Source organism: Danio rerio, chromosome 19, assembly GCF_052040795.2.
Source record: "Danio rerio strain M-AB ecotype USA chromosome 19, GRCz13ab, whole genome shotgun sequence".
Taxonomy (NCBI): Eukaryota; Metazoa; Chordata; class Actinopteri; order Cypriniformes; family Danionidae; genus Danio; species Danio rerio.
Genome location: NC_141039.2, coordinates 15,125,395 through 15,197,483, shown reverse-complemented (window position 1 = coordinate 15,197,483; position 72,089 = coordinate 15,125,395). Strand labels below are relative to the sequence as shown.

Below are 72,089 nucleotides of genomic sequence, written 5' to 3'. Positions count from 1 at the left end.
GGTGTACAAGTAGCTAAAACTCGCTCATTCTGAGGTGGAAACTCATGGACAGGCGTCTACTTTAATCATAAGAAAAACCAAAACCAGTAGAGCTTATTCACAGCACTCAACACTTGTAAACACTCGCTCCTACGGGTTCGTGCAGCTCTTGGCCCCAACCTCATTGGTCACAGCTACCAAGCCGACCAATCGCAGAGCATTGGTGTTAGCCACAGTAGTATAAATCAACCTTTAGTCATTGAAATTAGTAAAAGTGCCAATACTCTGTCAAATATTTTCATAACAGCGTCCTTAATATTTAATAGCATTTAATAACATTTTTATGACAAATTCAACTAGTTTCACAGTAGCTAACATAAAAAAAATATTAATGATGGTGTAATAAAATATATGAAACAATGGCTTCATAACAATCATGTTTATGATAGGTTTATGACAAGGTCTGTTATCTTGGTAATGTCGTCACAACACAGACTTGATATATTTGTTAATGTCAAGTTGTGATAAAGACACCTTAAACAGTGTCATCGTTGCATTTAAAATGACTGAGCGAATGACGCTTAATGACAGTTGTCATAACCATCCATAAAGTCTCATTTACATTCTAGGCATGTGTTGTGTCATGATTGTAAAGTTTTCATGACAGTCTTCTGAACACCCTTTCAAGTAAAGTGCTAGAAAAAAGTTTATATAAGGAGCTTGGTTTAGGAAGAGCTTGTGTCTGATCACACATCGGCTGTTGAAGACACTTGCGACAATCTAGGATCTGAGTCAATCTCGTATCGGTAGTGGTACCCTTCCCAGACTTCCCGGCATGCATCCCGCATGTCGTAAATCCGCTTCTTAATGTCTTTGCGGTTCAGGTAAAGGACAAATAGAAACATGAGACCAACAAATCCCAGCACCAGACCCAGGAACACGTAAGAGGTCTGTAGCGCAAGGTTGTCGCTGTCTCCTGCTTTATGGCAACCCAACTCCAGGTCGCCCACCGTCAAGAGCGATGTGTTGTGCAAGGCGACAGGAAACGCACAAGTCAAGCCCTCGATGTCCACTACTTGCCCTCGAGAGCCATTGAGCCAGGCGGCAAATGGTTCAATGTCACATGTGCAGGTGAACGGATTGTCCGCCAAATGAAGCCTTGCCGAATGCAATTGCTCCAACTCTTTTAGAGCCTCCTCACGCAAGGTCCTGAGGGCATTGTGGGTGAGATCGAGCTCCTGGAGGTGATCCAGTCCTGTGAATGTGCCGTTATGTATAGACACTATAGAGTTGTTGCCAAGCTGAAGGCGCCGCAGGCCGACAAGATGGCAAAAAATGCCAGAGGGCAAGAAGACAAGGCCATTACTGGACAGGTCCAGCACCAGCAGGTCACTCAAGCTGCTCCAGCGAAGAGAAGTGGCTAAATCCATGACAGATGAGTGGTTGTAGAGAGCCCGGCTGAGGTTGAGCTCCCTCAGCATACGGCTCTGGACAGTGAATGCCTCAGGATGGATGACAGCCAGCTGGTTGTTGCTGAGGTCCAGCGATCTGAGGCTCCGCAAGCTGGAAAATGTGTGAGACTTCACCTCAGAGATCCTTGAAGGAGAGAAAAAATTATTTTACATGATACTACAAATGTTTTAGAATAGTGTGTTTTATAGCAGTGCAGAAAAACTATTTTGGTCCTCCAACGAACTATGTAGTCAACAGTTCCTAAAAGAGAATTTTAATAAAGAATATTTTGTGCAATGGAAAGTTTCCATGATGTTCTAGGTTCTTGGTGGAACCATACATGCCAATAAAGAACCTTTCCTTGTACACTTTAAGAAAAAAAGGTTCCAAAATGGGGTTTTCACAATGATATAGAAGAACCATGTTTTGTTAATCAGAGTCTTTCAGTGAACAGTTCTGTAAGAATTCTTTGCTACAATATTATAATATATATATTTTTAATTTTTGCGCAAGTAACATTTCTACTTTCCAGTAAAACAGTTTTTAAAGTCATGTTGCAGGTTCAGAACTACCACGAAAAATGAGGGGGCATCTTATGATGTAAGGTTATATAACATTTTGAAAAACTGTATATTTACAGAATGATTTTACTTTGCCTAACCTTTTTTACAGAAACTTTCTAAATTGAATAATATCTGAGTTAGGAATCTTCACTGACAAAGATGCATTGACTCAATATTACGGATAGCAGTTTCACATCTGGTCCTTAATTATGTAGTCACATCCTCGATTAATAGATTCCTACTCCACTTTTTTTTCATATAAGTCTTACATAGTCATAAATTGTGCCGCTAAGTGTATATAATTTAACTCATTTGAAACAAACACCAAGTTAAAAAAGGCTATCTGGGATATTTAATACCGAAGACACACTTAAATTAATAACTTGATTTTATTCATTAAAATAACAGAAAGCTCACAGTTTTAAAGAAATGCTATATTGATTCCACATGATTTACATCTTAAGATTTCAGATACGCTACCTGTTGTTAGACAGAGACAAATTCGTCACATTCTCCAGCCCCTGGAAAGACTCGGGTCCGATCTGACTGATGTGGTTGCCGGTGATGAAGAGGTTTCTGGTGTAACCCGGAATGCCGCTCGGTATGTCCCGCAGATCTTTGGAGACGCATTTGACCGTCAGGGCTGCTTCCGAACATTCACAACCAGTCGGACACACCAATGCGCCAGCGGAGACCGCGGCGGCACACAGCAGCCCCAACACAACCGCACAACGTCCACGGGCAAACATGGTGAAATATCAGCAATAAAGCATCAACTTCACTGAATAAATGCCCTCATTAGGCTGGCGTGCGCGTCCGGAGATCCAAAGTGTCTCTCCAAGACTCCGGTCCCGCGTGCTCCTCCCTCTTAACTTCACTCAGTGATGTGTTTTCTTCCTGCGCGCTCGACTTCTTTGCATTACAGAAACTCATGTGTGAATGAGAAGCAGACACTTTATTTCCATGAGAAAAGGAGGTTCTCTGTGTGGGGCGTTTGAACCGCTCCTCTCAAACAATGCGCCTGAATGAGCGCTGCTCTCCACAATCAGCAGGGAGGAGCTCTGGACTCACACCTCTCCCTCTCTACTCCACACACACACACACACACACACACACACACACACACACACACACCGATACCAGGATCACTTACATCTCGCTATCCTTGCAATGATTGATTGGCTTCATTAATAGCGATTAAAGCTCATCAAAAGATGCGAAAATCAAGATATCTCTGTTTTGTTAATCTTTTAGTAGCTCAAGGTCTCAATTTGCCTGTGCCAATACACACTTAGAAATGCTGGTTCAAAAAGTTTTCTGCAAAGGAATCGATGTTACACTGATTCATTGTTTAGGAATGGAAGGTAGGGAGCCTCAGCAATATTTAAGTATATTTAAAAGAATAATCATTTTCAGTAATTGACTAATTTTGATGCTAAATCTTATTGCATAAGCATGTTAAATATATTATTACAATTTACATATCAGCATCTATTTAAACATCTGTGTAAATAAAAACGTTCCTGTGATAGTAAAGCTGATTTCTCAGCAAATCATTGGCATTATTGTTTGTTCTGAAAATCATTCTGATTCGCTCCATAATAAATAGGCCTATTATGTTGAAAATGTTTTTGTTGCTAAAGTAACATTTGTTAACACATAGGGCCCTATCATACAGCTGACGCAATGTGGCGCAAGGCACGATGCAAATGTTGTTTGCTAGTTCCAGCTCGGCGCAAGAGTAGTTTTGACGTTTTGCGCCACACTGTTTAAATAGCAAATGCATTTGCGCTCATATGTGCGCCCATAGGCGTTCTAGTCTAAAAAAGGAGGCGTGTTGAGGTGCATTGCTGGCTCGTTGCTATTTTAGGCGACTCTAATAGACGTTTCAATAGATCAGATCGAAGCTGGTCTATTGTCCAGCCCAGAGCGTGTTAGTTGTACCCCTCACTTACACACTGCTTAATACACACAGGATGTACAGCAATATGCAAATATATTTACAACTGAAAAAGAATTAAATAATTAAAATAATTTTAAAAATATTATTTTCTAGCGTACATGAATATAAAAAAACATACTTTTATGCCTTCTTCATCTCGGGGGCTTTTTTAGTTTATTCATAACAATTTGCTTTTGTTTAATATTATTATTATTAGTAGTAATATTTATTATTTGCATATTTATATTTGTTTTATTAAAAACAAGCTTAGATTTGCCCACCTGTCAGGATTTAGACCATATGGGGCACAGCATGGGTATTTGGATATAACTTTTTGAACACACTTCGTTAATATTGTTCATTTATTTGTTTGCTGGAAATTAGAACTGAATTTAGAAATAGTTTTGAAACAAATCTTTGCGCTTAAAAATGAAATTAATTATGTATAGGCTACTGGATGTCTGTGCATACAACACGTTTCCCTATACACAAGAGTGAAAGCGAAAGTAAACAATGAGGAGGCTCATCTCTCATTCTCGTGTTGTAGATGCTCTAACTGTTTTCTCTCTAGTGAAGTGTTCAGTTTTTCCTGTCCGCCATGTAAAGCAAATGGCTTAAAGGGAATGGGAGATAAGACTCTGATTGGTTTATTCTCAAAACACACCTATAATTCATTAGGAGAATACTCAACTCCTTTCGCCCATGAGCCACGGCGCAAAGCAGATTTTTCCGTCCTTAAAATGGCAAAAGTGGATTCTGACACGCCTTTAATGCGTTTGCACCCTGCGATTTGCACTTTGCGCATGTATCGTCAAAATAGACCCCTTACTGTCACTTTGTAAACATATTTCAAATCACACTCATTCTAAAGAAATCCTGAAAAAAAATGTTGGTTTTCACAAACATTCAAACGTTCAAAATGTTTTTGAAAATACAACTTTAGAGCTATGGAGGAGTAAATGACGAGTAAAAAAAATCACAATTTTTGGGTGAACTATACCTTGAATTGTCACAATGCAAAGAAAAATATTTTCTAAATGCTAAATATGATTTAGATGTTAATAAGAATAATACAAATTGTAATTAATAAATCAGCATAAATCAAATCCACCTATTAGAATGATTTCTTAAGGGTTGTGTGACAATGAATACTGAAGTATGCAGAAGCTGCTGAAAATTTGAAGATTTGTATCACAGAAAAAAATATATGTATTTAAATGTATCACATTAGAAATTGCTATTTTAATTATACAGTAATTGTATCCAGTTTTATCACAGCATTACATTTTTACCTTTTGATTAAATAAATGCAGACTTGAAGACTAGACTTATTTAAAAGATAAAATAAAACTGTAACAACCACAGAAAACTAAATAAACTAGATGTTATCAATCCATTAAAGTCTTTTTCCCAGTTTGGAAAAAATCCAATGTTACATCTGAAAATACCAACTATCTGTTTTACTTTGTAGTTAAGACTTTGCATTTCAAAATACTGACATTTAAACTTGCGATCAAAAGTTTCACTGTTATGAGTGCAGGATGTAAACTCAGAATCATGAGAAATAAAGAATGGCAAGAAAGCCTAAAAACTCACAAAAGCAAGAAATAAAATAGCAGTTCTAAACAAAATTATGAAAAATAAAGAACCACAAGACATACTCTTATAATTCTCAAAAATGAAAGTAAAATTTTGTGAGAAATAAAGAAATTGCATAAAATAATGTTTGCTAAAATATGATGTATAAGTATTGAGGGGGAAATATTTATTATTTTTTTGTTAAATCTTTGTCTTTCAAAAATAAAAACTTTTTTCTTTTATTTAGCTTTTGTGTGGGCCTTTCGATTGTCAACACAAGTTCCAAAAGACAAAAAGCACAGCATTATACAGCTTCTTCAGATCAGTGTTATTGGCTTTGAGTTCTTAACAGGCTTTCTGGAGATTAATCTAGCTCTGTGTTTTTGCATGGAGAGGTGGGGAACATTGATCTGATATCCCACACTCCACAGGATTCCTCCTGCTTTGAACTCGGCGGGGGTTTGTTGAAGTGAAGAAGGACAATAAGCTAAGAATTCAACACGTTGTTCTTTTGCCTGCTGAGTCAGTCATTTGTTCTCTAGTGCGATTAAATGTTTCCAAGGGAACTGTTCAAGGGATCAATGGAGAAAAACATTCAAAAAATGCACGCTTGTTTTCTACAAGTCATACTAAATATCAATATTTTTTAAGATGAGACACTTTGAGCAAATTCACTTTTTTTTTTTTTTTTTTGCCTTTTTTAATAAACCTGTCAATTTTGAGTGTTTGGCCATAAATACTTAAGTAAAGTTTCATTTTTGATTTAAGAAAAAGTTGACTTTACTTAAAGGGTTAGTTCACACGAAATTGAAAATATACTCAATATTTACTCAACCAAAAGTGGCTCCAAATCTTTATGTTTCTTCTGTAGAAAGCTGAAAAGCGATAGCTATTTACTTCCATAGTCTGAAAAAACAAATATTAAGAAAATGGTTAAAGGTAAATGGAAGTAAATGGTTAAAGGTTTCCAGTTAAAAAAAGTAGACATTTTTACTTAAATAAGTGAGTAAACCAAGTGCTTTTAAAGTAATTAGTTGACTTTACTTAAGTGAGTAAACCAGGTGCTTTTAAAGCGATTAGTTGACTTTACTGAAATAAGTAAGTAAACCAAGTGCTTTTAAAGCGATTAGTTGACTTTACTTAAGTAAGTGAGTAAACCTGTTGCTTTTAAATCGATTAGTTGACTTTACTTAAATAAGTGAGTAAACCAGGTGTTTTTAAAGTGATTAGTTGACTTTACTGAAATATGTAAGTAAACCAAGTGCTTTTAAAGCAATTAGTTGAATTTACTTAAGTAAGTGAGTAAACCTGTTGCTTTTAAAGCGATTAGTTGACTTTACCTTAATTTATGGTGCAAACCAAGTGATTTTAAAGCGATTAGTTGACTTTACTTAAATAAGTGAGTAAACCAAGTGCTTTTAAAGTGATTACTTGACTTTACTTAAATAAGGGAGTACACCAGGTGCTTTAAAAGTGATTAATTGACTTTACTTAAATAAGTGAGTACACCAGGTGCTTTTAAAGCGATTAGTTGACTTTACTTAATTTAGTGAGTAAACCCAGTGTTTTTAAAGCGATTGGTTGACTTTACTTAATTTAGTGAGTAAACCCAGTGCTTTTAAAGCGATTAGTTGACTTTACTTAATTTAGTGAGTAAACCCAGTGCTTTTAAAGTGATTAGTTGACTTTACCTTAATTAGTGTGCAAACCAAGTGCTTTTAAAGCGATTAGTTGACTTTACTTAAATAAATGAGTACACCAGGTGCTTTTAAAGTGATTAGTTGACTTAACTGAAATAAGTAAGTAAACCAAGTGCTTTTAAAGCGATTAGTTGACTTTACTTAAATAAATGAGTACACCAGGTGCTTTTAAAGTGATTAGTTGACTTAACTGAAATAAGTAAGTAAACCAAGTGCTTTTAAAGCGATTAGTTGACTTTACTTAAGTAAGTGATTAAACCTGTTGCTTTTAAAGCGATTAGTTGACTTTACCTTAATTTATGGTGCAAACCAAGTGATTTTAAAGCGATTAGTTGACTTTACTTAAATAAGTGAGTAAACCAAGTGCTTTTAAAGTCATTACTTGACTTTACTTAAATAAGTGAGTACACCAGGTGCTTTTAAAGCGATTAGTTGACTTTACTTAATTTAGTGAGTAAACCCAGTGCTTTTAAAGCAATTAGTTGACTTTACTTAATTTAGTGAGTAAACCCAGTGCTTTTAAAGCGATTAGTTGACTTTACTTAATTTAGTGAGTAAACCCAGTGCTTTTAAAGCGATTAGTTGACTTTATATGAAAAAAGAATGTTAACCCTTTACTTTATGAGCAATTAATTTACCGATTTAAAACGTGAGTAAACCTGTTGTTTTTTTAAAGCGATTAGTTGACTTTACTGAAATAAGAAAGTAAACCAAGTGCTTTTAAAGCGATTAGTTGACTTTACTTAAGTAAGTGAGTAAACCTGTTGCTTTTAAAGCAATTAGTTGACTTTTCTTAAATAAGTGAGTAAACCAATTGCTTTTAGAGCGGTTAGTTGACTTTACTTAAATAAGTGTGCAAACCAAGTGCTTTTAAAGCGATTAGTTGACTTTACTTAAATAAATGTGTAAACCAGGTGCTTTTAGAGCGGTTAGTTAACTTTACCTAAATAAGTGTGTAAACCAGGTGCTTTTAAACCGATTAAGTGAACTTTTTGCTTTTTAACAATTTATTTGACTTGACTTAAATAAATAAATGAATAAACTCATCGCTTTAAAAGCAATATGAAGTTTTATTGTAGGTAAAGACAAGAATTATAATTTTACCTTTACTTATCTTTTAAATGTGTATTGTTTGTAGTCAAGTTATTGTTGTATTAACAAGTGCTTTATAAATTAAAAAAGCAAACATTGATCATTTTTTGACTTAATAAGAATAATTAAAAATACTTAATATTAAGGCAATGAGTTCACTTATAGAATGGACAATGAGCATAATTATAAAAATGAAGTCAACAGTTCAAGTTAAAACAGGTTTACTTACTTTTTTTAAGTCAACATGCCGATTTTAGGGCAGCAGGTTTACTCACTTTTTAACTAAAGGCAACTAATCGCTTTTTACAGTGTATTCTTGCACTATATCAGATTGTTATAACACGTGTTTCTTCAAACATACATATATCAAACTAATATATTTTAGAGGGCTGTTCAGATATGCCTGATTCCACTTACCACCTGTGTTCAGATTGTGTTGACACCTTTCCCTTTTTTTCATCCCTTTCTGGATTTCTTAGGCCCATTTACACCTGGTATTAAGCTGCAGTCTTGTTAACACAGTGCCAGCAGGCCAGTTTTGAATAGAGGTGTAAATGGGTCTAAGGTCCTGTTTACACCTGGCATTAAGATGCATTTTGGTTGGCTGGATTACACATTCCTGTTTACACCTGGTGTTTTATTCCATCACTTTCATCCACTTTTGGACACTTTTTTTTCTAGTGAGGGATGGTTTACTGCAAATATGTTTGTAGACCTGTTCTGATTTCCATTCTAAAACTTTGAAATTCAGTTTAAATGAACTACTGAGAACATTTTAAAGCAACAAAATCCATTAGTTAACTTCATAAATTAAGTAATTTAAGTAAAAATATAATTTCTTTGATTTAGTTTTCTTTATTTCTGATGAGTTCGTAATACATCATTTATACTGTACATTTAAACTTCATTCGTTCATTTTCCTCCGGTTTAGTCGCTTATTTATCAGGGGTTGCCGCAGCAAAATTACACTCTCTCATTCACTACGGCCAATTTAGTTAATGCAAATGCGCATGTCTTTGGACTGTCGGGGAAACCGGAGCAACCTGCGCGAACACGGGAGAACATGCAAACTCACCACAGAAATGTCAACTGGCCCAGCAGGAACTCAAACCAGCGACCTTCTTGCTGTGAGTCAACAGTGTTAACCTACATTTCAACTTAGTAGACAAACTAATTCCAACATTAAAAGTAGATTGAGTGTCTTTAGAGGAAAAACATCATTTATTTTATGCAGTGTATCTGTATTTTAAATAGCCTGAAATGACTGATCATGGAATACTTGTTTTGATGATGGAAATATTGCCCCTTTATGCTGCCTAAAGAAAATAATTGGCACAATAGCACATTAATATGAAATAAAACATTCACAAATCAAAGAAATAAACTTTTTTTTTATTGTTTTGTTGAAAATAATTTTTGCTACCAACCATTTTGAGAGATGTAAACAAAAACAATTGTCCCAACTTATTTCCTGTTAAAATTTTTACTTTCTTTAGTTTCCCAGAATCCAAAAAGAGCCACATATTGATGATTAATGTTATAAAAGCTGTTTTAACATTAAGTTATGTTTGACATGGCTCTTGTTACAGTTATGAAATAGTTTGTAAACAAGCAGAAAATATTCATGGGCGAATGAGACCACACTGAAATGATCTATAGTTGTAACAAAATCTAACCAAAATGGTAAGAATTACGACTAGTCAGTAAACATTTTCTCAGATGCGCTGTTCAGTAAGCACTTTTGCTCAGCACAGTGGAGATTTCTTTAGTTATCTCGGTTTAGTCGTTCAATATGCAGTGACCGAACAGATCAGCCACTTTTGATGCTCATAAACAGTCATAAAGTCCTCATGCTGAAGGATTTAGGAGGTTTGCTGAAGGTGCAGCTGTGGTGCAGTGCGGGGTTTGCGTCTTTAACAAACAAAGATAGTTTATGTTCATTGAACAGTACGAATGATTATTTAATCCATATGAAACACCCCTTAAAAGTCGCGTCTCACTTTTAATTTCGGGCTCAGGTGCGTTTTGCACTCACACACAAGTGTATCGCGCCAAAGCCCAAGTGAACCACGCTCTAGCACCCCTCTTCCAAGCGGGCCAGGGCCAGCCAAATACTTTTCTGTAATAGGGTATGTGCAGAAAAAGTCTTTGAATGTGTCAGTAACCTGGGTCTAACGCTTCTGGGGCCTCATGTACGAAGACTTGCGTTGAATTCTAAAACTTTGCATACAGACAATGCTGTAAATGTGCGTACGCATTAAAAAGTACTGATGCATGAAACACTGCGTACGTGGAGTCCCACGCATAATCTCTTTGTACATTCGACTTAACGTGAAACTGAGCGCACAAGCACAAAACTTCTTCCTGCCTCCTCCCCGTACGAGTGTGGTAATGACTCTACTTTGGCAAAACCAAATAAAAAAGCAATGGCAAAAGCAAGCAAAAAGAAAAACTTTGAACAGAATGTGAATTGGAGGAGATCCTTTCGGAGGTAGACTAGAGAAAAACAGGGTTATTTGCAAGTTTGTCCTCCGGAATTAATAACAAAAGAAAAAAAAATAGAGTGGGAGAGTTTAGCTGACACGGTTAACGCGGTTGGGACTAAACATCGCACTGTGAGTGAATTGAAAAAGGAATGGTTCGATGTAAAGGTGCAAAATTTTGTAGTGTCTATTTAGGCTAAGTGCAAATAGCACACCTCATTGAATTGAGCTAGTTGAGTGAGGACCACCCATCACTGTTTGAATCCAGCCTTTGATGAACTCATTCTTCTTTCCCCCACTACATATCAGATTTTAGTGATGGGTCGTTCGTGAACGATTTGTTCATTTTGAACGAATCTTCAATATGACTCAGGAACTACGAGTCCTCTCAGGGTGTGATTCGTTCATTCACGCGTGTGCACATTTGTGCAGGTGGTATGGTTCATTTCAAGTCTTTTGAGTCGTTCATTGCGGAAAGGCAAAAGCCAATCATATGCGTTTAGAGCCGGAAAAAGAATTGAACCGTTCATCTCTCGAGTCCTCGGGTTTGAGTCATTCTTTCACACGATGAATAAACGACTCAAGAACCAGACGACTCGAAAGATGAACTAATTATCATGGCTTCTATCGGCTCAGACTGTGTACATTGGTTAAGATTATATGTGACTGTCAGTGTAACGTGAATGAACCACTGACATTTAAAGACACGAAGAGGTGAGTTGAGCAAAGAGATAAAAATACCTGCATAGACAAAACAGCAGGTAAACATTGAATTATTATTTTCTCCTTCTTATAGTATCATATTTATGACTTATTTGTCGTGTGATCAACCTTTTGGGCTACTTGTAGAAGTGTTTGGAAGCAATTTGTAAAATTTTTTAACAATATTTTGGCAAATTGAACCAAATGAACGATATGACTCAAAAAAAGATTTGTTCATCTCGATGGACAAGACTTAAAGATCCAAATCAGTAAAATGATCTGACCTTTCCATCACTATCAGATTTTGCCTCCTCTTCTCACGAGGAAGACAAGTAGGAATCATTAATAAGTGTGTGTATTATGTTAAGCGCAACTTATCCAGCAAATGTTTTACACAATTGTTGCCCTTCCAACCACAACCTAACACTGGGAAACACCCATACTCTTGCATTCACACTCATTCAGTATGGCCAATTTTATTCATTCATTCATTCATTCATTTTCTGTCACTTTTCCAGGGCTGGGTTGCAGGGGCAGCAGTCTTAGGAGAGAACTCCAGACTGCCCTCTCCCCAGACACTTCCGCCAGCTCTTCCGGTGACATCCCGAGGCGTTCCCAGGCCAGCTGAGAGACATAGTTCCTCCAGCCTGTCCTGGGTCTTCCCCGAGGCCTCCTCCCGATGGGACATGCCTGGAACACCTCCCTAGGTATGCATCCAGGAGGCATCTGAAACAGATGCCCGAGCCACCTCAGCTGACTTCTCTTGATGTGAAGGAGCAGCAGCTCTACTCCGAGTTCCTCCCGGGTGTCAGAGCTCTTTACTCTATCCATAAGAGTGCGCCCTGCCACCCTTCGAAGGAAACTCATTTCGGCCGCTTGTATCCGAGACCTAAAGCTCATGACCATAGGTAAGAGTAGGAACACGGATTGACTGGTAAATCGAGTTTTGCCTTTTAGCTCTGCTCCTTCTTTACCACAACGGACCGCTACATCGAGCGCATTACTGCTGCTGCTGTACCAATCCGCCTGTCAATCTCACGTTCCATTCTTCCCTCACTTGTGAACAAATCCCCAAGATACTTAAACTCCTCCACCTGGGGTAAGGACTTTCACCCAACCTGGAGACAGCCATGGCCTCGGACTTAGAGCTCCTGATTCTCATCCCAGTTGCGTGGAGCGACATGGGACCATCCTCCCGCAGGTCCACCACCTGCAGGGGGAGCCGTAAGGGGCCGGTTCATTGTGGATGGGTGGTTGTCGAAGGTTAGCACCACAACAACCCAATCGTCAGGCACAGAAACTGGCAAATTTTAGCAAAACCTAACTTTGCTGTTAATTTGGACATTGATTTTGTCAGTGTTTAAGCATTTTTTGAACCCTCAGATTGCAGATTTTCAAATAGTATCCGCTTGTTAAGTGGTGACATGTTGGTGACATTTGTAATACTGTTTCCGGGTCCAAGCCGCCACTCATTTGAGTTGAGAAATCATCAGTTAATGATCACTTTTTATTCATATCACACATTAAAGTTCATTTTATGTAAAGTCATAGTGTACACAACAATCTCTGGGCTTGCTGCATCACAAATACCAACATTTTAACAATTTATAAAAAAATGAATCACTTTCTGCCCATTGGATATTTGGCATGGACATATATATTGCGATCGTGATTTTCTAAAGTATTAAATCGATTCGTAAACGTTTATTATTAACATTTCACGAGTCTCCCCATTCAGTAGAATAGATCGCTTGGACGCGGAAGCCCCTTTGTATGAAGTCACACTTAACAAGCGGATACCAGCCTAGCTGGTTTATCAGAGGTCACCACAGCGGAATGAACCGACAAAACTGAAAATGAAGAACGCAAATGTTTAATGAAAGAAAGACTCTTTGAGGACCCTGAAGATGTGTTACATTTTGGTGATCACAGACTGCTGCACAATATGATATTACCAACACAATCTTTTTTGTAACGTTTTGATTTAGTAGATAATTTGGTACAATCTCCTGTACAACAGAATGATACTCGTACCCCAGTGTGGAGTAGGTTTAGGGGTGAGGTTTGCCAGTTTTCTGAAAATACTTAAAGTAATTACGCTTCCTCATGAGATCTGGCTGGATATTGCAGTTAGCACAGAAACTGTAACAAGCATTATAGACCACAACAAAGCATTACATTACAGGGGTTTTGTTTAAACTCATTAGCAGCTTGCAAAGTGTTTGTTGCTTTAACATTTTACAGGATAAGACTTCCATTTCTAATACAAATTTGTGAAAAATCCTTATTTACCATGTCACATCACAATATTAGAAGCTGTTTTATGCCCACAGAGTCACATTATGGTCAAACAATCAGATCTGTGTATGAATATTCAGCCTGATCTCACAAGGAAACGTCAGTATTTTACATTTTGTCAGTTTCTAATGGGTTGTTCTGAATCACGTGGTTCTGGTGATGATATTTTCTGAATTTATACCATATTTTGAAGAAGATATAAATAGAATATAACCACGTATGTTGGGCATGTTCCTTATATCATGAAGAGGGCAAGTTTTCTACTGAACTCAAATATATTTGAGTCATTGAGGTGGTAGATACTCCATAATAAATACAGTTTGGAAGCATACTATGGATAATCACTTGAGTTGTAGTGATTATATTGTTGTGATGGACACAACTGTAGTAATAAACAAATTATTCAACAGGCTTCAGGTTTCTTCACTATAATAATACACCATCACAATGCAGCAGAGTTTACACTAATGTTACTGTATTTATTACTGTTTATCAGTTTACTATACTGTAGTATTCTGTAGCATTCATTACCAGAGTTGTACACATTATACACTTGACTATGTGGTTTGAAAAAATGCTTATTATAAATTACTATAGTTTTTTCCCCATGAGGATATCTTCCAGACATCACAAAATAACAGATGGAAGCATACAAAAGCGTGGACACATAGTTTACATTACTATTTATTTATTTTTGTAAGGGGGGAAAGTGCTTTACAATAAAAACCCTCTAGTTTCGTTGCAAGGGTTGCATTTCTTTTTTGTTCTGTCGATGAACTTACCATCAAGAAACATTCACCGATGCTGCGCATCTCGATGTTAACGTTACAGTTGTTTATTCTGTCGAAATGACTTGGATTATTGCAAAACAAGACGGACATTTTATTACAACGATTACATGGCAGGGTAACGTTACGTTATTTACATTCTCCTGCTTTTTTTAAAAGTGTGGTGGCGTTTGTATCTGATTTTTATATAACACAAACATATTTATTCACATGGTTAGGCCTGTATACAATCTTTACTGGTGCTGTCAAACGAATTAGCATGTTTAAAAAAGCTTGTATAAAAATGTTTACTCCATGCTGCATTTTTTTCCGTTTTTCAACCAGTTTTTTAACTTTCTACCCATTACATAAAAAACTTTTGGAGTTCTATAAAAGCCGTTCGGAATTTTTTAAATTTTTGCCAACTTAAACAATTGTTTGGCTGCACGGTGGCGCAGTGGGTAGCACGTTCGCCTCACAGCAAGAAGGCCATTGGTTTGAGCCTTGGCTAGGTCAGTTGGCATTTCTGTGTGGAGTTTGCATGTTCTCCCCGTGTTCGCATGGATAAATTCGCGGCTCATTCTGCTGTGGCGACCCCAGATTAATATAGGCACTAAGCCGAAAAGGAAATGAATGACAACATAAAACAGAAACATTTTGATGTTCTGACAGCGATTCCTAGGTAGAAGAATCACTTCCTGCCAACCATCTGAATTTCGCACGTAAATGATGTCACATAAAAAAAACTTTTCATACAAAAAATGTATGATTTTAAAATGAAGGCGTGGCACCAAACCCCAACACTAAACCCAACCGTCATTGGTGGATAAGCAAGTCATACTAAATTGTATAAATGACATTATACGCATTCATATAAATTAGCCACAAAATCAGAGTTACGAATTGCCATGAGATTGTGTTGGAATATTATTATTGGCAATGTAAATCCAGCCTCAATATTAGAGATGTAAACGGTTTTAACCTTTTAGCCAGCACTCAATTTTGGGGATTTACACCTACCTAACTTTAAATAGTAACAGTTCCTGACTCCAGAAAGCTACAAACACAAATTATGTATCATTGGAAAGAAGACACTTTGAGCTTTACTGTGGTAAACGGAGAAGTTGTATGTTAAAATATATAAAAAGTTATACATTATGAAGTCATGGGGAAAACATTTTTATTGTGTTTAATTTTAGTTTTCCATATAGAAACACAGGAAAACATTAATGTAATGTCCTAGAAAAAATATGACTTGAAAGCCAAGTATTTCATATGTTTACATTTTAAATTTGATGATGATTGCATGCAAAATGAGATTACTGTAAAAAGTTTTCTGAGGCTATGTCGATGTCCTTCTGTCCCTCATTGTCAGAGGCACTTTCTTAAAAATCATCTTCCCAAGTTTAAACATTTACAGTTGCTGAATAATTTGGTCTACATTCAAAGTTTATATATCTTTGGAAAGAAGACATTCTGGGCTTTGTTATCCATCATCAAGAGTTTATAATGCTCAAAATGAAAAAAAGTTAAGTAATGTAAAAAAAAAATTATCCGCACTAAACATTTTATTATTTCATAAACAAATATGTGAAATTTGTTCTGGAGCAACACAGAAAAGCAATAGATCAAGCGATGAAATAAAATTATTCAGTGAAATCTGTTGTGCTTTTTTATCCACATGTTGAGCTGGAAATTGTAAGACATGTCTTTATAGTCTCCTTGTGATTGATTGGTTCAATCACATGTTAATATCAGACTGAAACAACAGCATCTCGGAAAAAAGATGATTTATTAAACACACCTAAAACAATAGGAAAAAAACACAGTATAGTGTAAATAAACATATTTTATTGATATTAATATTGCATGAACATTAAACACCATCAATTATTTTGTTTGTTTCGTTGATAATTATCCAACACTGGAAACTGTGAATGAATAAGAAAATGGCTTCCAGTTGTGTTTGATGACGGAATCTTGGCTTTTGCTTTCGGTGGTTTTGTAGTAAAATACATTGGTCAAACTCAATAATAAAGATTAGTTACTTTACTTACAACAAGTGAGTAAACTTGTAGCCTTAATAGCAACTGTTGACTTGACATGTTGACAATGACATGTTGCCAATGAGACCTGATTGGAAGAATTTTTTCTTTCTTAAAAGTTAATTTTTATGTATTTTAAATGTGGGTCAAGACAGGCCAAACTTAGGGTGCTTTCACACTTGGTTCAATTGCCTGGACTGAACACAAGTTCGATGGTCCCCCCTTGCCACCTTCTCAGCTGGTTTGTGTTTACGCCGTCTTTTTTCCTTCTGAACCCCGGTGCGCTTGCTGCTTTGTGTATAGCTGTTGCTAAGTGTTGGCCACGAAAGCAAAGCGCCAAAATGGAGACATCTGCATTTCACAGTCATTCTGCTTTTAATGAATCTTTAATTGAATCGTAGTAATGTTCAGAACGTCACACGATGTCTGCAGAAGTTGTTTTTGCAGGAGACAAGCAGACATTATAAGAGTCAGCCCTGCTTGTCACCAAGGTAGGTGATTCACAAGCTATGTTTCCATCCAAAAATGCGAATGAACTTCATGCACAAAACTAGATTATCGCATAAAAGACATGTGAATAAAGCAGCGTTTCCATCCAATGAGTCAAAGCGAATAAAATCGTCACTTCCTGATTAACTGCCGTCAAATATTAACAATAAAAATGAAATTTGCAGCAATGGAGAAGCTGCATCAATTTTTTCTTCATCTAATAAATGACTTGAGTCTCAAAAGGAACTCCAAACACACAGTGAACACGCGGAGCCAGGGCGGTCCCCACACTTTGTGCTACGCCACTGCGTGGAGCACAGGTGCTCTTGATTCTGGAGTTCATTAATAAAATAATAACACAAATACTTAAACGGTAAGGCATTTCAGAATGACCAAAACAACATTTCCGATGTTTTAGAATGTGGTCAGCCTGCTGGTTTATTCATTCGCACAAATTTTCATCATCACATGATCTCTTATTACAAAATCACATGACCTTTTTTTAATGCGCATACTGAAATTTGTGCGGTAAAAGTGTTTCCAACGTAGTTTATGCGCATCTTTTCTTATCGAATAAAAAGTTGATCCTACTCAGTTATGCGCATACGTTTTTTATGCACATTTTCATAATTGTTTTGCATCATGACGTTTCCATCAACCGTTTTTTTATGCGCATATGCAAAACATGCATACAAATGGGTGGATGGAAACATAGCTGCAGACATACACACACGAATAAACATTATAAAACTACAGTGAGTTGTGCAGTTGGTGGTTCACTTCCGTTATTTGGTACGATTGCATTTATATCAGAAGTGAACCGTACCAGAGTTTTAACGAACTGTACCCCAGACCACCTCTTTCAGGCGGACTCTGGTACAATTTACAGGAGCGCACCTGAGTTCAGAAGATACGTTCACACTAGCTAAACATACTGTACTCTGACGTCAAATGAACCTGGGTGCGGACCAAAAGTGCCAGTGTGAAAGCACCCTTACATGGCCCACATTTTTAACATCTGGGCCAAATACTACGTTTTACGTCTGGCCTAAATCTTGAGTGACGCCCTAAAGATGGTGCCACCTCTCCCAAACCCAAGCCTTGTTTGGCCCACATGCTGCATGGCAGTGGCGGATGAATGCCTGCTGTGCCAGCTTTACACTAAATCTGGGCCAGAATTCTTTGCTATCTGAGCCATACACTCTCACATTCACACACTGGCCAATTTAGTTTATCCAATTAACTTATAGCGCATGTCTTTGGACAGTGGGGGGAAACCAGAGCACTGGGGGGAAACTCACACCAACACGGGAGAACATGCTAACTCCACACAGAAATGCCAACTGGTGCAGACCTTCTCGCTGTGAGGCAACAGTGCTAACCACTGACAGTGCTAACCACTGTTTACTTAATAATTAATAATAGTCAATATTAAATTTAAATTAATACAATGTATTTTATTAGTAAAATTATTTTACTCACCATTTTTAAGTAAGGGCAACCAAGCATTTAAAAGCAACACATTTGCTCACTTTTAAAGCAAAGCCAACTAATTGCTTTTTACAGTGTTAAAAAGAAGAAGAAATAAGAAGCGTCAAAAAAAAAAAAGACCAAGAGCAATTTAAACTGAGAAACTGCACACTATAGTAAAACACATAGCCATCTATTGATTTCAGTACAACAATGTAAAAACATTATTGCGTTATGAATATAAAACTAACTTATTTGAAGTAAAAAAGTTTGTGTTACGTGTTTTCTTTCACCCTGTTTCTGTTTTTTCCATGTGCTCTACTGAACGATTAATTGTATTTAGCATTAAAAAATAGGTATTATACTCTTATTTACAACACTCAAGAGCCGCTGTAAACAATGCAACTACTCAAGAAGGCAAATCACACATTTATATGGTCAGAAGGCAAAATACATGCGTCCACTTCTCTAGAAGGCAACGTATTTAATCACACAAAGAAAAATCAAAATATGCATTTGATTTTAGCAATCGCAAAGAGCCCAAAACATAATGACTGTCAGATACAAACCACATTCTCAGCATATCAGACACATGCGCACGCATGGAGCAGAACATGCTAATAAGCAAACACACAGGCTCAAACACACTAATGCAGCTGCTTAAGGTTTGAGGTGATGGTTTTGTGAATAAAAAAAGTGGGGAAAAAAGCATGAAGGAAAATAAATAAAAAATGTCAAAAGCAGTAATGCTTATTAAGATGTTCCAATGTCAAAAAAATTAATATATATATATAATAATTAATTAAAATAATTAATAAATCTGTAATCTGTTACATCTTATTGCTTTGTTAAAAATATTTTTAGAATTTGTAATTAACACATTACTGTACTGCATTTCAACTGTACTACATATACTACAAGTACTCACTCCTAATAAATCTTTTAAATACGAATTTTAATAGGAAGCTATATTATATGTGCATATACATTAGATTAGTCAGTACTGAAGCCAAATATGGAGCATATCTAACAAAATGACTTATGATAACGGTCCAAAAACTATCACACCCAAATTTATTAAGTATAGAAAAATAATAAATTTAAAAAAAAAGAAAAAAAAACAAGAAGCAAAAAATAAAATAAAAAATACAAATTGAAAAAATGATTTTTTTTTCTCAATATTTTGCTTGAATTTAATTATAATATCTTTCAATTTGTAAATATGTTTGGTGCTTAAAATATTATTTCAATAAATATGTATTTAGTAAGTCAGTTTAAATTAAATCTTTAAACATAAAATAAATATAAAGTCTATATTCATTGAGAAATGGAGAAAAATCTTAATTTTTAAAATGGGGTGTACTCAATTATGCTTAGCACTGTGTCTACAATCTCTTTGTAATTGTTTCAAAAATGTATTAAAAATTTTACGGGAAAAGTGTAAGAGCACAAATCCAATCTATTGCACAGGAAACAAATGAAATAAAAACCTACCCATGGTTGTGGAAATCATTTGGAAAACACCAAATCCATGTCCTCAATTTACAGTGATTAACAATTGAAGTGAGTCAAAAAAAAAAGAAAAAAAAGAGCTTTTTAACATCGTTCAAAAACAAAAATGGGGAGGTTCAATAGGGCAGTATTTTTTTTAGAACAAAGATTTTTGATCCACTTAAAATGTTGACTATTGTACACAGATAACATGGTGTTGAAAATGACAAAATTTGTGTAGCTTTAATTGATATCTATTAGGACAGCAGGATATTGTAAAAATCTGATTTTGCAATATTTTCTGCGACATATATTACAAGATAGTTTGAATAGCTCTATTTGATGAATTTCTTGAGTCTAACATTATTCAGATACAGAAATAATTAAACACAATGCAACATTATTTTCTTACTATGTTTTGTCTCCAAAACATTCTTAGAGCAAGTAAAAATATTGTTTGGTTTTCAACTTAAATTAAAAGTTTTTCCTTAAAACAAGCTAAATGATCTACCAGTGGGGTAAGTAAAATAATCTGGTTTTTGCTTTGAAATTTAGATATTTATACTATAAAAGGCAAAAAATTCTAAGAAAGATTTTTTTTGTGTGTGTGCATAAATCATATAAATTTCACATAAATACAGAGATTGAATACATGTCTGTAGCTTCTGGTCAACTATAATCCAGACTCAACATTGCATATCTTTGTGATATGACTATTGCAGATGGGCGCATTGTGATATCGATGCTAAATGATATATTGTGCAGCCCTAATAATTACTTACACAAAACTTTGATTAAATTTTTTTTTTGCATAAAATAAAATAAATTAAAACTGTTAAAACTGTGCGCCTGTTACACATTATTATGCCATACATTTCATAAATGATTTTAGCTTTCATTAATAAGAAATTTAATTTTAGTGACATGATTGCAAAATACATAAATATTATAAAATGAAATACAAATTATAATAAACATATTTAAAAACAAATTAAACTTAAATAAATGAGAAAAAAAAATGCAGACTGAAAATTGGTTCCCTTACACATTTAGTTCTATACAGTGCTCAGCATATATACAAGCACACCCCTCACAAGTTAACTAGTATTTTTTAACATTACTTTAACTTTTTCATTATTATTATGCCATACAATATTAAGTTTGTGAATATACATTGGATTAGTCAGTACTGAAGCCAAATCTGGAGCTAATGTAACAAAATAATGTACGATAATGGTCCAAAAATTAGTACACCCAAATGTTTAGGGCAAATTTTAAATACATTTTTTAAAAAGAGTATTAAAACCAAAAGCAGCAAAAAATTTGTTTAAATTTTGCCTAGTCATCAATCCCAGTTGTAAAAGCAACAAATAATAACGACTTTTAGTTTATCGTTTGGAAAAGTGGCAGAAGGTAGATTTTTCCAATGAATCAACTGTTGAACTGCATCCTAATCATCACAAATACTGCAGAAGACCTATTGGAACCCACATGGACACAAGATTCTCACAGAAATAAGTCCAGATTGATAAAGGAAAATCATGGTTTGGGTTACATTCAGTATGGGGGCATGCTAATGAGATCTGCAGTGTGGATGGCAACATCAACACCCTGAAGTATCAAGACATTTGTGCTGCACATTACATTACAAACTACTGGAGAAGAAAATTCTTCAGCAGGATAGCACTCCTTCTCATGCTAAAGCCTCCACATCAAAGTTCCTGAAAGCAAAGAAGGTGAAGGTGCTCTAGGATTGGCCAGCCCAGCCACTAGATATGAACATAATTGAGAATGACTGGGGTAAGATGAAAGAGGCATTAAAGATAAATTAAAAGAATCTTGATGAACTCTGCCATTCCAGATGACTTTATTAATAAGTTATTTGAGTTATTGCAGAGATGTATGAATGCAGTTGTCCAAGCTCATGGGAGTCATACACATTATTAATCCTTTTTCCACTGCAGCATGACTTTATATTCTATACTGCACATTATTTCTGTTAAGTGACAAGACTTTTTTCTCAGCAAAGTCAGACCTTACTGTCCTAATTAAATCATTAAAAATCAAGTCATGATCATATTATTTTGGTAAATAAGTGTAATCTAGAGGCCTTTGCCTGTCATATATGCCACTTCTGATCTACTAGAAGTCAAGTTATTTTTTGTTGCTCTTAAAACTTGAAAAGGCAACAAGACTTTTTTTCAGGTAGTGTATATTAAATGGCTAAAAATATTCGTTTTCAAACGGGGTGTTCTCATTTATGCTGAGCACTGTACGTAATATACACAAATATGTCATGATTAAAATGTTTAGTAATGCTGAAAAAGGTTTATAAATAGTTTCAGGCCCTGTGCCCCATTTTACATTTTGTAACCTTTGAGAGGTTTCAGTGAATGAAGGGCTTTTTTATAAAAGTATAAACCCATGGAATGTCCATCAGATTTTTGGGATTACAAACAGGAAATGTGAAGCAGTGGGCTGCGTGACTCCCAGAGCAGTCAAATGTGCTTCTGATCCACTAGTTCGGGGTCTTTGAAAACTCTCTAATCTGATCAGCTCCAGCCGGGACCAGCAGGGGCCACACAGGGGCCTGAATCAAGAGTCTCCAAAGAGCTCAGGACACTCCGCTACCTGCTGCTCCTGGCAGAACTTCCAAAGAAGGAGAGAGTGTGAAATGGAGGAAGAGATTCTCCAAACAAAGAGGGGATTTCTTTTACACACAGGAGCCTTGGAAAAGTGTTTGGTGCCTAGTTGTGGTCTAGGATTACAGGAGGGTTTGATCTGTATTTGAAACTGGAAGGAGGCAGTTTATGGATACAGTGCAGGAAAGCAAACAATCCTAAAGAATGTGAGCAAGCAATCCATGTTTGGGATTACAGTAATGGAGGTTTGATTGCATCTAAAACCTATTTTAATCCCTGCTTTGTTTTCCGTATGCTAACAAAGACGTCTGATAAGGATGTCTGAGGGATTTTTTTACACCCCAAAATCAGAAAGATGCAAAATATAATTTGTGTACAGAAAATGAAGTAAAAAAAAAAAAAAGTTTAAGAAAAGGAACTAAAATACATTTAGCACATAAAGTTTCAAGATTTACAAGTTTCATTAGGTAAATGTTCCATTGATGTAAAAAAAATGTATCAGTTCAATTTAAATAATATATTAAATGAAAATTGCCACTGTAATATTTAAAATGATCTATTTACAATTTACTATAAATATTTGTCTTAAAATAATATAGGAATACAATTATCCCCAACATAATAATGCATTATTCATGCATTATTATATTAATACAAAAAATTAAAGCACTGTTGTTATACATTTATACTTAAATTACACATATATAATCATTTTCTTTACACAATGCAATTTTGTCAATCTTTCTTTTGGATTTTAGACTCAAAAAGGGACATTTGCCGAAATGTCCAATATTTTGTCCTTAAATCGTCTAAATGTTTCCTTCAATTTGATCATTTCTAGCATTATCCAAACAGAACTTATAAGAAACCACTATAAAGTTATGATTTCTTCCCTGGATTTATTTTGAAATGTAATGCTAATGGAGAAAAAAAATAAATAAATAAAAACCATACAGGGGTTGGACAATGAAACTAAAACAAGTAGTTTAGTGTTGGAGGTTTCATAGCTAAATTTGACCAGCCTGGAGTCCAAACTTCCTGCATTCCACCAGTAAGAGCAGAGTTTTTATGAGCAGAGTAATAATAAAGTTTTGTTTAAAATACTGCAATGCACACAACATTATGGCTGACATATCAGAGTTCAAAAGAAGACATATTGTTGGTGTTTGTCTCGCTGGCAAATCTTTGACCAAGACAGCAAGTCTTTGTGATGTTTCAAGAGCTAAAATATCCATGCTAATGTCTACATACCCCCAAGTAGGACAAACCACATCTAACAGGAGTAACAGTGGATTTGAGAGCAAGCTATCTGAAATAAATGTCCGGTTGCGAACCTGGATTATATCCCAAAAAAAAAAACATAAAACCACAGCTCCCAAAATCACTTCAGAATTAAATGTGCTACTCAACTCTTGTTTCCACCAACAGGTTGTTCGTTTGGAGCTCCACAGGGTCAATATACATGGATGTGATGCTATAGCCAAACCTTTAGTCACTTGTAACAGTGCCAAATGTCAGTTCCAATGGTGCCAGAGGAGAATGTGGAGAATGTGAAACATGCGCATATTGGAGATAAACCATAAATCAGTTGATGGAAATGGTAAGAAGTTTTGAAAATGCGCATAAAAAACATGCGCATACACTGAAAAAAGTGTTGCATGGAGAACTGTTGCAAACAATTTATTTGTGTTAAATTTAAACAATCAAATTGAATTGAATAATGTTCAACTTAATTTGTTTGTTTAAATTTAACATAATTAAATTGTTTACAACCACTTTACGTAAAAAAATTGAGTAAATCCAAGGAATCATCTTTGAATAATTTTTTTCAGTGTAACTGAGCAGAATAATCTTCTTATCCGATAAGAAAAAGTGCACATGTATTGTTTTGATAATTCCACCTTCAACATCTTTCCCACATCTGGGAGAGTTATAGTGTGGAGATGCCCCAAAGAAGCGTACTACCCAGAACGAAGCATGTGGATGGATCAGTGATGGACTGGGCTGCAATATTATGGGATTCCCTAGTCTCAATATTGTGCTAGATTTTTGTGTCACTGCCAAGGTTTACCAAATCATACCAACGTGCACCCAATAGTTCAAACATTGTATCCTGAAAGCTGTTCCATGCATTAGGATGATAATGCACACAGCAAGACCGGTGACAGAGTGGTTTGATGAACATGAAAGTAAGTTTGAACATCTCCCATGGTAAGGAAACGTTTTCCTCCACCAGCATCATGTAGTAACCTGGCCACTGCTCTGCAAGACGAATTACTCACAATGCCTCTGGCTACTAAGCAAAAGGCCCTACACCATACCAGGTGTTTCAGTTTCTTTGTCCAACACCAGTGTGTCAGTAATATTTATATTATTTAATAATTAAATCTAATAATATCAATATTTTCCCCAATATTTAAGGTCAGTAATTACAAGTTACTTTAAATAACATTCCTTTTTGACATTTTTAAGATGTTACCAGTTTAAAAAACTGTACAAACATACTTATTAAAGGCAAATCCAGAGAATTAATAAGTGGAATTTTTTTTTTCCAAACCTGTATATCAGAATTATTATATTTTATTTTTGTTATACTTTTTGCAATGATTGTTGCACGACACAAAAAACAAAAACAACATTTGATATGCCTTTTGAAAACAAAATGTGAGAGTCAAGTGTTCAAACACGACCACCAAAACCGCTGCAATGTGAATCTCAGGACAACAGAGATTTATTAAAGGCAACATGACATCAACATCATGAGCTCTTTTACTTCCTTTATTCCTGGTCTTACTGTGCAGGATTCATCATCATTGCATTTTAGAAAACTAAACATCTGATTTTCATCTTTCCTTAAATGATCTGGCTTGGTCCCTGAATAAACCCTCTATTTCAACTGAAGTCACCAAGGACACTTAAATTTCACCCATTTACATTCAGGCCTGGCTTTTTTCGGCCATGAAACACCCGCTTTTTTCCTGATCCAATCTACTCCCAACGGATTAAAAAAAAAAAATCACCATATATCCTGTTCACTTTGGAATTTCAGTCTACTTGAAGTAGAAGATTTTCCAGAAATATGCAATATAATCATTAAAAAATAGCAGTCAAATCCGCAATATGATAACAGCTGGTCAGGCAACAAATGCTTTTAAATATATATTGCAAACAAGATTTTCTCATTTATTGATCACATTTTTAGTGCTAATAATCTTCATATCTAATTGAATTTATATATAAAACCCATTACACTTAAAAGCATGCCAAGCTGCAATAATCAAAGCAAAAGCTATATTTGCTGATAGTTAGCCTTGCCAAAAGACACTGAAAGGATACCTTTAAATAAAATGAAACACTAAACGTAATTAGAATTAAGCGTTCATATTTACTTTACAAATTTGAAAAGGATATCCATCGTCGTGTTTATCTCAATATATATAATGCACTGATTCTACAATAAACTATATGTTCTCGGAAAGAGCATTGTTAGAAATTTATATTCAAGTTGTGTTTAAAATATAAGACAATATATATATATATTTATAGAAGTTATAGTGTTACTTTTCCTAAACAGCAGTTATAGTTTGGATATAGATCAAAATCTAGCCAAACGATAAATGAGCACCATAACCCTCAAGACACACACCAAAGTCATGCCTTTGGAAGACAGGTTATTTTTTTGTTTGTTTTGTTTTGTGAAAATAGCGTTTCTTTACATCACCACAAGACATTGAAGCCATGGTGTATTTGCTGTCTCTACCCTACGACAAAGAGGTCTAGCGTTTGATTTTTGATGTTGTGCTCCTCTACGCTTTGAAGAGCTGGACTTCAAGTTGACGTTCATTGGAGTTCCCCTTAAGCTGGAGAAATGGGTCTCCGATGGGCACTGACAACCTTGTGCCCACTCACCCTGAGCACCCGCTTTTGTTAATACCTGCTTGGTCATCGCAGGTTTAGAGAAAGAGCAACAGCCATAATGACGCTGGTTAAGATGCAGAATGGAAGCCAGGTCTTCAGGAAGCCTATGCAACTGCAGAAAAAGAGAAACAAACAAAAAAACAATAATCTGTTAGAGGCCATTTATATAAACTGCATACCGAACATCATTCAAACAGGTGAGTTGAAATTGAAATGACTCACTTCCAATGATTTATGCAGCACATGATGATTGATACTTCAATTCAATTTTTTTCTATAGCACTTTTACAATGTAGATTGTATCAAAGAAGCTTAACATAGAAGTTCTAATACATTACAGAAACATTATCCACTGGTTGCGTAAAACAATTGACCATATGCATGAAAACGTCCAAGCCAGGCTCATTGAAAATACCTGCCTCAGCTTAAATTTTTGCAAAACTTAAAAAAAAAAAAAAAAACATTGCTCTGGGTAAATTTTATAGAACTTTTCAGACGACAAATCTATCAAACTATAGGGCATCATTTACACTTCTGCATGTGCTGTTTCTTGTACAAACCACATAACAGAAGCCACATAACAAAAGTTGAACCCTTTCACGCATGCAATCACACCGGTGTGATTAAAACTCGCACTAAGAAATTAAAAAAGGGAGTCAAATCACTAGTCAATTGCTTGTCAAATGTTATTTGTTTCAAACATTCAAATGCACATTACTACTAGCAAAATATAACATTACAATTTTGTAAAATGTACTAGCATGTCTATGGAGATGGTTATTTTTAAATATAACTAGACAATTTGCTTTTTTTCATGTAAGATACAAAGTGATTATTAAATAGCCAGCTAAATAGCCACATACTTTCATCTATTTAACCATCAATAACCATGCAAATCTGGCAGCTCTGTCTGTTCTCTCATGTAACAAGCTATGTTTCCATCCAAAAATGCAAATTATCTTTATGCGCAAAACTGGAATATCGCATAAAAGACGTGCAAATAAAGCAGCCTTTCCATCCAATACTGTAAGACAAAGAGAACAAAATCGTCACTTCCTGATAAACTGGTGCCAAATATCAACAGTTAAAATTGAATTTGTTGCGGTAGGAGAAGCTGCGTGAATCTTTTCCTTATTTAATAAACGACTTGCACCTCAGAAGACGATGCTGACTTGTGGTGGGGTTTTAAGGCATGAGACGAAGTACAGACGCTATTGACAGTTCAAAAGGTAATTAATAATATTAAAAATTACTAAAACATTTCAGATAGGTTACAATGTGCTCAGCTGGCTGGTTTGTCCATTTACACATATTTTTTACCATCACATGATCTCTTATAACAAAACCACATGACCTTTTTTAATGTGAAAACTGGAATTTGTTCACTAAGTGTTTCCATTGTAGTTTATGTGCACCTTTTCTTATTGGATAAGAAGATAATTCTACTCAGTTATGCGCATGTTTTTTTATGTGCATTTTCAAAACTTATGCACATCTTACAGTTTCCATTAACCGATTTATGGTTCATCTCCGTATATGCGCATAAAAATTTTAACTTTTATTTTGTGAATGTAAATAAACAATTGTATGTATGTAGATATTGTATGTATGTATGCATGTTTGTACAGTATGTGGAACTATTGTACTATATGTATACGTGTAAATATGTATTTATTACATGTTTATATTAATTTCAGTAATATTATCAATAAATATGTAAATGTTTATTTGATTTATTTATTCGCTTTGTTTAGCACACAATAGATCTAATTTGATTTGCATTGTAAACCCTAAATTAAAAATTAGTGATTTTTTTTTTTGCTTTGCGTTTTAGGTGTTTAGTTCCTACACTCCCAAAATCAATCCAGAAAAAATCTTAAATTTTTTTTAGAAAATTTTGCACAGAAATAACAATCAAATGTCAGCAGATTCTGTCAAACCCTAGTCATGACCAACATGGCCAAGCATATTTGGCTCACAACATCAGCTTAAAAGAATGCACCACATTAGATTCCTTAACCAACAAGTGTTTTGTGTCTTGATAAAAAAAAAAAAAAAATAATAATAAAATTGTTACATGTAACTGAGCAGCTTAGTGCTGGCTTTTGTTTCTAATTTAAGGGTAAAACTTAAGAGCTTCTCCCTACTATTAAGCTTATTCACAAACTAAGTGGGACTGATTTGAACTTTGTCTTTGATAATATTTTGTACTGGGGTAAAAAAAAAAAAAAAAGTAATGTAAATTCCATGACCTGTTGGAACCCTGTAGACACTCCCCTTACAGCTGTTTGCAAACGTGTGTTTTGGGACTTGGTTCGACAGTGGGGTTCGATATTTCAAATTTAGTTTAATTCGCCTTTGATTTGATATTGTTGTTATTACAAAATTATACTTTTTAAATTAGTCAAGCAAATAAACATTTACAGAACATGAAATAAAAATGCCCTTTGATTTTATGCATCCCAGCAGCTCAGTGCTGGTTTTTGTTTGTTCTTTGAGGGGAAAATAAAGAGCTTGTTGCTACTACTAAGCTCATTCCTAAATTCAGTGGGACTGATTTTAAACTTTGACTTTGATAATCTTTTGTAATGGAGTCAAAGAAATGTAACGTAAATTCCCACCCTTTTTAAAATTCCATGACCTGTTGAAACCCTGTAGACACGTCCCTTACAACTGTTTGGATATAAACATGTGTTTTGGGACTCAGTGTGGTCAGATATTTCAAATGTAGGTTAATTCACCTTAAATTTGATGTTGTTATTATAAAATTATGCTTTTTTAAAGTGTGAAAAAAACATACATTTCCAGAACATGAAATAAAAATGCCCTTTGATTTTACGTATCCCCTTAAGATTTGAAGTTCACTACAAGTGCACATTCAACATAATAAAGCACACTCCTTCTCCCCCAAGGTTGGTGATGCTTACTTAAGCAAACCTCATTAATCAAACAGAAAGCAAACAAAAGGTGAAAAACAAGACAAATTATTATTATGATAACACACTGCCCTTTTCTAAACATCACGTTCCGTGTCTACTTCACAGAATTACATCAGGATATGCTGCAAAATTATAACACATTGCAAAGCGCACCAGACTTCATCCTAGTGGTAAAAACCTCTGGCTCTATGAGACATCCAATTACTTTAAATTCTGATGCAACTACAACAATGTGCTGGAGACCAAATAGCTGCATCATCATTTCATACCTGCAGTTCTTTTTTTAGTGACTGACAGTAGGATTCTCACAATAAACAGTGATGGATGCACACTCAACACTTTGGGCCAGGAGAAACATGCACTCAATGCAACACTTTCAATTACACATGGGTACCACTGAGAGACGCCATGACAGTCAGTGCTGGTGAGAGTCCCTCAGTCTCTTGGGGCCAATGCACATGCATTGTGTTCGGTAGTGTGGGGGAAATAAAAAAAATAAATAGTGTCTGGAGCAATTCATTGTTAGACTTGAGTGGATAGCTTTAGGTGCCATGTAGAGGCATTTTTAGCTGACACCCAAAACTGAGCACTGGGTCGATTTCCAAGTCCTATAATCATGCAATTTTGCAGTGGGATTTTAGATATGATATGGATGCAAACATATGAATGAATGCCAAATTACATACACTGAAAAAGAAATTATCCAAAATGAATCCTTGGATTTACAAAATTTCAGTTAAGTGTATGTAAACAATTAGTTTGGGCTGAATTTAATCGAACAAATTAAGTTGAACATTACTCAATTTAACTTGTTCATTCTTATTCAACCCATATAAATTGTTTTTAACAACTTTGGAGACCTTTTTTCAGTGTAGTTGGAACAAACATATTCAAATCATTATCAAACGCATTTTTCTCACGACTGCCATTTTTGTTGTGTGTTATTCATTGACAAGTTGTAAAGCAGATATAAACATATTTATCTAAATGATACTATGTGCTTTGCTATGTTCATGTTGCTAAGGTTTTTCAAACATATTTTGGGCCCGAAGTAAAAAACTGAAAAGAATTTCATCCATTGATTTATCAGGGTTATTCCACACTATGGCTGCACGATATTGAAAAAATCTGACATTGCGATATTTTATTTTGTTGTGATATTACATAAGTGATTTTAACCAGATGATTTTAATAGCTCTATTTGGAAAGATTTCATTCATTTAGATCAACTGGATTAAATATAATAAATTGCAAGCATTTATAATACTGAGCAAACATAAAAGAGCAACAGAGCAAAAAAAAAAAAAAAAAGTGAAATAAACTGTGCTTTATGGTTTACTGGTGAGTCTAAAAGCATTCAAGTACAGAAATGTAACAATCAAACAAATTAACATGGCCATAAAATTTTTCTTTATATAATATCTACTATTGACTATTGTAGATAAACAAATTGTGATTTCGATGCTTTAATCAATTTTTGCTTGGATTAAGGTTGAACAATATACTGTTTGATTAATTCATTGCGTAGTTCTTATTGCCAGAGACGTTTGTTTATCTTCAGAGCATTAAAAGACAATATTTTAGATGAAATCTAACTACCAAAGGTCCAAAGACATACAAAATTCAGAAAACAAACATTCACATCTAGTGTAGTCTGCATTTGTTTGCTCGATTACTGATTTTCTATTAGAGATCTTTAGTTTAAACAACTCTTAACACATAATGAAGTCGGTAAGATCCACAATTAACTTTTTTAATGGCAGATTAATAAGGCTGACAGTTATTAGGGGGATGCGCTGATATGGGAATTCTGGTTGATGCCTATAACTTTTTATATAGTTGGTTAGATAGTTATATAGTTAGTTATACAGTTGGTTAGCAGCTTAGAACTGTTTGATGGGTGAATTAACCACCGATTACTAAAGCAATTGGCAAATAAATATAACCTACAGCTTATTTTATTTCAAATGAATAGATCAGGATAATTCTGTCAGGCTTTATTTACCCTTGTTTAAAAATCCAGAAAGCTAACATTGTCAGAACATTCACTTCAGTGGTTTAACTGTAATCATACAAAGCTCCAAATACACTTTTGTGTGCCAAAACACTGTATGGGAATCTGTTTGCCCGTGTTCTCTCTTGTGTCAGGTAGTCAGGGTGCACATTTACTATGGGAGGTATGATTTATTACCATTAGAGTCAGCAAATAAACACAATAGAGTCATATTGCACATAGAAAATGAGCACCATGAACTGATACTGAAGACATTGGCAAATAACGTTATTTTTACAGTTTTGTTTGGTGCACAAAAGTCTTCTTGGAGTGTCATTTCTCCATTCTTTTCTGGACGTTGAATGTATTGTAACCTTTGCTGACTATGAGAGGATCTCCTGGGTCTCACCTAAAATATATTAATTTGCGTTCAGAAGATAAACAGTTCTTTGTTCAATGAAAATGTCCGTGTGAACATTATGATAGGTTGTTGAACATGCCTGTCAAGATGTGGATTTGCATAACTGCATTTTGTATGTGCAGCAAGTTCACAATGCAGTCTGACAGGGCACAGGTCCACCGATAAAGCAGAAATTGCCTGCACTCTTCTAAAAATGCTTTGTTGAGAATTTGAGATTTTTTATTTTTTTTTCAATGCTGCTTTGAACATTCTCCAACTGCCAGCACACTCAAAATCAACTAGGCATGTATTGGATTTACAAAATAAAAATTTGTCAGATTGAAAAGAACAAATAAAGTTTACGTATGTTAAATGATTAATTCATGTTATTTGAAACTGAATCAAGAAACAATCAAATGAATTTGATCAGAACATGTTGATTCAATGAGACTGAGATGCTTCAAATCGACAACTCTCACTCTGGAGAGTCACTTCGCGCATATCAGTAGGTAGCAGTAGTGTGTTTGGATGTCACCATACGAAAACAACAGGAAGAAGTATCACCGCGTGTTTTCGGCACAGTTTGGGAATTGGTTTTCCCAAGAGCTTGAATGTTATGCATGTTATGTTGTTGGCTATATGTTTCCTAAACATTTTATACTTTTACATTTTGAATAGGAGTACCAAAGTGAAGAAAGCTGTTTAAACTCAATTGGTAAAAAAAAAATGATGTTAACGTCCTATAGGTATTGCTTGGGGATCAGTTTTCTTAAGAGCCAAGGTTATTTTGTTGGCTAAATGTTTCTTATACATTTTATATTACAATTTTGGATATTATATAACATTTTGTATCAGAATATTAAAGAAGAAATTTGTTTAAATGTGATTGGTGCCTGCTAAAGGCTATAATAAAAGAAAGAAATATACATATATACATATACATATATATATATATATATATATATATATATATATATATATATATATATATATATATATATATATATATATAAAACATGTTTTCTGTCCTTTTTGTGTTGAATTACTTAATTTTAAATCTTGCTTCATAGTATTGTCATTTAAAAAATGTAATTTAAACAACAATTTTGAACAAGAAATTTACTAGCTGATTTAACAAGACATAATTTTGTTAAAGTAAAGCTTTAGTGTTACATTGAGTAAATTAGAATCATTTTAATTAGAATAACACAATACAAACATTTTGAGTCAATTAGTTGCAAAGAAGTTAGACTGACATATTGAAACCATGTTTTATCTACAAATGTGCTTTGTGTTCATACAACATGTTCAAAGCAGTTCAGGTTTACTTGATTGGATTAGATGCATAAAGGGTGCCACGATTAAATCATGTTCATTCAACAATTTTTTTTTGAGTGCACAATTAAAATACACAACACAAACAGTGGCTGTTTCTCAGTTCTAACAACACAGAGAGCGGAATTGGCAACGCGGTGCCGCAGTAGGTAGTGATGTCGCCTCACAGCAAGAAGTTCACTGGTTTGAGCCTCAGCTGGGTCAGTTGGCATTTCTCTGTGGAGTTTGATGTTCTCCCTGTGTTTGCGTGGGTTTCCTCCAGGTGCTCTGGTTTCACCCACAAGTCCAAAGACATGCAATACAGGTGAATTGGGTAAGCTGAATTGACCGGAGTGTATGTGTGTGAATGGATGTTTCCCAGTGATGGGTTGCAACTGGAAGGGCATCTGCTGCGTAAAAACATGCTAGATAAGTTGGCGGTTCATTCCACTGTGGCAACCACAGAAAATAAAATGAATGAATGTGAGAGCAGACTTGCGTTTTTGTGGAGACCATTTTTGCCAGATTCTCTCGGAAGAACAAACTCGGGAGACCACGAAAACACAGAATATGTCCTCTGAGAAATGAGATGCTGCACTCCTCCTGATGGTCACACGACCACATGAAAATTATTCAAACATTACAGATCTCATACAATGATTTTTAGATTTTCCCCTTTTCTATACATATAATACGGACAAAAACCTTACAAATATACTTTGCATAATGCAAATAAAACGCCCTTAATGTGTTTATGCATTAAGATTTTCATATTAGTGTGTACTTTCACAGTCTCATTAAGGGAAACTCCTGAGATAAATAAGTTACATCTCTGAACTTATAATAAACAGGTATAGCATGCTGTGCTTCCCACGTCTTTTATTCAGCCACAATGACGACTTGGACTCGAGCAAGTTTTGCACTCAAGTCTGCATCCACGCATCCTCGATATCAAGACACATCCAGGAACTTTCACGTGTCCTCCATTCTTGTGATCTTGAGATTTGGAACAAAAATTTGACTGTTGATAATGATGTTACATGAGAACACGAGGATGTAAGAATGCTAAGAGTGCATACTGAGAAACATTCATCGTCTCGTCATGCTGCAGACACTCTAAAATCACGGCTCTCTTTATTGAAAGTAACTTGGGACTTGGGATAAAACACTTTGGCGGACATGCAACCGCATTATGTAGTAATATTATGCGCTTTGAACTGTAATGTTTAATTTATTTACGATTTAATGCCATATCAGCAGCATTGGCTACACTCATGGCACTTGTACAAAGTATTCAATATATAATTTACAATTCAAAAGTCATATTAGATCTTGCAAATTGACAAATGATGTTTGATCAATGTTAAATCATTTAAGATTTCTCCAGAAGACATCTTTTTTTACATTACCCTTAAAAAATGTCTTGAATAAAAACATTCTCTTTGAACTGTAAAGATTTCTCACTAGTGAATGATACATGAAGTTATCTGCTTGTGTGCTTTGGAGGAGATTTTGCTTTAAAGGGCCATAAGCAAACAAAAGCAAGTGATGCATCAAGTTTGATTGAAAAAGAAAAAAAAAACTTGAATGATAATAAAAAATCTTTATAACTATTAAAATAATTTATTTTAAAAAAATCATTTTAATATATTGAATGATATTAATAATATGACAGTTCTGGTTTATCCGTCTGACTTTACGGTCAGTTTATTTTACCACCCCCTGTTGTTTTAAAGAATATCACAACGGTGAATGCACCAAGTATAAAAGCTTCGTCCATTTCGTGAGGTGCGCATGCAGTCAGCAGACGTGTGCGATGTGGCGCCAGGCGAAAGTATAAATTCAGCTTGAGTCCAGCTTTGTTTACGTGGCAGTGGCGAAAGAGGGAAGGGTTGGTATAAAAAGGGGAGTTTCAGTATGTGCCTTAATCTGAATAAGACATTAATAAAAGTGTTTACACGAGTTGCTTTTTGGATGTTTACATGTTTTAGCACAAAGATCGATTAATGTCATTGCGTTACCACGATATTGACATTTCCTCAAGAGTTTCGTGTAATTTTGGGTGTTTCTTTCTTAATTTGTCGACTTTAAGTGCAGTTTGGTGCTTTCATTCAGAAACATTTAATGCAAGCCCCCCCTGACAAACCATCTATTGTTTTAATGGAATTTGATATGCATGCCATATTAGAAAAAAAACAGCATTTCTCGGTAGATGCAGAGACTCGGTAGGTGCAGAGAATAGTGTCAAACAGCCATGTGTGTATAGACTATCCTGTCACAAAATGTGGTGAAAATCAAAGAAAATTGATTACACACTTACCAAATCTGTAGACAGGGAGATCAACACAAACTGGAACTGCATCTTTTTTTTAAAGAACACTAGTGGCAAAACCGGATTTCACCATTTTCAGATTCGAAAAGATCTTGGGTAAAAATGTTCCTTACAAACATATTTTTGTCACATGTGAGCAGACCACTGTAATCCCCTCATCACAGGGGACATTTATAAAAGCAACACTGACGACCGATTCTTCCTCTTCCACTTGTTTGAATAACAGTTGGCAACACAAAGTGGCATCTCTCTGAACACTGTAACGGGTAAACGGATCTTCGAAGCTATATAATGCATATTAATGAAGTTGCATCTCATTCACGATAGAGTGTGCTGATTGGTTCGAACCAAGTCTTTCTCGTAAATTAATGATGAAAACTCAAAGACGTCATGTTGTACCCGCTGGTACAGACATCCAGTCTCCACGCTGGAATTTACACAATGATCTCATCACAGTGATGCAGCTTCAAAATTTATTTTCAAATCGGAAGAAGAAATTTGCACGAAGTAACGCAAAAACAACTAATTTTCACTATTTAGTAAAATATGTGTCCTAATCGTGTTTTTAGAAAGGTGGGACACATATATTACTGTCAGCATTTCAAAAAACATGTTTTGGTGTTTCGTGACCCTGAAACCAGGGGTCATCAAACTTGTTCCTGGAGGGCCGGTGTCCAGCAGATTTTAGTTCCAAACCTAATCAACCACACCTGAACTAGCTTATCATGGTCTTACTAGGTATACTTGAAGCACCCAGGCAGGTGTGTTGAGGCAAGTTGGAGCTAAACACTGCAGGGACATTGGCCCTCTAGAAACTGGACTGGTGACCCCTGCTTTAAACAGTTATTATCCAGGGTGGACAGGATCTTTAGCTTTAGCAACAGCTAGCCTCTCTGAAATCACCAACCTTTAAGACCACAAAGCAAATTCCAGCAAATCTAAAGATCTGATTATTATTATTTTTATTCCAAGAATCTCTGCTTTCTATTGAATGAAAATACTGATAATATATGTTTGTTGCTTATTCAATGCAGTATGAGCTGCACCTATATTAAAACATGCTACATCTAAACTTAGAACTGAAATGATAGAATGCACTGCAGTGGTGCTCCACTTTAGGTCTGCGGGTTCAGGAAACCTTCATGAAGAAGCATCACAAGGACGCATTTACAACAGCTCTGCTTTACTGGATAGAGTACATAAAGCATGGATGGATTTACAAAATATGCAGCAAAAATGAATCTTTTCACTTAATTAACAATTTTCTCAATAGAATACACATTACAAGATACACATTTTGAGCTTAGATCCAGACTGCACTGCATCAGAAGCAAATAATCTGTGATAAAACATTTAAAGCACGCATGGTGGCAGTGAACAAGCTGAATCAGCTACAGTAAACCCCTCTGTTGCAGCCATACTCCATCTGTTTGCATTATATCCAGCAATAAGATAAATGGATTAAAAATGTTTGCTTTGGCAGAGGCACATCCTGTGTGATTTTCATGAGATATGACATGATGACAGTGGATGTTCAATTACTGATTTTTTAAATTTTTTATTAGTGATCTTTAATCTAAACATCTAATATTGCTGTCAGTAAGATCCACAATTTTTTTAAAGGCAGATTAATATGGCTGATAGTTATTAGGAGAGTCGCTGATCTAGGAATTCTGGCTGATAACAATACATTTGAATGTATTTGGTAGCTTAGAAGATTTATGTAGCTTGATAGGTGAATGAGCCTGATTACTAAAGCAAACAGCAATCAAATATAGTCTACAACTGATCTTATTTTAAATTTGACAATGACATTTTCATCAACAAAAAAGAATAAATGAAAGTGTTTATGGAGAGACAAATTTGTTAAAAGACTCCTGTCTGAACAAATCTGTGTGTCACATTTGAACTGCAATCATTTGCTTCATACCTCATTAAATGTCCAAAAATGTCAATATGCAGAGTAGAAAATCTAAAAGGAGGTATAAAAAAATCTGAAGCACACTTGAAATTGACTTCTGAGACAACACAAAAGACTTCATTTGAGTACACATGCTATCAAAAAATGCCATTAATATGTGTACATAAAATATGTATATGTGTGGTATTGATTACACTTCTAAACTGAAAGCCTCTGTTCTATAAAATAAACTAGTTTAAAAATCTCTTGCTGTGACATCTGTGATTTTTCCCCTTAAACTACTCCAAGATTTACTTGTACAAATAGTATTAGTAAAGCCGGTTATCTGTGCATTCTTTTTTAAACTGACAGCTAAACTAAACTGGTTCTAGGAACTAATTTGCACAAAATAACGCAAAAACAACCAATTTTCACTTTTTAGTAAAATATATGTGTTTTAAGAGTGTTTTTAGCAACGTGGGACACATATATTACTGTCAGCATCTCAAAGGGTTATCCAGGGTGGACAGGATCTTTAGCTTTAGACTCTGTTACAAAATCTGTGCATTCTTTTTTTAAACTGACAGCTGAATTTAACTGGTTTGATTTTAGTCGCCTAAACCAAAAGTATATTTACCCGATAAAATTTATATTAAATTGCATAGAATAAATCTACAATCAATTCAGAAGACTTTCTAAAAAAAAAAATAAATTATTTAAATTCTAAAACTAAATCTAAATTTGCTTTCACGATGAAGACTACAAAAGAAGAAACTCAAAGGTTTGTAGCCATTCATCCAAACCTTTTTTGATTTTAATTTTAAAAATAAATTAAATGTTGAAAATTTTTAAGCTTTTAACATTTATCATTTAAAACATTTGTGAATTTTTTAAAGAACAGAATGCCGTTCTTTAAAAGCAGAAATATTATGTAATGTCTTTACTGTTACCTTTGATCAAATAAAGCATCCTTGATATACAGTTGAAGTCAGAAGTATTAGCCCCCATAACATTTTTTTTTTCTTTTTAAAATTTGAAAAAAAAATTTCAAATTAAATAATGTTTAACAGAGCAAGGGAATTTTAAGGTCAAAATTATTAGCCCCTTTAAGCTATATTTTTCCAGATACAGCACAAAGCAATACAATAACGTGCCTAATTACCCTATCCTGCCTAGTTAACCTAATTAACCTAGTTAAGCCTTTAAATGTCACTTTACGTTGTATAGAAGTGTCTTGAAAAATATCTAATAAAATATTATTTAATGTCATCATAGCAAATATAAAATAAATCAGTTATTAGAAATTAGTTATTATAACTATTATGATTAGGAATTTGTTGAACAAATCTTCTCTCCGTTAAACAAAAATTGGGGAAAAACATAAACAGGGGGCTAATAATTCAGGGGGGCTAATAATTCTGACTTCATTAATTTTCTTTTCGGCTTAGTACCTTTAACTGACAACTTATTCAGCATATGTTTTCCATGAAGCGGATGCCGTTCCAGTTGCAACCCTTGACTGGGAAACACCTATACGATTCTGAATTCAATTGTATATAAATGTGGAAAAAATTCTCACTGACCTCAAAAATGTGTTTGATAGTGTACTTATAGCTTGCTCTCTATCCCATTACCTTTTAAAAGGGTAACCTGAGTGTAGCCAAATTACTTTCAATTGTGTGAAGCTTGTATCTTGGCAAGCTACATGTATATGCTTAAATAACCTGATGCAGACAACAGAAATGTGAAAAAAAAATACTATTACTACTTGTAAAACCATGCCTACAAAAGATGTATACTTCAAACACGCACAATCTTACTTGAAAAGAACAGTGTGAATTAGTCAGCTCACTTGCTCTCACCTGACGTGTTTGCCATGGATAAGTGAGAGGAGGCAGAGGTTCACCATATTCCATGAGGTGCTGTTGTCATAGCGCATCAAGTTCAGTGCCATGGCCACATGAGAGTGACAATTGTCACAACAAAGGTTGTGCTGGAGGGAAAAATGGAGATAATTGTCAGGATATAAGCAACAGTTTATTAAATGCTCAAAGAATTATTCTTTTATTTTCACATCAATCATTCAATAACAACCAGAGGGAAAAGTGTTGTATGGTTCAAATAAAATTTTTTATTGTTTAACAGTATGAACTTAAACTCTTATTGCTTTTCCAAAAGTTAGAGCAGAAGAAACACACATTACCATTCTCTGTTTATACTCTTCTGATGCGTTGTGAACTGCTGTGTCCCACGCATTAGACCCACTGGTATACACTTTACTTACATCTAACATCCAGTACCTGAGAATAAAACAGATATACACTTACAGCAAGTACATGCTTTGGTCAGTATTTATTTACCATCAAACATTTAATCCTACAATGCAGTTAGTTTAACAGGACACCACTTTGAAGGAAATGATATAAAACTAACTGATACACAAATTTTGAAGACCCCTATTTTTTTTTTTCAACACAGGCTCCTAGGAAATATGATTGCCTCACTTTTCTATCATCATATAAACAGCTTTTCTGTGGTCAGTTTGCTTGGTAGCTCACTTTGTACAATATTGTGTTTGTGATGTATGCAAAGTGCTTAGGAGTCCAATGAAGCACGTTTCCACAAATGTAATGCAAAAAAAGCAATGTAAAATCAAAATAAAACTAAAGCCCTGTTTACACTAATGCGTTTTAGTATGAAAGCGCATAAGTTTTGCTATGGTTACGCCATCCATCCACACTACCCTGGAGTTTTCGAGCGCCGAAAACGGAGCGTTTTGGAAATGCTGGAGAGGCCGTTTTCATTCTTAAACGCTGGTGCTCCTTTTCAGTGTGGATGAGGGAAATTGGACACATCTAAAAACGGAGGCGGGGCTGCTGAGATTCGCTACCTGATTGGGGCTTTTGTGTCATTGCGTATCCATCCCTTATTCGTCAAGCCACTGTCACATGACTATAACAAATGGCTTTAATGCTACCGGAAGACAGCAGACCAGCCTTCACTGTAAACAACAACATGGACACAGAAATGGGAGCGTTGTTTGCACTTATTGTCTGTTTTAGGCGCCATTGTGCAGTTATTCAGTTGTTACGTTTAGTAACAACTCGACCTCGTGGTCTGTCCACAAAAATACCTCTCTTGCTTTCTTTGTCATCCCGTTCATTGTTCAACCGGCGTTTGTTGAATAACAATAACCAAATGCCAAGCGTGACACATGCTTCCTGTTTATACTAGAACGTGTGATATGCGTTTTTGGTGGCGTAGTGTGGATGGAGATATGTTCAGAAACGCTAGGTGAAACGCTAATGTGGGCGCGGATCATTTTTGATCTAAAACGCCATTTTAAAACTAAAACGTACTAGTGTAAATGGGGCCTAAGTGGCAGCCGTGCAAGTATGGGAAAACACTATCGGCTGGGTTGAGGTTAGTTGTTTTGCAAGGTGATCTGAACTACAAGCCCTGCCTTCTCATGAACATGTACTAAAAAGACGTGTATCTGAAATGTAAAGCAAATCGAACCTTTAGTAATGTATTTCAGATTTGCAAAACTGTAGACAGCACCCTCTTGTGGATCTGAAGCATGCAACAAAGCATTGACGTAGTAGCATATTTTAAGTTTCACAAGTATGTAAACTGAGGCACGTATTTCCAATGAGCCTGGGTTGAAGATTTTTATTAATTCTTAAAAAGTAAACCTAAGAATTATCTATACATTATTACAGAGTATATTTATGCTGTTTGTTCTGCATTACATCTGCATCATTTTGCCATTATCCATTTGATATAGGGCATCATGGCATTTTGTAAACCAAAAAAGCTTTTGAGATTTAAATATCATCTTGTTTATTTTTTTGATAGCAGACAACAACCAATAACACGTGAAGGATGCCTGACAAGTTCAAGACAAAAAGACTAGCATGTTTGATTTTTTTTGTGTCCTTCACAATGAGTTTAGTCAAATCTGTTGTACTGACAAATAAAAGCAAGAATCTTTTCAGTGCACAGCTTTCAAACAGGATGAAACAGTGATACTATCAGCTTTTCTTTTATTTTATAAAGACAAGTCAAGTCAGCTGGTGCAACACAAAACACTTTGAATCTTTTGTTTACACTCTTTTTTTTTTCCAGAAATCAGTCACTGGTCCAGCCTTGTTAATGACATATCACACGTTGTTATAGTTGGCAAGCAATAATTTGTTAGAAAGTAACATGTAGTCTAACAGGTTTCTTGTCCATAGCATAATAATAATGTAGTAGTCAAAGTAACATTAACGAGTATCACAACAGACAAAAATATTGTGTAGTCTGAATCATTAAAGAGCTCCTATTGTGAGTTTTTGAAAATGAGCTTCCATGCAGTGTGTAATACCGAGTTCAGACTGCATGATTTTAGCCCAGATTTTTAAAAATCGCAGACAAATGCCTGAAATCACAAGCAAAGCGGTGCTTGTTTATGTGAGTGACAATCGCACAGTATGAACTATCAAAGACGCAATCTAAGAAAGTCACAGATAAATCGCCAACATCTGTGAGATATTTGGCATGCTAAATATCTGGAGCTGTCAGCGACTGAAATCATGCCGTGTGAAATGAGCTCTGATTGAACATAAAATCAACAATCACCTACAGCCAATGAGAAAGCAGCATCCACTTTTGGGTACCTGGCTGCAAGCCAGCGGGAGGTTGTGGGAGAAGTTAAAAACACTCCTTTTCAGTTTATTTTGACCCAAGAAATTGAGGAAAAACTACTGGAAATTTGGCGGGAGCACCGTCTGTTTGACATGTCATCCGAGCAATACGCACAACTGGGTCGAAAAATAAAAATTACGTTTAAGAGTAATTGCTCCCTACAAAGCCAGGTGAGCAAAATAAATACATTTTCTACCCCACTAAAGGTTTCTTTCTCATTATGTACTTAATAACAAAAGATATATTATGTGACCTCGCGTTGTTTTCATGTCTTCTCACGTGTGTTTGGCTGTGAAATGTAGTTTGAAAAAAAAGTTGTCAACAATCCTTCTTATTTTAAAGTCATGCAGTGTGAACTCTTCTGTTGCAGACAGTGGTGTAAAGTAATTACAAATACTCAAATTACTGTAATTGAGTAGTTTTTCTCAGGAATTGTAATTTACTAAGTAGTTTAAAATTGTGTGCTTTTACTCTCACTTACAGTACATTTTCAGTGCAGTATCTGTACTTTAACTTCACTACTTTCCTTCAACCTGCAGTCTCTACTTTATTTTTTCTTGTCTATGGGGATTAGAAAAATCAGTCCATTCCTGTCCAATCAAATCGCGCACAGAAGGTAAATTGCATCATAATGATCTACGCCAAGACATGTGTGCTTTATAATTGAAGCAAACTGTTTGGATGCATTAAAAGTCTCCAAGATGATGTCCAAAATCTTTACACGCATTGACCCAGAGACTGTTTAGATGCACGTCACTGATGTGAAGATGATGGATGTTTACTGTATGATGACCGAAATGGCCTTAAACATCAGATGACGTTGTATCATAGCCTCATGGGGATGTTGCATTTTGGACATGAAAATCGGGTTGACGACAGAACTTAATGTCAGACCAAAGTCAATGTCCAACCTAAAACCAACCAAATATCAACATCTAATGATGTCACAGCTTGAAATTGTGTGGATGTTACCACTATGATGTCTATCAGATGTTGGATTTTGGTTGCCATACCCAAGGAATAAATGTCAGTATTTGACGTCAATATGACATGTTGGCTCGACGTTGGATTTTGGTCACTTTCTACCACAACCTAAAATCAACCAAATATTAACGTCATTTGACGCCATTATTGGACATCAAAATAACATTGTCCTTAGACCAGCGCTATTCAATTGGCGGCCCCCGAGGCACTTTGTTTCGGCCCTCCAAACAGTGTGACCAAGACATCAAAAATAAATTTAGTTCAGTCGAAAAACGGCCGCTAAAGTTTTGAAATTTAGTGCGTCTGTTCAATAACAGCACGAGCTGCAGATAAAGGCTGCACAGAGCACGAGTCATCATAAGCGAGTGGTGCGGGCAGCCGAAAATATGTTTGTAGAAAAGGCTATTTGTACAATGCACTGATATCGTTAATAGGGATGCAACGATTAGCCGATTTCATTATTAAAAGCGCTTTAATTCATCACAGTTTATTAATCGTAAAGTCTTCTCTAAACCGCATTTCTGTTGCACGGAACAAAACGAAACCGCTGCAAAATGCCAAGTTGCCTGTGCGCTAGTTTTAAGTTTGAAGTACACCGAGGCTAATACGCACGCACACAGGATTAACTATAGCGGCCGTTCCCATATCACGTCTTTTCTGCTTGCAAGTTTGTTACTCTAATGTAAGAATACATGTCAATATGCGGGTCCCAGCAGAGCGACGCGCCTGTGTCTTTCTGGGCGCACGCAGTAGAAAACATCCCACGGTTGTGCATGCCTTTCAGTGCAATGTCAACAAAAGATAGGTTAGACAAAAAATTATTAAAATGATTATGTATGCATGAATGCAGATGGCAACAACAGTTAATCTAAATAGCTACTTACCTAATATAAAGCTTGAATTTACATTAGACGTGATGACATTGAAACCATGATTATTCTTCAGACTATATAATCGTACAACCAAAATCTATAATTGTTGCATCCCTAATTGTTATGCAGTTCAGACATATGAATGTGTCTGATTGTAGAAGAAGCCTACTTCAGCAATGCACTGCTTTTGTTGTGCTCTGAAATACATCATTTCAATGTTTGTAAAAAAAAAATTTAAAAAAAGTCTATTGCACAATGCAGTAATATTATGTAGTTTCAAAATACAATATATTAACATTTTAATGTAGAAAAAGCCAACATGGGTGTCTTAAGTAGCAAAAATATACAGCATATGGGCTCTTATATGCTGTTGTGTCATCACTCATATACTGTAGCAAGTCATATCTCTCCGGCCCTTAGTTTGGGATGCTTTTCATGAACCGGCCCCCATGACAAACTAATTGAATAGCCCTGCCTTAGATGCTGTTTAGCCATTGAATTTTGGTCACCTGACATCACAGCCTAATTCTAACCTAATATTGATGTCTTATGAAGTTGTGTGCCTGCTGGGCAATAACTAAATGCACTACAGAATGTTATGTTTACACACGCATGCACAAATTACATGTAATTGCATCAGCTTTATACAGCGTAATACTACTCATGAGTACTTATGAAAGGGCTACTTTTTACTCATAGTCTGAGTAATATTTACAACAGATACTTTTACTCTACTCGCATTACATTTTTAGGCAAGTAGTGGTACTTTTACTTGAATATGATTTTTCAGTACTCTTTCCACTACCTGTTGCCGATACATCTTGCAGTGTAAACACAGCACTGATGGAACACTAGCCCAGATAGTCATGCAGTTTGAAAACATCTGTGGCATGACTACTTTAAAAATCATGCAGTCTGAACTCGGCTTAAATGAATGAAAACATCCAGCTGAGGTTTAAATCTGAAAGTACACTGTATAAAACTATTGATTCTTTAACAATATAGTCGACTCAGAATTAAATAAATGAATCGTGTCGGGTTTGAATCTTTTGCTTGAACGCATCAACGTCGATACGGTACCAAATATGAAATGCCGGATGGGGTAAAACGTGAACGTGCCTTTCTCTTCAGACACTAGCAAAGCGCTGGAGATCAGGGAACTGATCATAACATAAAGATGACAATTACTGACAGATGGAGATTCGGCTGTGGGGAATAAAGGTGCTGAACCTACTCGATCAATCTCAACAGATTAGCCTCACGCAATGAAGGGAACAAATGAATCGCTAATCAAATCATATGGGAGTCATTGGGACAATTAGGTAAAAATAAATGCATATTATAAGACAATGAACAAATTTTGTTTTTACCTTGCATGCATATCAGCCTGTTGTTGGAGTCCCCCAAAATAGGAGCTCTTAAAAATGTATCAAATGGGATACCAGGCTTATAAGGAATTATACAGAACTTTCATCATAAAACAGTCTAAAAAAGTCCTTACAATGTGTAGTGCTGCATATCATCAAGACTGACAAAAAAAACAACATCAACAAAAGGTGACAGGTAAATGTTGACATTAGCTTTCAGTTTGTGTATGTGTTGTAGAACTTTGGATGAACACATGTCATATGTAATCCTGACAGTCAATGAACATTTGCACTAGTTCCTATTATGCTTGATTAGACCCTACTCTAAACGAGGAGAAAATTTAGTTCACTTAAGTTGTGTAATCAGAATTAAAATCATTGCCTATTCCTAGAGTGCGACAAACCAAAAGACTGGTACTTCCACGAATACACTGCCTGACAAAAGTCTTTCAAGTTATTCAAGTTTTAGAAAAAATATATGATCATGATCATTTCAATAGGACAGTAAGTTCTGACTTTGCTTAGACAAAAGTCCTGTCACGTAACAGAAATAATCTACAGTACAGAATATAAAGTCATAGGGCAGCGGAAAAACATTTAATATTGTGTATGACTCCCATGAGCATGGAGGACTGCATTCATTTTTCTCTTCAATGACTCAAATAACTTATTAATTAAGTCCCCCCCCCCCAGTGATTGTAAGCCCAAACCATGATTTTCCTTCAACAAACTTGACTTGATCTTGGGTTCATGCGGGTTCCAATAGGTATTCTGCAGTATTTGTGATGATTAGGATCCAGTTCAACAGATGATTCATCAGAAAAATCGACCTTCTGCCACTTTAATTCAAGTTATTATTTGTTGCTCTAACAACAGGGATCAAAAACAAGACTTTTGTCAGGTAGTGTAGTTCTAGGAACTACGAAAACCTTATTTCAGTGTGAAAGGGCCAAAAAGTTAGTATTTTTGCTTCATATTCTTAAACATTATGCTATATGAACCCTAAATGCCTGAAATACCAAACATGACATTGTTGAAAAAAAAGGCATAGATGTTTTTATTCAATGTCTGTAATTTTTGGGTGTTCATACTTATTAAATACTAGCTTATATACAAAAGACAACTACAAATAATCCACTGATTGTAACATATTTACAAAAAGTAAACATGTTTTGAGTATTGAAACACTGACTTACTTTGTTGGTCTTCCGAATGCCATGTTATCCTCCTGCAAGAGTGGGAAAACACAGTTAAACTTTGTATGTGAACAAATCGACAGCTAACATTAACTAAGGGCCTACTCAAACTAAGCTATTCTTACCGTGCCCAGGCCCGTTTCCCGGATCATTTGAGAAGTGTGAGTGCACTGAATCGGGCTCAGGCACGGTTCACTTGGCCGGCCCTGGCCCGGTTGGAAGAGGTGTGCGCGGTTCACTAGGGCTTTGGTGCGGTACGCTTGTGTACGCTTGCAAAACGCGCCAAAGCCCAAAACTGAAAGCGAGACGTGATTGTTGTTTATAAGCGTCAAAAGTGGCTGATCTGTTCGGCAAAATATCTTACTGCGTGTCATTGCATCCCTAAGGACGATATAACAAGAGAAATCTCCACTGTGCCGAGCGAGAGCATTTCTCTACTGAACAGCGCAGCATCGATGACGTAAGCGTGCCCAGGGCCGATAGTAATGCGAGTGCGGGCTGTCGGGGGACAAACGTGCTTTGGCCCAGTTCGAGGCAACTGTACATAGCGTGAGTACGCCCTATGACCTAAGCCCTTTTTATTATTAATTATTACTAGGCCTGTCACAATATAATTTTTTTTGTCATACATTATATAGTACCAAAATATATTAAGAGCAATAAATGATATTTTGTCATTTTAAGACCATTTTATGGCACTCATTATATAATGCCAGAATGACAATATAACAGCATCATTATGAAAGTTCACTTTCACAAGGAACACAATATTTTATTCTTAAGAATATTTCATTTAATTATAGTCATTTTAACAATTTAATAATTAGGCGTCGAGATCCGAATGTGAAAATGTACATCCCAAAGAAATAAACAATAGTAATGATAAATGTTAACAAAAAAAGTGCAAGGTAGAACTAAAAAAATGTACAGATTCCAAATGAAAATGTACTATCGTGAGTGTGTTTTTTTTAACCATAGACACTGACACCTCCAATTGATTATTGCAATTAATACACTTATTTTACAAATGACACATATCCCTTATTTGTCACATTAGATTTTAAATTTGAACTTTACAATCTGTTGGGATATGGTGCTCCTGTGAGGTTTGTATTACCTTGAGCTGCCTGTGAAAGCATGTCACTCATCTCCAGTATGTGAACTGAAATGAGGCATCTTTGCCCGTGGCACTCAGTTCTGCTGCCAGGCCATGTGACTAATGACTAGTGCAGCTGACATCATTATGACAACACTAATTGCCTGACAGCACCACAAGAACAAAAGCAACAAAAAGCCCCTTTAATAGCAACTGTGACAAAGTCTATTTCAGTCCATTCAAGTCTATTTCACGCTTTAAAAAGCACTTACCTATCAAACCAATCTACTATAATGTAAAATTATTTTTTGTCATAATTGATGGATATTTTAGACTTTGTGCTTATTTCATATTGATTTGAAACAATAACATGTATAACTGTGTAAGACTTATTATTTTACAGTGTTAAATTAAAATTTTTATTTTAATTAAAAAAAATAATTTTACAGTGTTTAAATTTATCTTGTATTTAGTAGTACTTTTTTAAAGTAAAAAATCTTGATGAACACAACTCATCCATGTCAGCTTAAGTAAAATAAAATAAAAAATAAAAATCACACTTACTATGGTTTCTTTGAATTTGTCAAAAACTGTATTTTGAGTAAAACTATTCATTTGTGTTTTAGTTTATAAATTACTGATAACATGTCAAAAAAGGAATGTTTTTTTAATATTAAAAGTCTGAAAAGCATGGCATTTTTTTTCTTAATTTTTTGTGTATAAATTATTGATAACATGTCAATACAAAACATGTTTTTAAATCTTAAATAATAGGTTAAATGCATTGAATCCTATATATCCGTTTAAATATAAAATATTTATATACATAGTTTTTCTTTATATTTAAAGTCTGAAACATAGAATATTTCTTATTATTTCTGCAATTATAAGTAAGGGCATTATTTATAATTTTTTTTATTTAAAGACATATACTCAAGATAATGTAGTATACCCCAGATGTGCCCAGCAGAGGAAGTTGTGTTATATGTCTAATATATTATGATGTTGAACTGATGCTGAAGAGAAAAAAACTTTTGAATGAAGTCAGTTTTTTTTTTTTTTTTTTTGAAACACTAATGAAATTCTTGATAACTTTCAGGGATTTGAAAGTTTCATGACCCTTGCTGTATATGGAGGTTCAGAGGGCTCTTGGGCCCGGTTTACACTGTCAGGTGCCCAATTCCGATTTTGCCTGTCCATTTACACGTTCTATAAATTGTGACCTATATCCGATTCATGCATTTACACTGGTGCGACGTTGTAAATGGCATGCGTAAAGATGGGTTCTAGCATCTGACCCACACTTGCCACGATGGAACAAATTGTCTTGCTTTTAGCTATGCAAAATATGCGAAATTCAACCAACTTTAATTATTTTAAAATGAAGCACCGATATGGATTTTTTGGCCGATATCGATAACTGATAACTCTTCAGACTTGGAGGCTGATAGCTGATATATATAGACTGATAATTATAAATATTTCTAAATGTTATATTTTTATACAGCAAACTTTATAAAAGATTGAACTGCTCTTATGAACTGAATAGTCTATTACAGAAAAAAAACTATAATTTCAAAATTGCATGGGGATTATATAGACCTATATTCACGATTTTACATTAATCACCATGCAAAAAATACATTTTCCTTTACTTCATAGCAAATTAACATGCAACTTGACTGTTGCATAAAAATAATAGGTTAAATAACAAAATGGGATTTATTCAACAAGCAAGTTAAATATATATTTAAATAAAATTAAAATGAAAGAGCTAAAGACTGAAACCAGCTCAAATGTTCTTGAATAAAATGTGTTACAGTAATGTACACATGTACAGATATGTCATGTCCAAAAAAGCCTTTTTTAGAGGTGTTCTGACAGTTCAGAGCCACCGTACAAGCGAAAAGCTAGATACAGATAGTACGTTTTACTTTAGAAAATGCGGCACAGATTAATTTTATTTGGCGTTTTAGATTCTTTTGAACACGTGTGTGCTGCTTATCAATCAGACAACGCTTTTGTGTTCGTTCTTGCAGTCAATTGCAGGAAAAATGATCGATGAAAAGTTATTTCGGGATTTCACTCAACTAGAGGTGCAGATTTGCCCACGGAGTCAGATTTTGATCTAACACCAGATCATTGAGTACAGATGACTTTATGACAAACACAGAGCATAATATAAAGACAGACTGTGACGGTGAGTTGAGAGCCCCTATGCTGGATTTAGTGACCGGCGCACATCTCCCCACATGCAGCTGTGAAGGCTATCAGATCAGTTTGTGTCTGTGTGTGTGTGTGTGTGTGTGTGTGTGTGTGTGTGTGTGTGTGTGTGTGTGTGTGTGTGTGTGTGTGTGTGTGTGTGTGTGTGTGTGTCTGTCTGTGTGTGAGTGCAATAACAACCCTCACTCGCGCTCGTTATAATCAATATGAACATTCCAATCAAACTGAATACAATCTTACATCAACAACACATGGCAAGCAATGCAATGATAATAACAAATAGTCATAGTAGATTACAAATAACCCACCAAGTTGTTTAGCACGTGTGACTTGCTGCTTTTGCTGTTATGTTTACACATGTAATATTTTTTCCTTAGGCAATTTAAATCAAAATACACAATGTCACTCGATCAAAAATATCTACAATGATAAGGAACATGGTTACTTACTGAGTTATTAACGGACAGCAATACCACATGAAGTAAGGACGAACTTTGAAGGAATAAACAATGTGAGGAGAGCTCCATTTTTATCGACCTTAAAATATCGACCTAATTTAGACATCGAATCAATAAAGACAATCTTAAAAATAGCATTTATCGGCTGATAACGATATGGCTGCCAATAAATCCCTAATGAAATTGTTAACCCCAAACTTCGGCTTTCAATTCATTAAGCCCAAATCACTAAACTGACACTGTCAGTAAAAGCAAATCAAGGGGGACATTATTTATTATGGATACATCTGGCAACATGGAGGGGTGCTTTGTCACTTTAACCTTCAAAATCTCATCGTACTGGACCTTTCACTTATTCACACTCTACCTACAATGTGCCCTTATTTTTTCTCTCTTAAATTTTACTCAAATGATGTGGATTTTATTGTATATTTACATTCCTCTTGTGTTTTCATTATCTGTATGCACTTAGGTCTGACAGTAATGTAATTTAAATAGTCTGTATGTCTGTACATGTTGCAAATTTAACAAAATAAGCTGACTTTGAATGGCGGCAACTACACGAGTCATTAAAATAAAGCAGTTTATAAGAGTTATTTGTTCAGACTACAATATTTAGTTTCATGTAGTACAGGTATATGGTATTTTTATGTCATTACAAATGCCACTCCGTGACACCCTTGGTAGAATTGTCATTTTTGGGTTACCTTTCCCTTTAAAGCATCAAGTAACCTCAAAAGCCTCATCACCTGCTCATTCCACATGCAAGACGTGTTTTAGTCACTGTCAGCCACAAGCGGAGTTAAGTGCAGCAGATTGAGTGCACTTCAAAGTGTGCTGGTCCGTATCACCGCAGGTCAAATAACCACATCCTCTCACGTTACTGGCCTCATTCTACCCAAGACATTTCACTTTTTGCTCCTGTCTGATAAAAGGATAATGTCCTAACCTGATGAGAACTGCCGTGGATCTTCTGTACTATGATGACTTTGCTTTTGTTTGAACAGCTTGTCTGAATTTGTACAGGATTCTTATGAACAAGCGATGGATTTGTGTTGTGGTTCTTTTAATGGCAAGTGCGTTATGAGATAGTGTTGCCCTGAAGGTGAACTCGAGGATACTACCATGTATTTTTAACAAGAAAGACCAAGATATGCTCACAGCCGAGTTCTTTTTCATTCTTTATAAGGTAAAACTACTTTCTAAATGCGATTGCAGAAGTTAGTTCAATTCAATTCAGCTTTATTTGTATAGTGCTTTACAATGTAGATTGTGTCAAAGCAGCTTCACATAAATGGTCATAGTAAATTGGAACAGAGAAGTTCAGTTTTTAGTGTTTAAGTTCAGTTCAGCTCAGTTCAGTGTGGTTTAAAATCATCACTGAGAGTCCAAACACTGAAGAGGAAATTCATCGATGGGTAGCTCTATCGACCCCAAACCATGCAAGCTAGAGGCGACAGCGGAGAGGGGACTTTTTTTTTGTTAAGTGTAACTTTTAGGGTGATTTAACACCTGTGAATCGATTCAGTTGTTCCGAAACAGAGATTACAAATGTTACATTGTTGCTCTTTGCTCTTGGAGATGTTTGCTTTCACACTGCAAAGTTTCTAATCGGACCAAAAGAGCTAAAACAAGTCACGTGCGAGTAAACTCTCCTCACATTGGTCAGAGTGTCAGGGTTTATCTTGCAGAGTCTCGCTCAGCTGTCAGGAGAGGTGTTGGTTTGGTGGTGAATGACAAGGTGCGTGCGCGCAATGTGTCTGAGGAGAGATGCGGTGGGGAGGGATGAGAAGGGTGCACGACGATGCCTATTTGTGGACCGGGAGGGAGACGCGAGATTACCGGGAGATCATTACTCATTTGCGGGCATCATGAGACTCACGAAACTTCCAGCCTTCTCTCTTCATATGGCCGTATGCCTATTACATATCTATAAAACACAGTGATATAACCGTGCTCGAATCGGATCGCTTTCTCACTGCAATCGAACCGCTCCAGGGTTCGTTTCAATCGAGCCGAGACCACCTCATTCAGGCGGTCTCGGATCGATTACTTTGGCACGGAACAGAGCGCGATTGACCTGTTCACATATGCCAAACGAACCGCGCTAACTGGGCAAACGAGACAGGTTCCGAAACAAAAGTGTAGGTGTGAAAGCACCCTAAGTTACTCTCAACAAACCTTGCAGTGCCTCCCATACTGCTTTTAAGTGACGTTTAGAATATGTAGTATTTTGAATATGTAAATATCTTCCTGATTGGAATCCAATGGCCCATCAATGTGTGATAAGATGCAATGAAATATGCCACCCGTTTAGGATTGAGTTTCAATCAGTTGCACAAATTAGCAAGACCACTATACAGTTCCACAGAAATACAGAAGAAGAATGATTGTTTGTTATCTTAAGTGTCTAAGAAAAGAACATTTTATGAAAAGTCACCAAGCCAAAAAAAAAAAAAAATGCAGCAAGGAATTGCAGAAATAAATGGGACTCGTTGTATGTTTAATAATTAATTCATAGGCATGACAGATTGTTATTGTTTCTAGACTAGCACCAAACTTTATTTTAATTCACTGTTATTTATATTGCAGTGAACAAGGTTAAAGCCTAATAACAATATTTAAAAACAAGCTGTTTATGTAGTCTGAGAAAATATCAGAGGTATTTTCAAAAAGCCAGATAAGTGATTAAGATTTTCAACATATAATCGTGATAACCATGAAACCGTGATTGGCTATAATTGTCCAACCAAAATCTATAACTGTTGCATCCCTATTTGCAATTTCAATTTGGAATAGTCACCCAGCCCTAATGAGCATTTGCCCTGCGGCTGTGATCCAATTAAATCCACTTGTAAACTCATAATAGGGAAAAGTGCTAAACATTTTAGACCTTGTTTTCACCTATTCTTAGCACCGCATATCCAGTTGAGATCAGGCTGACAATAATTCATGCAAATACCAGGTAAAAACTGGCCTTACATCTGGACGTTCAGTGTCTAAAACTTTAGAAATGGCTAAAAACATTGCAATTAGCAGCACAGAAAGCTCACAAAGCAGAAGGATGTAGGTGTAGCTTTCACCACATGTCCTATTACAGGCAAGAATCCTCCTCTGCTCTGCACCTTTTTGCACAGCTATAGATTTTCCTTTTGGAAATAACAGGATGTGGTTGTAACAGGGTCACTGAGGAAGCTGATGGCAAAATATTGAACTCTCCAGTGATTTCTAGTGAAAGCTAAAATGATCCACAGCTTATGAACAGAACTTATAGAGACCTTTATCTGGATGAACGCTCTTCTCTTAAATCAGACGCAAACTTTTTAAAGCCTTTATATGCCAACACAGGGTTGCCTGACATTGTTGAGGTCAGACAGGAGCAAAGTAGAGCCCGGTCTGCGCCGGTCATTTATAACATAGTTCAGGCCTCTTGCAGTAACAAGCCTCTATGGGCTTCTAACAAGCACATTGTTGCCAGATTGAAGGAGATCCAAACCATCCAATGAGAAATTGAAACCTGCAGAGTTTGGAAATATTCCCAATGTTATGCGTTTTCTCTCCACTGAGAAAAAGTGTTGGCAAACATGTTTAGTGATGCTCAGATTTTAATCCAGCCTGTCTAGAGCAATCATTTGTATGAAGGTAAATTAGTAGCAAATCTCGAGAGCTTACAAATCTAAATGTGAAAATGTGTGTGTGTAGGTTGAAATTTACACTCACACTTGTGTTTTGAATTCGAAGTTGCAGACATTTTTAGTTATGTATTTGTAAAAAGTAGTTCACAAATACAAAATGACAGACACAAATGTGTAGGGCTGTGCAATTAATTGAAATTCAGTTACGATTTCAATTTTGGCTTCTAACGACTGAAAAAAAAAACAATCGAGATAATCAAGATTATTGCATAATATAACGCCCCCTTTCCAGTTGTACACATTTGTTGTTCTGCAAAGCTAAGTTTCATGTGAAAATGACTAAGGCCCTGTTTACACTAGTGCGTTCTAATTTTAAAACGGCGTTTTAGAATGAAAACGATCCGCGTCCACACTCGCGTTTTACCCAGCGTTTCTGAACTGCTCTCCGTCCACATCAAAACGCTGAAAACGCACATCACGTGACCACACAGACACTCGGGCAAGCGCTGCAGCCCATCTATCCAGATGAGAGCTGTGCTAGTCGGACTTCTCATCAAGCATCTCCCGCTGGACCTAACCTCACTATATTTATTAAATGGAATATTTCATTCATCTTGTTGTCTTTATTTAACGACATATTCCCTGACTTTGGTCATTGGAATCTATTACTTGTTCTTAGGTAACGTGTTTTGGCTAAGCGCAAAGATAAGTTAATGATTAATGTAATCACGTAGCCTATTCTGTATATTGACTGATCGCTTGCCTTTATTTCCTCTAATGTGTAAACTTATTGTATGTTATACTTTTATAATGGCCATTATCGATTATTAAAACTGGTATTCAGCAAAGAGAGGGTGTGTTTCGTATTTTCACTGAAATTGAAAGGAGGCAGTTGTTATCGGCTCCGTTTTGTTATAAATATCCACACAGTGAAGATGACGCTCATGCAGCACGATGCCTCAACATTTCTGCTGTCTAAGTTGCTAATATTAAAATGAAAATAGGCAGTTCCTTAAATCATGTTTACATTTTATTGTTGAGAAAGTGAAACAACGTAGCCAAGGTGATGTGAATGAAGTTATAAAGTACACTGTTCCCTTTAAAGATTTACCCGTGTCCTCGGTATAGTCTGTTGTCCATATCAAACTGAGAAGAAGAGACTGCAGCCTTGATTAAACTTGCGAAGTCTAAACTTACACGGAGAGAATGCAGGACTGAACTGTGTGTGTTAGGCTACTTAATATTCAGGAAAAGCCCCAATCAGAGAGGCGAATGTCTGCAGCCCCGCCTCCGTTTTCAGATGTCTCCGTTTTCCATCATCCACACTGAGACGGAGCAGCAGCGTTTCAGAATGAAAACGGCCTCTCCAGCGTTTTTGAAACGCTCCGTTTTCGGCGCTCGAGAACTCCGGCGTAGTGTGGACGGTTGGCGTAACCGTAGCAAAACTTATGCGTTTTCAAACTAAAACGCATTAGTGTAAACGGGGCCTAAAAGCATGTACTGTAACTTTTGCAGTATGGGATGTGCATCATTCATTGGTGTACATTCGAATCATTCATGTTTTTAAAAGCGTGAAAGAGATCACACGCTGTTGTGTGTATGCGCTCAGCCTCAGAGATGAGCAGAGCACACACATCTAAAGTCATCTAAGGGTGCTTTCACACCTGTGAATCGATTCAGTTGTTCCGAATCAGGGATTAAAATTGTTACATTGTTGCTCTTTGTTCTTGGTGTGGTTCGCTTTCACACTGCAAAGTTTCTAAACGGACCAAAAGAGCTAAAACGAGTCACGTGTGAGTAAACTCTCCTCACATTGGTCAGAGTTTCATGAGTTATTTTGCAGAGTTTCCGCTCAGCTGTCAGGGAAGGTGGTGGTTTGGTGGTGTTTGACAGGGTGCGCATGACGTGTTGCGGGCATCCAGGAGCCTCTGTGCATTTGTGGGAGACTCGGTATGTCTGTTGAACGACCTCCCGTCCTATTCAAAATTCTCTCTTCATATTGCCGTATGCCTATTACATACCCATAAAACACTGTGATATAACCGGGCTCTGATCAAATCACTTTCTCACTACAATCGATCCGCTCCAGAGTTTGTTTCAATTGAGCCGAGACCACCTCATTCAAGCGATCTTGAAGTGACTGTTTTGGCGCAGATCCTAGAGCGATTGGTGGATTCACATATGCCAAATGAACCGGGCAAACTGGGCAAATAAGACAGGTTCCGAAACAAAAGTCTAGGTGTGAAAGCACCCTTAATGTGAGTGCTTTAATGGTTAATTACACACAAATTTGTGTCAAAACGAGAGTTAAGAACAAAAAGACATGTGAAAGTGAAAGCATAAATCAGACCCGTACAGCTCTTAAAGTGACAGCGCACAATATTCCTGCTGCCGACTGTTTTTATCATTATTAATCAAAACTACAAAAGAACAAAATCACTCACTGCTCGACACAATGACTTTTGTAGCTATAATAAATTTTTTTTTCTTACAATGAAAATGCTTAAAGCACAGTTTATTTAATGCTTTTATTCTATTTTATTTATTTCCCTTTCCTTATTTACAAGGAGGAAAATAAATGTATATATACAGTTGAGATCAGAATTATTAGCCCTCCTGAATTATTAGCGCCCTTTTTCCACCAATTGTTAATTAACGGAATGATTTTTTTTTTTATCCATTACTGAAACATAATAGTTTTAATAACTCGTTTCCAATAATTTATTTTATCTTTGCTATGATGCCAGTAGATAATATTTTACTACATACTTTTCAAAATACAAGCATTCAGCTTAAAGTGCAATTTAAAGGCTTAATTAGGTTAATAAGCAAGTTAGGGTAATTAGGCAAGTCATATAACAGTAACTTCTACTGTAGACAATCAAAAAAATGTTTTGCTTAAGGAGGCTAATAATATTGGTCTTAAAATAGCTTAAAAAAATAAACCTGCTTTTATTCTAGCCGAAATAAAACAAATAAGACTTTCTCCAGAAGAAAAAATATTATAGGAAATACTGCGGATAATTCCTTAAAAATCATTTGGGAAATATTTATTAAAAAATTCACAGGAGGGCGAATCGTGAAACAAATGTGTACAGCAAATTTTATTGCAGCTTCGCTGTACAACCACACGTCGGCTCTCACAACCTCCCAGATTTGCCAATTCGACAACCAAATCTCTCGTGCTCTGACTTTTGCTACTCATTTTGCACAATTTCTGTAGCAGAATTCATTTGTGCATTTGTAAATGCAGAGGCACAAGCAGTGCAGGGCAGGGCAGGGTAAAGCTGTTTTATTGGCTGATGCCTGACCAATGAACAATGCCAGCAGCCAACAGGACTGGGGTGCAAAAGAATAATTTCTATGATTATTTGATTATTTCGTTCATTTTAACTCATTCACTTTCAACTCATTGCAACCCATCACTGGGAAACATCTATACACACTCATTCACACACATACACTACGGCCAATTTAGCCTACCCAATTCACGTGTCCCGCATGTCTTTGGACTGTGGAGGAAACCCGAGCACCCGGAGGAAACCCACGCAAACACTGGACGAACATGCAAACTCCACACAGAAGCGCCAACTGACCCCGTTGAGGCTCAAACCAGCGACCTTCTTGCTGTGAGTCGACAGCACTACCTACTGCGCCACAGCATCCCTCATTTTTTTAAACAATTTTCTGAAAATATATATTTTTTAAATATCATTAATTCTATAGAAATGTGTATACCAGAAAAGAGCAGCACAGACAGCTTATTGGCTAGAGCCAGCCAATAAAATGGGAGGTTTGTGTATGTCAGCACACAGGGCAGCTTACGCCACTGGAGGATGAGCATCAGAGCTGTGACTGTAAATTTAAACCTACACGTACAAATATTATTAGCACAAGTTTTCACATTTAGATTTGCAAGCTCTCGAGATTTGCTACTGATTTACCTTCATACATTTGCAAGTTTGAACTTCGACTTACAGGGATTGTTCACGCATGAAAATTTACTCATTTATTTACCCTTAAGTGGTTTTGAAGAAGGTTGGTAGCCATTGACTACGGTATTAAAGAAATAATGACTACTGGTTACCAACATTCTCTAAAATAGGTTTCCTACAATTGAGAGTGAAAAATTAAATAAACTATTACCATTGTGATTAATATTTATTTCATTTTATATAAATATGCAAATTTACTCAATCTGTATTTTTTATTCAATGCTTTATATTAAATACTCCATGTTGACTTATTTAAAAATCTGTACATAATTAATAAAGGTACATTAGTTTGTCATCAAAAATATTAGTTGTTTGGACTTTCACAAACATATTAGAAGAATATTTTAAACATTTATCTTCGGAAGAGAAATCATATGGGTTTTAAACATAAAAAGTAAATGATGACAGAACTGAACTCCACCTTTAAAAAAGTCCTTGCTTATATAAATGCACACAAAATTTGCATTTTCCCAGGAAACTCTTTTACAAGGAAGTTGGAGAAGTGCTTGTTTCTTTGCACTTTATATGTCATATTTTTGACTAACACAGAATAATCAGTGGATTAAAAAATACTGGGAATTCACAGGATCATAAAAACAGAACCAGGCTGTATGCGAGTTGCTAAAACAGTGTCTAAACCAAGTGTGCCGCAAGCCTACGTTTGAGTGAAGGTTTCGGCTGTTAGATCGCCCCCTGGGGGCTGGCTGCAGTACAAGTCATAAAGCCCGCCTCCTCCGTGTTAATGAAGGAGACTTGAGCCCAAATAAAAAAAAATATTACACTTGCAATAAAATGTCCCGAAAGATAGTTCTGGTCGATTAAGGCACTGGTTATTGTGCTGAAATAGGTGCAGATCTTCATTTTTGTAAACAGTTTGTTTTTAGCAGTAATTTAATGCTGGGCGTGTCATCGTGATTGACAGCTGTGATTGACAGTTTCTCAAAGCGCGGCATCTGAGCTTCGGCAGGAGACTGAAGTAGACTGAAATGTTATTATTCGATTTCTGTGTTATTTTACCATGACAAAATGAGTTCAGCAGTAAACTATAGTTTCTGACATACATGATCCTGGTGGAACACTGTTTATTCGCTAAGTTCAGGGCTTTTTTCGGGCTTTATTAGTTTGCTGATACACGCCTAGCCACCCAGATAGCAAAACACAGTTCCGGCTAGATTCTCGCCTGCCGGAGACTTATCTCTTAGAGCTCAGACTGACTAATGTTACCTCTGCTGGACCTACTCCGGATGCCTGGACTCACTGGCCGATTCCAGTCTGAGTCAATCGAGCCAGATGCAGTGGCCGAGCGAGCCGGCGCTGCCGCATGCGAGCCGGAATCAGCCCGTGACGCCGCGAGTAAGTTATGCGCTGTGGCCCGGAGCTGGCGCGATTGAATATATAAAACCCTCATATTTGTTAACGTTATTACATCCATTTGTGTTGATATAACAGCAAACGCATGCTGAGAAGTTCGGGGGGCGTAGTTGATTTTGCATAAACCGTTTGATTGGAAGCTCGACTCTGCTCATTTTCGCGGCTCCTCCTCTGGCTCCATCAGACAATCCTTCTGCGCATGTCTGGCTCCAATTTCAGCAGTCTTTTGCGACAGTTTGTGCCCGTCAAGCAGGCGTTTTGCCCTCAAGGCGTTCAATGGGAAAAAGGGCTGTCGCGTCGTCCATATTTTTTACAGTCATTGGTCTAAACAGCTACAGTATTGTATTGGCTAAGATTATGACAATGATCTTGAGAAGTGATGACAATGAAAAGTGAAAGCTAGTGCAATATTTCACTGCGCATAAAGATCATGATATTTAAAATGATAAATCAGATATTATAAACAAAGTAATTAAGAATAATTTTACTTTCCGGCTGACTTACGCCTAGACCTAAACAATGCGTTTTATTTTGCCAATTTCCTGCATCTACAACTTAAATGTACAACATAACTGACCATATGAGCATCCTCCAAAATACAGAACTGACATGCAATGTGCTTTTAAATGCCTTACAATGCCCGATAATGCACTGTGTCATGTATTCTTGGAAAGACAAACAAAGACTGTAGTTTGACTAGACCACAACCCATTTAGCTTGACTATAATCATGTATGTAATCATACTTACTGAGACAAAGTATGGACCTGCAAAATCTCGGATCACTCCAGTGGAGGTGCAGATGCCCATGTGGCCAATAAATGGAAAAAGCCATCTGAAAAAGCAGAAACAAACAATTAGTAGAAACAAAAGCAACAAATATGAAGTTTTATTTCTAAACATACGTTTTTGCTACCTAAAAAAGCTCTGATCATTATGTTTATTCATTTGTATGGAAGAAAATATTTTTATGCTAATATTTATTTGCATTTTAAATACGTAGTTTTAATCATCATTATGCATTTGGGTCCATCCTGACCCAGAAGGATACATAAAAATATCTAAAAAGTCCAAACGGTAAATCTTAATAAGTGAACAAAACAATACAGATGGTTTAAAGGGACAGTTCACCCAAATTTCCTCACCATTTTCTTACAACCAAGTGCTTCTAAACATTTCTGAAATTCTTTCGTCAGAAAAATCTTGGAATAAAGCAGTAGCCATTGATATCCATAACAAAACATACAAACACAGGCTCATTGTGAATGTGTGCCTACGGCTACATTTTTTAGAACCGAGAAATATGTGGTCTGATTTTAGTCTTATTAGACCAGAAAATTTTGTTTCTTATGGTCTGAGAGTCCTTTAGATGCCATTTGGCAAATTCCAGGTGGGGAGTGTCTTCCGTCTGGCCACTCTGATGGTTGTCCTTTTGTAAGGTTCTCCTCACTCCACAGAAGAACGCTAGAGCTCAGACAGAGTGGTCATCGGGTTATTATTCACCTCTCTGACTAAGGCCCTTCTCCCCTGATCACTCAGCTTAGATGGCAGACCAGCTCTAGGATGAGTTCTGTAGTTCCAAACAACTTTCACTTACGGATGCTAGTGGCCACTGTGCTCATTGGAACTTTCAGAGCGGCAGAAATTCTTCTGCAACCTTCTCCAGCCTTGTGCCTCAAGACAATCCTGTCTCGGAGGTCTACAGACAATTCCTTTGTCTTCATGCTTGGTTTGTGCTTTGACATGCACTGTCAACCCTGGCATATAGACAGGTGTATGCCTTCTTCAAATCATGTTCAATCAACTGAATTTACCACAGGTGAACTCCAATCAAGCTGCTGAAACATCTGAAGAATGATCAGTGGAATCATCATGCACCCAAGGTCAATTTAGAGCTTCACTGCGAAGACTGTAAACACTTCTGTACATGTGATTTTTCAGGTTTTTTTATTTTTTATAAATTTGCAACAATTTCAAAAAACCTTTTTTTCACATTGTGAAAAAGAGGAAATAAATGAATTAATCAGTTTTGGAATAAGGCTGTAACATTAAAAAAACTGTGGAAAAAGTGAAGCACTATGAATCCTTTCCGGAAGCACTGTATGTCTTGGTTCTCAGAAAGGTATGCACATATCTCCAAAGAGCTTGGGTTGCAAAATACTACAGATGTCAATCGCTGTTTTTTTTTTTTATTTTTTTTTTTTTAACATTTTTCAAATTATACATCTTTTTCTTCCATAGAAGAAAGACAGGTTTGGAATGTGGTGGACGTTCATTTTACTCATCTTATATTAGTTTATATACTCATTTATATACATTATAAAGGTCTGTTCTTTTATTCTTCCATGGATGTACTGTTTACATTGGACCACTTGAACATCTGTTTATCATCAGACAATATCTGGATAAATACATGGTGATTTACCAAACTAAATGTTCGGACAGGAGGTAAGACTAAAATGTAGATGATCAAAAAATGAAGTTTGAGCGTTGATGTAACTGTGATTCACCCAGTATGTCACTGATGACCTTGTGGGTATTACAAACTAGATAAAAAGAGAACACACTCTGTTTCTGCGTCTCACTCTCTGAAGAAACGGTCGTTGTTGTAAATTCTTTAAAATGAATAAAACTTTAAAAGACACTTTGGGTAAGAATTTGTCTTCTTTACCACTAAGAGAGCCTCCTTAAAGAAAATTGGCAATACAGGAACAAGCGGAGGATAAGTAAATTAAAATGATTTCATATTTAGTTCAACTATCATGTTAAAATACACACCATTCTTTCTGATTTTTTAATATAACCATTTTACATAAATGTTACTTATGAATATATTGGTATCATATTCTTTACTATTAGGTTAAGTATTAAAAAAAATGGGGGTTCAAATATACCAGAAGTTTTATGATTAATGCATTATGAGGGCTAATATAATTTACACTGATATCAAGATAAAGCTAAATATGCAATTATTGTCTGTGTTTGACAAAAGCAAGCAAAAAAAAATCATGTTCAATCCGTCAAAAAAAAAAAAAAAACCTAAAGGTTTAAATCTTTTACTTGTCTTGAATAAGCAGCTGTCAACACACGTCTAAATGGGTTCACTCCAAAGAGGCGGTTAAACATTTATCACAACAAACGGGAAAAATCATCAACTTACCACTTCCCTATTGTGTTTATATCTATCCTAATTCTAAACTCTCAGGAATGACGTAAAACAAATCCATTCAGGGAGCTACAAGGCCTTATGTTTTGCATCAAGGACAGGGTTTACTTTACGGTAATGACTGCACATTATCCTTCACTTACCGCACGAGGAGAGCAAAATATGGAGGAGACGATTGCTCACAAAACTGTTGTTTAACATTATCCATGGATCTGCATGCACTTTTGTGCGTTTTTAGGAGGAAAGATATACGAGCACAAGGCTTGATGCTAGTAGAGAGTGCCCTTTGTCAATGTCACACACCTGGCCAAAATCCTGCTTCCCCTGCTGATTCATATTCATGTTTTTTTGGCTTCAGAGTTCAAACAAGCACGGTAACCGAACCGGCAATCCAAAGGACAACCAGATAAGGTAGCGGATTAGAAACAAGACCAAAATTTCCTGTCAAAGTGATTAAAAAAGTATTATCAACAGAGCTCTCCGGGGTGTAAAATGAATATCCTGGCTAAAACAGGCCCAGTGGAGTGTCTGAAGTGGAGTAGGGCATACGCCGGCACCCCAGATACGCTCCTGTCCATGGGCATATTTATCACCAAGTGTCCTACAGAGCAAACCGCTGACCCAAATAATACAGGAGATGAACAAAACATGGGGCGAGGAACTCTCACACTGAGACAATCTAGAGAGGAGGACACCAGGAGACTGGTCTAACACCAGCTGTGATCAGATTTATTGCAGCAAATGGGATTATCGGGAGGAGTTCGGATTCTGATGCCACGTGAAAACATAAGGGTTGCCCTCTTGTTGATGTTTGTAAACTTAAAATCCATCCCAAAATATAACAGGTTTTTGTTGTCAAGGAGGTATAAAATGTTCTTGTTGTGATTATTTTCTGAAGCTTTTTTTTTATCTATAATGATATTGATTTAACAGGAATAATGACAAAAATACTTTGTGAACTGCTAACTACCGTCTTATTCTTCGTGTACAAGCAGGTTCAGCCATTTGAATTTTTTTGGCTCGAGACTTCTGGTCTCATTGACTTCTAGGGATGATCATTTAAGTTAATTTTGCCAACCGACAACCGCCACACGTTAACTGAAGATTAACAGTTAACTGATTAGATTAATTTTAAATTGAGAAATAATTGACGTGTCTATTTTGTGTCTGACACATTAAATATTGCATTTTAATATACTGATTTAATTTAACAAGTGAACAACAGCATACAGAACATCAAAACAACAGAACATCTTCACGCACCTGCAGTGTTTCCAACAGCATAGAATAACAGAATAAACTACATAAACACAATAAAATAAATAGTCTACGAGAGCACATCGCTCAACGCCAAAATCACAAGGGGCACAGGGCGCCACAAAACGCTCGCGGCCATTAGTAAATCATTCAAAAGATGCCCCTCTCAATGCAAAAAGTGAATTCGCTGCGATCGGCTTCTTATGCAGCCAAAACTTTAAAAATATCTAGAATAATATAACCGATTATTTAATCTGAATATTCAACCATTTAACCGATACAATTAATCGGTTAAAAACACCCCTTTTCGGTTAACGGTTATTATGAGCATCCCGATTGACTTCCACACATTTTTAGACGTTAAAACAACCCGTTCTGCAGCTTGATTTTGCAAACTATATTTTCTTATTTTATGATTCTGCTTTGTCTGTATAATCATGCAAACACTTGTTTGCAAGTAGTTTGACAGTTTTCTGTGGTTTATTATTCCAAGTCATTCCTCCCATAGGCAGCTGAATCAAAAGTTCTAAAACAAGCATATAAACAAGCGCACTTCTGCTGTGAAGAATTAGGTCAATATTGTAGATAAAATATAGTAGATAAAACTCTAAGTCCAATTAAATTGCAAAAAAGTTTATAAAGTACAGTGGGAAACACCTGCTGAAATGTTTTTTAAAATCTCAAAGTGCCGATTGTCATTGATTAGCATTTTATGAATCACCAAGGACATCTTACTGAAGAAAAAAAAGTCACCTAAATCTTGAATGTTTAGACTCTTTAGAGCAGGGGTGTCAAACTCAATTCCTGGAGGGCCAAAGCCCTGCACAGTTTAGTTCCAACCCTGCTCCAACACACTTACCTGTAGGTTTCAAACAAGCCTGCAGGACTCAATTAGTTTGATCAGGTGTGTTTAATTAGGGTTGGAACTAAAGTGTGCAGAGCTGCGGCCCTTTTGGAACTGAGTTTGACACCTGTGCTTTAGAGGGTGAGTAAATTAACAGTTAAATTTCTTTTTAGGATGAACAATCCCTTTAACAGTTATGGGGTCTCATTTATAAACTTGGCATACTCAAAAACTGAGGTGGAAATGTGTGTAGGGGAGCGCAGGGCACAAAGTAACGTGGGGTAAAATGTAACACAAAGTTCTAAGGTATTTACCATGACATGCTTCAGAGGTTTTTACTACAGTGTCGACAGACAACTTTCTGCCAATTGTTGAAAAAGTTTGGGGAAATTTGGATGAGAAACATAGGAGGAACCATTTTTGCAGCATAAAAGTATTTTTATTGTAGCGTCTTTTTGTTATAAAAAAATAAAGTAAAAAAAAGTCTGTATGTCAAATATTATATTGTTGTTATTATCGTCTTCTAGGCTAAGAAATGGAATCATTTTGAAACACAATGACTGCTAGCTAGTTGGGAGGAAAACACCACACAGTAGGGTTGGTTGTAACAGGGTGTTACAAATAAGCCACACACTGTTGGACACCAGTTAAACTAAAAATTATTTTTCAATTTTAATCGTAATGTGTAAGGTGTAAGAACATTTTATATAAAGAATGTATATATGTCATATTTTTAATAGAAAAAAACAATTATTGCTTATAATGAAAATAAATCCATTTTTTAATAATGCAAATAAATCCAAATATGTTATCCAATAGATAAATAAATAAACATGTTGTGCTATGAAGAATACAAAAAATTGGGTTAAGTAGAGGAAATATATCATTTACAGTAAACTGAATTTAAATTAATTGTGTGATATCTGACTTTAATAGCACGTGTTACAACTTTTACTACTACAACTTGCCTTGCAGGTGGGGTAAATAGTACAATTTTTTCTCTTGGCACATTTGGCAATACTGCACAGAAACCATAGGTCAGGTGATCATAAAGTGCTCATTTGTAGAAGAGGCTTGTGTGTTGTTGGTAAAAACAATATTGTTTGTCTAACCCCATTACTTTGTTCACTTTTTGGCCAAAACCAAAAAAGTGTTCCTTTTTGCCCTGCTCTCCCCTATGCCACTTCCCATGCAATGGTTGTGTTCTTTAATTTTATTTATTTTTTTTAACTTGAAGGGAGATTGTGCACATGCTGTAAAAAACATTTTTAACTTAAATACTGGCCCTTGGACTTTTGGCTTAAACAGGGCTTAACAGATCCTTTCTAACCTTCTGAAAGCCTTACTGTATAGCATAGTAGTGAATATATGAAAAAATTCCGTAGCTTACCACTGTTTACACTAAACATGCTTAAATATTTTGACTGCACTAATTTCTAAGTGTTTTTATACAGTTAAAGTCAGAATTATTAGCCCCCTTTGATTTTTTTTTCCTTTTTTAAATATTTCCAAAATTATGTTAAACAGACCAAAAAACTTTTCACAGTGTGTCTGACAATATTTTTTTTATTTTGGAGAAAGTCTTATTTGTTTTATTTCAGCTAGAATTAAAGCAGTTTTTAATTAAAAAAAAAAAAACATTTTAGGGACAAAATTTATTTGCCCCTTTAAGCTATATTTTTTCTTGAAGGTCTGCAGAACAAACCATTGTTATACAATAACTTGCCTAATTACCCTAACCTGCCTAGATAACCTAATTAACCTAGTTAAGCTATTAAATGTCTGTTTAAGCTGTATAGAAGTGTCTTAAAAAAATCTGGTGAAATATTATTTACTGTCATTATGGCAAAGATAAAATAAATCAGTTATTAGAAATAAGTTATTAAAACTATTATGATTAGAAATGTGTTGAACAAATCTTCTCTCCGTTAAACAGAAATTGGGAGGGGGGGGGGGTTAAACAGGGGGTCTAATAATTGAGGGGGGATAATAATTCAGACTTCTACTGTGTATACTAAATTTAGAACGGAGACTAAAAGTTTGATCACATAATGACATTTCCTACAAAAAGATAATAATATTAGGCTACTAGTAATGTTAGGACATTACTAGAGGGTTGGAAATGTCCTCTTATTTTTAGGTTTTCCACAATGATGGAGGTTTCAAGTTACAAACACATTTTAGCAAAGAGCACTCTTCCAAAGCTTAGTTTGACCCTAATTTAAAAAAATAATAATAAATAATGATGATTTAAATATGAGTAAAATAAAAAGTTCACGTTATATTATGTGGAATTAAAAAAATAAAAATAAATAAACATAACCGCTTAGTCAGTAACCATCTGTTCATAACAGCCAGTCCCCATTCACTCTCACTCTATGCGAGTGTGGATAATACTTTTTACAAACATTCTTCAGTAACGTTATGTGAATTTCGTGTACCGGTGAATACGGTTTGTAACATGAAAACGAGTAATTTAATGGCTAACTGTATGTTTATAGGGGAACTATTTCTTCAAATAACGTTACATCAAATAACGTCTGCGCTTTCCTGTCAGTAAAACCGGTTTAAATGCCATGTAAGTTAATGTTTAATAACACTTCATGTACACCGATGCGACATAATAACGCTGCCAGATCAACAAAGCGGTGTAATCGCTCGGTGACGTGAAGCAACGTGTCTCTTGCTGGTGTAACGTTAATGTTTGGTGTATTGCATCCATCATAAACACAAACCTCTTATACGGGACTTAATCGCTTTCGAAACATCAACATGAAGCAAAAAGCAACAGTAGAGGCGAGAATCACTCACGATAGCACGGGGATTGGCGTCCATACAATACAGTAGGGATAGCGGCTTATGCTCGGGTCTATCCTCTCTAACGCTATGTTATAATTCTTCATGGTCTCTATTTCGACAGCATCCGCCATCACCAGCTGTGAGAAATGAACTTCATTCGTTCCGCTTCCTGGAAGCTGCGGCGCGCGGGCGACACGAGCGGCGCGTTTCCGGGGTCCCTTCGGCCACTGCTGCAGACCACACACTTCAGCTGTGGTAAATATCAAGCGATAAAACTGACAGCGTTAATAACTATTGTGACAGGATTTATTTGAGACAAAGCTGAAAATATGTAGTACTATCGTTGTAAACGACATTTAGATTTTTATTAATATATATATTTGGCAACATAAGTACAAATTAAATATAAAATTAAAACAGTTGCAAAGTATACCTATAAAAATAAGATAAATGATCAATAATGAATTATAACTCATAGGGCTGCCAAAAAACCTATAAACCTGAAAATTACACCATATCCCCACACTGAAAGAATTTAGTCTAATAACAGAAATAAACTAAAGGCTTTATCCTGTATATTATACAGTTAAAGTCAGAATTATTACCCCCCCCCCCCCCCCCCCCCCGATTTCTATCTTTTGATACCCTTGATTTCTTTTTTTTTTTTTAATTTTCTCAAATAATTTTTAACAGCAAAGAAATTTTCACATATGTCTGATAATGTTTTTTTTTCCGGAGAAAGTCTTTGTTTTATTTTGGCTAGAATAAAAGAATTTAAATGAAAAAAACAACAACAAAAAAACACTTCAGGTCACAATTATTAGCCCCTTTAAATAATTATATTTTTTTGTAATTATCTACAGAACAAACCATCATTATACAATATTTGCCTGATTATCCTATCCTACCCAGTTAACCTAATTAACCTAGTTAAGCCTTAACCTAGTTAAGCTATATATATATAAAGTTGGTTAATAATGTAATAAAATAATGTAAAAATATAATGATACAGATGTAGGGAGCACAGTGGCTCACAGCAAGAAGATCACTGGTTCGAGCCTCAGCTGGGTCAGTTGGCATTTCTGCGTGGAGTTTGCTCGTTCTCCCAGAGTTTGCGTGGGTTTCCTCTGGGTGTTCATGTGGGGGTCCTCCGCATAGACATGCATTACAGGTGAATTTGTTAAGCTAAATTGTCTGTAGTGTATGAGTGTGAGAATGAGAATGTATGGGTGTTGCAGCTGGAAAGGCATCTGCTGCGTAAAACATATGCCGGATAAATTGGTGGTTCATTTCGCTGTGGCGACCGCAGTTTAATAAAGGGACTAAGCTGAAAAGAAATGAATGAATGAATGATACAGACATATAAAAATGCATCAAAATACTAAAACCATAAATAATAACTTTACTTGAAGCCAGTTGAATTAAAAAGTGTCAAAAGAGCTATTTTATTTCAAATAAGTGCAGGGGTTTTCCTTCAATTTAACTTGATGTTCTTAAATTTTATAAAATAAAAATTAACCAAAAAAACACAACAAAATTACTAACACCCTTTACCTTAAATAGTCTTTACTTGAAAAAAATAACTGAAGAACATATAAAAAGTTAATAAGTATTTATTCCTCTCAGTGCTGGGTTGCGGCTGGAAGGGCATCCACTTCATAAAACATATGCCAGAATAGTTGGCAGTTCATTCTGCTGTGGCAACCTCTGAAATAGAGACAAAGCTAAAGGAAAATGAATGAATAGTATTTATTTTCATTTAATCCAACTTGATGTAGGCTACTATATTAAAAATATAATAAATTAGGAATAAAAATATTCCAGATATTTAAAAATAAAATATAAAAATGACAAAGCACAACTAAATTGCTAACAATAATCTAAACCATAAACAAAAAAACATCTGTTTTTAATAAAAATAACTGAAATAAAATTAAAAAGCTATTTCTTTTTAGTTCAGATTGTTTTCAAGAAAATGTGTATCCCTTTTTGTCCTCGATACTTTGATTGTTATGAATTCACTTTAATGAGGAGAGTTACAATGAAATATGATGCTCCACACAATTTAAAAGTATTAAATATGTTTTCCTATACCGAGAAGCCTGTGAATCTTTAAACAACGCAATCCAATATCAGTAGTCCACTTAAACCTTAGCATTTGCAGTGTCTGATCCTTTCTTGTAAGTTATAGATCAATTAACCTCAAGTTTTCCCTCAGTGCCGTATGGATTGCACTGTAAGAGGATCCATCCGTACCGGAGGAGGAGGAGAAGAGCAGAGGCTCATGGGAATCTGCAGCCATATGTCCTCCTCGCTGGCCCCCATTAGACCTGACAGCTGATATATGGTGCAAACCGCAAAAACAAACTACTCAGCAAAAGTCGGCGGACATTGATAAACGAAGGCAACGGTGACACAGATACAGTGGGGAGTTCTTCCGCAAAATGCCACTTCAATTTCTGCCCACAGTTTCCAACCCAATTAAAGCAGGAGATGCACAACGTATAGTCTATTTAAACACGCATCAGCGTCTCAAAAGTCTACTCCCAAGATGTTTGTTTTCTCCTTCTGGATTATTCCTTTCCAAGGTCGCTTTTTATGCGTGCTTTAAAAATATTCCATCTCAAAATAATTAATATTGCTAATATCCAGCAATGAATACACTGTATATCAAGATCTTGGAGTAATTAAATGTCAATACAACACATTCAAGTTATGCTTCATTGAATATATACACTCACCGGCCACTTTATTTCCAGTTGCATACTGATAGAAAGACAACAGTTACTTAAATAACCACTCGTTCCAACCGAGGTATATGCAAAAGATCATCTCTTAAAGCACAGCGCGTCACACCTTGAGGCGGATGGGCTACAGCAGCAGAAGACCACACCAAGTGCCTCTCCTGTGAGCTAAGAACAGAAAAATGAGGCTACAATTTGCTCAGGCTTACCAAAATTGGACAATAGAAGGTTGGAAAAACGTTGCCTGGTCTGATGTGTCTGGATTTTTGCTACAACATTCGGATGGTAGGGTCAGAATTTGGGGTCAACAACATGAAAGTATGGATCCATCCTGCCTTGTATCAACGGTTTAGGCTGGTGTTGGTGGTGTGATGGTGTTGGGGATATTTTCTTGGCACACTTTTGGCCTATTAGTACCAATTGAGCATTGTGTCAACGACACAGCCTACCTGATAATTGTTGCTGACCATGTCCATCCCTTTATGACCACAGTATACCCATCTTCTAATGGATACTTCCAGCAGGATAACGCACCATTTCATAAAGCGCAAATAATCTCAGACTGGTTTCTTAAACATGACAACAAGTTTACTGTACTCAAATGGCCTTCACAGTCACCAGATCTTTACCTAATAGAGCACCTTAGGTATGTGGTGGAATGGGAGAATCGCATCATGGATGTGCTATCATGATTGCAATCATGACAATATGGACCAAAATTTCTGAGGAATATTTCCAGTACCTTGTTGAATCTATGCCGTGAAGAATAAAGGCAGTTCTGAAGGCAAAAGGGGGTCCAACCCGGTACTAGTAAGATGTACCTAATAAAGTGGCCGGTGAGTGTATTTGACTTTTACATTAAAAACACCAGATGTTTTTGGCAGAAAAATAATGTATAAAAATGTTAAATATAAACACACTTATTCTATGAAATGAAAAATAAATTGGAAAAACTAATTAAAATATAGATTTTATATATACTATAAACATGGTTTAACCATGTCTAGCTGTTGATTAAAAATAATTTAGACTTCAGCAGATTGCACTGATTAATGACGAACATGATACACCATGATGAAATACATTCAGTTTATTAGCGTTTGCTCATATGATTTACTGTCACTTATGGTAAAACAGTGAAGCGCACTGGCGCAGTAGATAGCGCTGTCGCCTCACAGCAAGATGGTTGCTGGTTCGAGCCTCGGCTGGGTCAGTTGGCATTTCTGTGTAGAGTTGGCATGTTCTCCCCTGCGTTCTCGTGGGTTTCTTCTGGGTTCTCCAGTTTCCCCCACATTCCAAAGACATGCGGTACAAGTGAATTGGGTAGGCTAAATTGTCCGTAGTGTATGAGTGTATAAGGATGTTTCCCAGGGATGGGTTGCAACTGGAAGGGCATTCGCTGCGTAAAACATATGCTGGATAAGTTGGTGGTTCATTCCGCTGTGGAGACCCTAGATTAATAAAGCGTCTAAGGGACTAATGAATGAATGAACATTTTCATACAAAACACACATACAAGTTTAGGCCTATTCATCCTTTAATTTTCATAATAGTACATATTATAAGATGGAAAAAGCTGTTGTAGCATCTTTTAAAAGGATACACTTTTACATTATATAATTACACATTTACTCTTTTAGCTGACACTTTTATCCAAAGCAACTTACAATTGAAATATTCAGTGATTCAACAAGAAGAGGCAATACACACAAGTGCTAATTATACAAAGGAACTCTTAGTGCTCAGTGAATTAAGTGCTAGAGTATGGAGGAGTTTTTAAAATAAGAGATTTTACAGGTGGTTTGTCAAACCCACTCACCTGTGTAAAGCACACTTCATTTTTGCATAATGTCTTTTTTTTAGATATAGAGTGATAAGAAAGTGTGTTTTTCAACAGGTGTATAT

At 35.8% G+C, this 72,089-nt stretch overlaps 2 protein-coding genes and 2 long non-coding RNA genes across 6 annotated transcripts; all 4 read right to left on the bottom strand.

Annotated features, from left to right (window-relative positions):
• Positions 1–272: 272 nt before the first annotated feature.
• Positions 273–2,911, bottom strand: tpbg1b (trophoblast glycoprotein 1b). The gene is made up of 2 exons (NM_194392.2): positions 2,475–2,911; positions 273–1,575 (listed from the first exon to the last, which is right to left on the bottom strand). Exons 1-2 carry the CDS (start codon positions 2,741–2,743, stop codon positions 726–728), a joined length of 1,119 nt encoding a protein of 372 aa, NP_919373.2. The 5' UTR covers positions 2,744–2,911; the 3' UTR covers positions 273–725.
• An 11,540-nt stretch (positions 2,912–14,451) lies between these two features.
• LOC147832496 (uncharacterized) lies at positions 14,452–18,463 on the bottom strand. Its single transcript, XR_015516624.1, has 2 exons — positions 15,975–18,463; positions 14,452–15,914 (listed from the first exon to the last, which is right to left on the bottom strand). It is a non-coding gene; the product is annotated as an uncharacterized LOC147832496 (long non-coding RNA).
• A 6,794-nt stretch (positions 18,464–25,257) lies between these two features.
• On the bottom strand, positions 25,258–67,674 carry tmem222b (transmembrane protein 222b). 3 transcript variants are annotated; one of them, NM_001442761.1, is made up of 6 exons: positions 67,453–67,674; positions 60,125–60,209; positions 46,598–46,629; positions 39,693–39,789; positions 39,352–39,482; positions 25,258–26,723 (listed from the first exon to the last, which is right to left on the bottom strand). In NM_001442761.1, the coding sequence occupies exons 1-6, from the start codon at positions 67,569–67,571 to the stop codon at positions 26,636–26,638; spliced, it is 552 nt and encodes a 183-aa protein (NP_001429690.1). In that variant the 5' UTR covers positions 67,572–67,674; the 3' UTR covers positions 25,258–26,635. The 3 variants fall into 3 exon arrangements, 2 of the variants coding, with proteins under 2 accessions (NP_001429690.1, XP_087150645.1); XR_015515982.1 differs by lacking the exon at positions 25,258–26,723 and adding an exon at positions 36,759–39,213 and having other exon boundaries at positions 39,276–39,482; XM_087294519.1 differs by lacking the exons at positions 39,352–39,482; positions 39,693–39,789; positions 46,598–46,629 and having other exon boundaries at positions 25,403–26,723.
• Positions 63,462–65,095, bottom strand: LOC147832495 (uncharacterized). Its single transcript, XR_015516623.1, has 3 exons — positions 64,769–65,095; positions 63,626–64,570; positions 63,462–63,569 (listed from the first exon to the last, which is right to left on the bottom strand). It is a non-coding gene; the product is annotated as an uncharacterized LOC147832495 (long non-coding RNA).
• Positions 67,675–72,089: the final 4,415 nt, after the last annotated feature.

Bases quoted from the DNA above. Each gene is read 5' to 3' on its own strand.
- tpbg1b (NM_194392.2), bottom strand. From the start codon at position 2,743: ATGTTTGCCCGTGGACGTTGTGCGGTTGTGTTGGGGCTGCTGTGTGCC. The intron at 1,576-2,474 runs GTAGCGTATCTG...CTCTCCTTCAAG, and splicing joins TTGTCTCTGTCTAACAACAG to GATCTCTGAGGTGAAGTCTC.
- tmem222b (NM_001442761.1), bottom strand. From the start codon at position 67,571: ATGGCGGATGCTGTCGAAATAGAGACCATGAAGAATTATAACATAGCG. The intron at 46,630-60,124 runs GTAAGTATGATT...CCACTCTTGCAG, and splicing joins CAGGTCCATACTTTGTCTCA to GAGGATAACATGGCATTCGG. The intron at 26,724-39,351 runs GTGAGAGCAAGT...CTTTTTCTGCAG, and splicing joins ATCCATGGCAAACACGTCAG to TTGCATAGGCTTCCTGAAGA.